A 72,089-nucleotide genomic window follows, 5' to 3' on the forward strand; every position below is an offset into this window, starting at 1 on the left:
TGACCCACATCATCCTTGAGCAATCATCAGTGAAGATCATAAAATATCTATCACCTTGAATATTTTTTGTTCTTATTGGTCCACAAAGTTTAGTATGAACCAAATCTAACAAATGTTCTGCTAAAAAGGATTTCCTTTTGAAAGTTGAGGATGTCATTTTTCCAAACTGACATTCTTTGCATAGAGCATTAACCGGTTTGTCCAACTGAGGTAAACCTCTCACTGTCTTGGACTTACTCACTTTAACAATGTTATCAAAGTTTATATGATAAAATATCCTATGCCAAAGCCAACTATCATCTATATTTGTAATTAAATAGTTGCTAACTTTAGGATTAAGGTGAAACAAGTTACCTCTAGTTTGCTTCTTGGTTGCAATCAGTTCACCTTTGTTGTCATATATTTTGCACATACCATTTTTAAACTCCAATGGGTATCCTCTGTCATTGAGTTGTGCCACACTCAAAAGATTGTGCTTTAAAACTTCAACCCAGTAGCCATCATCTACACTGCTCTTTCCACTAAAATAAATAGTTCCCTTACCTTTAACCATGCAAGGTGAGTTATTACAAAATCTTACAACTCCGCCGTCAAATTCCTTAAGAGAAAGAAATTTTTTCTGATCACTGATCATGGGATGTGAACAACCAATATCAATGATCCAATTATGAAAGTTATCCATCCTAGCTACTAATGCCTTCTGGTCTGACATCTCTTCTTTAATGGCTACAAACACAATTTCTTCATTAGCATCACCATCTGATTCCTCATCAGTGATACCACCATCAATAGAAATAAGAAAATCTCTTTTGCCTTTACCCTTATACTTCTTTAATTCCCTTTGTTTGTGCTCATTATCACCATTAGGACAGTTAGTAGCAATGTGTCCAATCTTGTTGCATGCAAAACATTTCAAAGGTAATTTACCTGTATATTTACCTATACCTCTAAGCAACGACTTGGCCAACAATGATTCAAGATCAACTAAATTTTCTCTATCATGAACTTCTCAGTTGGATCTAGATTCATAACTATGACTAGCATGTCTACTTTTCCTCATAGATGGGTTATAAATAGAAGCTCTAAATGCAAACTCAAATTTTTGTATACTACCATCATAACCATTTAACTGAAAAGTAGTAAGCTTGCTAATGATGGAGTCAAGAGTTACCTTAGTTTTGTCAATGGACTTTAGCTACTAAATAGCTACAAATCAGATAGAATAGATCGATAGCAGGGTTCTCGGTACCTTACTGATTACTGTGGAATCTTCCACTTTACCTCCTACACTCTTAATTGCATTGACTATCTCTTTTATCCTTTGATCATACTATTGGATATTCTCACCTTCAGCCATCTGCATGTCATCAAAATTTCCTCTTAGACTCCCTTCTTTAGCAATCTTAACATGTTCATCACCCCTATAAATCTCTTCAAGTTTTTTGCATACCTCATATGCAGTTTCAAGACCATGAACATCTACATACTCTGCATCAAACAAAGAACTTATAATAGCCTCTAATTCTTGATTATTTTCTTGTTGCTCTTTCTTTTGATCATCAGTCAACATCCTAGTAGGTGCAACATACTTAGTATCAACATCTTCCCCATACTGACTACCCAAACTCTTGATATAAATTTTCATTCTATCACTCCATATCCTATAGTTATCTCTATTAAACTTTAGACCTTCCTTCTCCATCATGATTTGTAGATATTTACCTCATGTTGTTAGGCTTAGACCTTAGAGGACATGAAATTCTCTAATATCAATTGATGGTATGATGAAAGAATAAGTATTCGGTCAACTATTGAGAGGGGGGGGAAGGTGAATCAGTAGATAAAAAAACTTATATGAACTTTACCAATCTCAAAGATCAATCTAATACCATTGTCAGGATAAAAACTCATAAGATAAACCAGTTGACTGTTACAACAAATTAACAGTAAACAATTTCTTTATTTCTCAATACTTTTTGTTATCATGACTTATCAAAATAGTTAAGTAAATAAACCATGAAAACATAACCACAAAAACATTCACTACTTAACAAAAATATTTTTGACGTGGAAACCAAAATAGGCAAAAGGCATGGTGAGCTGAGACTCACAAGATAACTATCTAAACTCTTCTGAAGTGCACCCTATTAGGAGCCTAGCATGTTAAATCTTTACAAAAGTCCTATTAAGAAGTGATCCTATTAGGAATCGCCTGGTTAAGGGATTGACTAAAAATGCCTTGTTAGAAGCAATACCCTATAAGGAGTAACCTCGGTAGAGGATTTGAAAATCTAATCTAATGGATCACCTTGTTAAAGGATTTGAATAGCACCAAGCTTGTTAGAGCTTACCCAGTTAGGGGATTTCAATTCTACTATAATTGTTAGAAAACAATAGGAGTTTGTTGATCTATCTGAATGGCACTACACTTGCTTGATCAGATCCATTTCATGCTCCTATCTTCCTTTACTCAAACTATAGATACATCATATGGTTCGGCAACCACACACTCAACTGAACTATGTCTATCTCTTTGCCATCTCATTAAACTAAATAACTTCATCGACCTTAAATACAAATCAATTAGGTCAGTAACACAACAAAAACCTAATTCTCATAGAGATTACAAACAAATCGATTCAAGTATGACCCTTGGATTACATAGCAATCTCTGCACATCAATCAAGAAAACCTTGATCACTCCTTGAAAACTGCTTCATCAAACTTAGAAACTCATCACACACTTTGCATTAGATACAATACATTTTCTCATTCCCTAGACAAAAACCATTACTGCAACTCGGCAAACTCTCTTTGAATTGTCTTCATACAATAATCATGTGTGTCATAATCATTACTACTCATCATCAGATCATAAACCAATATAACCAATTCTCTAGACTTAATCGGTTAGGGTTTATCAAAAATAACAAGTAGGGTTTGTTGGTTACAACAATAGATAGGGTTTACACCAGTTACTGATTCACTCCACAAATTCTTCCTACCAATTACAATAACAATATTAACAACAATATCAACAATATTATTACTAGTTAATTGACATCAATGACAACATAACATATCATTAATGAAATATTCATGAAAATGCCAACAATAACTCCTTCGAGTCTTTCTTTTGCTTCATGGGGATAGATGCTCTAAATGCAATCTTTGTTTTAGTAGCATTATAATCTCCAAGTTCTCCAAGTTCAAAATCAGTCAACTTCCAAAGTAATGTATCTCTGGTAACAAGGGTATTTGACATTGTCCAAAGTTCATTAATTGGAGTAGCCTTCATCTTGTAAGCCGGAGGTAGGACTCTCAGAATCTTTGACACAACCTCATCCTCATTAACATTTCCACTGGAACATTTGATTCCCATGACAATCTCATTCACTCTATCCATTAGAGAATTTATCTTCTCATCTTCTTCCATCTTCAAAGTTTCATATCTCACCCGGTAACCTTCATGTTTTGCAATCTTTACTACTTGGTCACCTTCATAAAGAGTTTAAGATTCAACCAGATCTTCTTTGCATTTTCCATCTCTATGACATTGAATAGCTTCTCATCAGATAGGGTACTTAGCAATTCTTCTTTCACTCTGACATCATTATCAACTTTCTTCTACTCATCAAGATGTGTCAGAGTTCCTAAATTAGGATCATGAGGTGTATACCCTTTGTCTATTTTCTCCCAAACTTCATTTCTAAGACATCTCAAATGAATCTTCATTCGCTCCTTCCATATATTGTAATTTGTACCATTAAATTTGGGACTCTCCTTCCAATAGGGATCAAATGTAGAAGTTGATGTCATCAGATCTCCTCAAGCAGTTAAGCTTCTACAGAGAGGACCTCACTTTGATACCAATTCTTAGATAGTTTTGATACTGAAGGAAAACTAAGAGGGGGGTACATCAGTTTTCCACAAGTTAAATAGTTAATGCAGATTGTAAACCGTTTATCAGAGCACAATATAAACATCACAGTTAAAGATAAAGCATGAAAGCACATATGTCTGTCGTGCAACTCTAAATCCTTCACACCCCTCACTGAATGATCTAACTTTATTTTTAGATAAACCTTTCTCTGATAATTCAGGCATAACCATCGATACACAAATTACATGAATAAGTCACCTATAAATACAAATCATCAACTTCGATAAAAAGGTCGACTAAACCCTAAACCCATAAACCATAATTACAAAAATTACATCACACGATACCACTGGACCAATATTATGATTTAAATTATATAGCATGGACCTAATACAAATTCCTAAACAATTATGTATGTTATAAATCACACTAAGACCAATATCCACACATTTGACCAACCGATAGAAACCCTCAATGTAATAACACAAAATAACCAACCGGATCCAAATAGGAGTATGAAATCATCACGCCAATCAATGTGAAGCCACCAAAAAGTTAGAACATGATCACAAAGCACCTTCAATATATTAGGAACCATTTCTGTAAACCAGACCAAAATCTCTTAATCAATTTAGCAAATATCACCAGTTGGTAAAGTTAACTAGTACCAAAAAATATCAACCGGTAAACCAAAACATAAGCAATAGCTTCTAAAGAACCAAATCATGAATCAACTAAATATGACAATAATATAACCAACTTGGATATCCATCCAAAACCTAATCCAATGATCTGATCATACCAAACCAGAATCAGGTAAAACCAAGACAAACCGGGACCACAAACCAACTGGGATAATAGTAACCCAACTGGGAAAGAACTATATCCAATTGGAGCATAGTGTTGACATCAATGACAATGCATATTCAATATTACCAACATGTATTACATGTGTAAGTTAAGAAACATTTAGAGGACATGAATAATAAGTACAAGGATAAGGTAGATGAGAAGTGGAGACAAGGAATTTGAAGTAGGGAATGAAGTGATGGTGTATGTAAGAAAAGAGAGATTTTGAGTTTGAACTTATAACAAGTTAAAGATGAGAAAGTTTGGACCTTGTAAGATCTTAAGGAAATTCAGTTCCAGAAATGCATATGAAGTGGAGTTACCTGATAGTTTGGGTATTTCACCTATATTATGTAAGGAACTCAAGTAGCGGAACAACTTCCTACACTAACCTTTAGAAGAGAGTAATGCAAAACTTATACAGATCATCACAACAATTACAAAAAATAGAAATAGCTATAATAACATTCAAATCATAACATAGTGATTTACGTGGGGAAAACTCTTTCGGGAGAGAAAACCCACAATCCAAAAGACACCCAATATATTATTCAACAATCAAAATAGATTACAATATACTTGCAGAGAAAGCTCTTCATAGGGGTACCACTAATCAAAGATTCAAAGGTATCTCAATAGCCATAAGACTCATACACACAACCTCTATCTTAGGCACCTCATAAATAGGAGATACAGTACAAGAAATCATCAAATGGTACTATTAAACCATGGGCTAAAACCACCTAATAAGGTGTGGTTGACCTTATCTCCCTTCAAGATTCCCTCTAATGTGTTGCAACACACATTGATATGTGTCCCTTCCTTTTACATCTCATTTATGTGTCCGATGTATTTTGTATTTCCTATTTCAGGAGTACAAACTTTTGGAGGCCATAACTTGAGAACTATGTGTCCGATTGACGAACCATTTGAATCAACAGAAAGATCACAAAGTACTCCATTGCCTCATAAACCTCTATGCCATTTATGCCCACTTTTAAGGGCATTTCAGAGCCTCTAAAGTCCTCAAAATCAAATTTAAACCTTTCACTAGACCCCTCCAAAATGGAAAATTTAATATCATCAAAACTAGTTGTGATCTTGTGATGTTACTTTACTAGAATGCTTATCTAGCCAACAAGAATCTTTGAGGAGAATTTAACACCATTTAATTCTCAAATGAAAAATTACTATAAATAGTAACCTCATGTAAATGCAAGGTTAAGAAACCATTTTCCCAATAAATCTCCCACTTGTCAAACACTTTACAAGAGCAAAGGAAGTAGCAGCACAATAAATCAATTGCTAGAGGCCATGAGGCCAATACACTTTGAACACCATTTGAACTTCTTTGTGCTCATAGCCTTAGCTAAAAAATATACTACATTCATCAAAGTTTCTACCTTAACTAGCTTCACCCTACCATCTTCGACCATATCTTTGACAAAATGATACTGAACATCAATGTGCTTGGTTCGGGCATGAAATGTCAGGTTCTTAGCTAGGAAGGTTGCACTCTGACTATCACAATAAATTGCCATGACTCATTGTTTTATTTCAATGTTTTAACATATTCTCTTAAGCCAAATGGATTCTTTACAAGCATGGGTAGCTTCTATATACTCTACTTCAGTAGTGGACAAAGAAAACACAACTTGTTGCTTACTCATTCAACTAATTACACCACCAAATAAAGTAAACACATAAGCATTGGTGGATCTTCTACTATCAATATTTCCTACCCAATATGAATCCACATAACCATGAATATCAATGTAAATCATGTCTCCAACTAAATTACCATGATAACACAAAGAATAATCTAAGGTACCCTTCAAATATCTGAAGACTCTTTTGACTACATTCAAATGAACTCTACGAGGATTAAACATATATCTAGATAGAACTCCCACTGCTTGGGTAATGTCTGGTCTAGTATAGACCATAACATACATCAAACTTCCAACTACACTTTGTTAAGGCACTTTTCCCATGTCTTCAATCTTCGATGGGGATGTAGCACAATCTGCAATAGATAATTTCATTCCAACTATAAAAGGAGCACACAATGGTCTACAATCCTACATGTTGAACCTTTGTAACATTGAATTCACATACTTACTCTTGCCCAGCCATAGCTTTCTGTTCACACTATCTCTTCTAATTTCCATCCCAAGAATGTATTTTACTACACCAAGATCTTTCATTTCAAACTTAGTAGCCAACAGAGATTTAAGTTCTATAATCATACCTTTCCCTTTACCAATGAATAACATATCATCAACATACAATGCAATGTACGAGAAATGATCACCATTAGATTTATAATAAATACAATGATCTGATTTAGAATTCTCAAATCCCAGACTCAACACATTTGTATCAAATTTTTGGTACCACATCCTAGGACTCTGTTTGAGGCCATACATGGATTTCTTTAATTTACAGACCAAATTACTTTTACCTTTCACCACATAGTGCTCTGGTTGTGTCATAAAATATGTTCCTCCAAATCACCATGAAGGAAAGTAGTTTTCACATCCATTTTCTCAATCTCTAAATCATAAGCAGCAATAATAGAAATAAAAAATCTAATGAATGTCATTTGGGCAACAAGAGAAAATATCTCACCATAATCAACACCCTCAATCTGAGAGTAGCCTTTTGCAACTAACCTTTCTTTATACTTCTCAATGCTTACATCTAAACCAAGATTTTTCTTGAACACCCATTTGCAACCAATAGGATTTCATCCTTAAGGAAATGGAATAAGATCCCATGTATCATTCTTTTTCAAAGCTACCATTTCTTCTTCCATAGCAATCTTCTAGGATTCTGCATGATTCATACCTAATGCCTCTTCTACATATTTAAATTTATCCACATTAGTATTCAAAGAAAAAATAGATCTCCAATCATCAAGTGGTTTTCTATGTCTTTTAGACCTTTGAACAAGTTGAGTTTGAGGTTCTTCCTCCTCTTCTGAAGATTCAGAGCTAGACGAGCTCTCCTCAACTTCTTTCCTATCTAGGGGTCTCAATTAAACTCTTTTAGGTGTAGAAGGAAATTGAATGACATCTTCCTTTTTAGTTTGTTGGCTACAATATAATAGACGGAGAATTAATTTCTCTAAAAATAACACTTCTTCTATAAATTACCTTTTATGCAATAGGGTCCCAAAGCTTGTATCCTTTCACACCATAACTATAACTGATGAAGATACTATTGGACATAATGGATCATTGAGAGGGGGGTGAATCAATGCTTTAAACTCTTTTTCTCTAATAGAGAGATACAGGTAAAGTAGAGGACAAGATGAATTATAACCGGTAACCTAAACAATGCATGTAGAGTGTGTGAAAGGACTAGCTAAAACATTGACATCACACATGAATAAGAATACATCACACAACACTAGATATATACAAGGAAAACCCAATGTGGGAAAAACCTCAGTGAGAATAGTTGCTAGAGGTCTTCTGCTCCAATCCAACGTCACAATGAAACTCTAATTATAATATTTAGGGCACCAACCCAAGGAGCACGAACCCCTGATTTATGAGCACTGACTCAAAGGAGAACCAAGCCCTGCACAATTTATAGGCTACAACCTAAAGGAGCTACAACTTAGTGAAAACAATATAAGACACAGATATGCAAATGAAATCACTACTACAAATGAAGTTTTGCAACCTTACAATATTCTCCTCTGTCGGTTTCAGCTTTACTGGTTTGCATTCTCTCCACCTACTCTGCAACTTGACTTTGCTGATCACTTTTCTCAATCCCCTTTCACAATATCTTCCCATTATCAACTCACACTCGACCACTCTTAATTAGGCACAACTTCTATTGATTTGTCACCTTTGTGTTCAATGTACTCTCCATTGATTGTTCCTTATACCGGTTTACTTTGCTTCTCCTTATTGGTCAATACTTCACTCATAAATACTTCAAGTGTTTATCTCTTGGGCTCTCAGACAACAATTTTACACTTGTCTTCACTCTGTAGCAGGAACAATCATAGTCTCAAGTCATCATATTTAAGCTTGAGCTTTCCTGCCAAGAAGCAATTCAAACTCAGAGTGGTTAGGGTTTCCTACACATGACAAAATCTACATGAGATTTGATCTAGTCTGTCTTGGATAAATCACTTGTACACAAGGAATGTATTTGTACATGTTTTCCATTATCCAATGCATACTTGCTAAATATGACAATCTTGTACATGATTTTCTACCTTGAAATATGTTAACTCATAAAAAGATCAGTTGTTTCCTTCTCAAGATCTTCTTGCAATCTGATTTCTTTCCTTCAATCCAAGCACCAACTACTCCCTGATCTTACTCTATTATTCTTTCTTCTATGAGCCACATCAGTTAGTTAGAATCACATAATTTTTGGTTGTTTCATTAATGTCGACTAGTTGTTTCAACAACCATGTTGATGTTGGCTTCAATGGAATTTGCATGTTTTCTAGCTCAGCTCCATGTGGCATCACAGTTGGTTTATACATGAACATTCAAAAAACTCATACCAGTACATGCCTTTATCGGTGAGACCTTCTCCTCCTGCTAACTAGTAGTTCACACTACACCGGTAGCACATCTTAACCATTGTTGATTTGTGATTACTTTAACATTTTTCCTCTCCATCATAACCAGGTAGCCAAAATCCATACCATTTTAAGCTCAACCAGTTATCACTCAACATGCCAACACACAAATGCATCTCACCTCATACTGGTGAAGTCACTGATAATCTCAATAACTACTAATCTTAAACCATACCAGTTTGATAGGTCTTAATGTTAATCTTCTCAATACCTTATTTGTATTTCACCATACTAGTGCACTCTCCTTCATACCAGATGACATACCTCTATCGGTATCCTGCTTGCAATACCGAATGACATCAATGACAACTCAATGCCAACAATCTTCCCCTTTGGCATTGATGTCAACATTTTCTTTTCCAGTTTTTCTCCCCATTTGACAATAATGGCAAAGGTAACCTTAGTCTAATACCAATAATCTCTCCCTTGATAGCATCCAATTAAGACACACTCTGCCCCTATCTCCATGCTTCATGATTAAAGAGTCATAATTGACTCCCCCTCAATCATGTATCCTCTTATGCATTTAAGTGCTACGATATGGTGAGACAACTCCCATTTTTTGTCTCAAGTAATCAAAAGTATGCAATAGAAGTGGCTTGGTAAATATGTTAGTAATCTACTCATCAGTGGGAACATATTCTACTATGACCTCCTTGTCTTCTACATTCTCTCTCAAGAAGTGGTACTTGATTGCAATGTGTTTTGTTCTTGAATGCATTACTAGATTCCTGGAGATGTTGATTGTACTTAAGTTGTCACATCAGATTGGGATGGGTTTCGGTATCTCCACCTGTATGTCTTTCAATGCCTGCTTCATCCATAGATGCTATGAACAACATGTAGCAGCTACTATGTACTATGCCCCAGTAGTGGATAGTGACACTGAATCTTGCTTTTTACTATGCCATGATACTAACGGTCTCCTAAGTAGAACACACCTCCACTTGAACTTTTCTGGTCATCAATACTTCCTGCCCAATCTGCATCAGTATAAGCCTTCAATGAGAAGTCTCCTTTCTTTGGATACCATGGACCATAGCTGATAGTTCTTTGCAGATACCTAAAGATTCTACTGACTGCATTTAAGTGAGACTATTTAGGAGCAACCTGGAATATTGCTACCATACAAATAACTTGTACTATATCCAGTCTAGATGCTATTAAATACAACAAACTACCAATCATATCCCTATACAGTGTTTTCTCAACTTTCGGTGATTCATCTAGTTTTCTCAACTTACGATCGGTAACCATGGGAGTACTTATCGGTTTCCTATACTCCATTTGAAATTTCTTCAGCATGTCCTTCATATACTTGGTTTGGGAGATAAAAATTCCTTTCTCCTTTTGTTAGATCTACAAACCAAGAAAGTAGGACAACTCACCCAGCATGGACATCTCAAACTATGTCCTGGTCTGATATACAAATTCTTTGCACATGATATCCTTGTTTCCACTAAAGATAATATCATCCACATATACAACAACTATAATCATGTGATCTCCATTTACCTTGACATACAAGTTGTTGTCTACATTCCCTTTTCAAAATTCTTGCTCCTTCAAGTATTTGTCTAACTGGGAATACCATGCTCTGGGAGCTTGCTTCAAACCATACAGGGCTTTCTTCAACCAGCATACAAAACTCTCATCTTCATGCAACAGGTACCCTTCCATCTATTCTATGTACACCTCTTCTTCAATATTGCCATTGAGAAAAGCAGATTTCACATCCTTCTGATATACTTTATATCCCTTGTATGCGAAGAAAGCTAAAAACATTCTTATTGCTTCTATCCTAGAAACTAGTGCAAAGGTTTCTTCAAAATCAATACCTTCCACTTGAGCATACCCTTTGCAAACTAGTCTTTCTTAATGCTAGACTATCTTACCTTCTTTATTCATCATGTTCTAGTAGACCCATTTGGTACCTATGAAATTCTTGTCTGCTGGTCTAGGAGCTAGTTCCCAAGTCTAATTTTTCTCAATTTGTCTCAATTCTTCATCCATGGCATATACCCACTTCCCACTTTTGCTAGCATAATTAAAAATTTTGGGCTCTACTTCAGTTATGAGACAAAAATTTACCGGCTCACCTTCCCAGGCTAATCTCTTCCTTGTCTACACACCTTCATTTCTATCTCATATGATCTGTTCTTCCAGATGATTCTTCTACACATACGGGTTGGGGACCTTCTTTGTTGTATCTTCTACTGGTCCATTGTTAGATTGATCTCCATTTTCAACATCTAAATCATCAATGTAAGGTGTCGGTGGAGATTTTTATCTATGTGAGTCTTCATCTACTCTCACATCTACACTCTCAACCACCCTTCTCAATCTCTTGTTGTAGAATTTGTAGGCTTTACTGTTGGTTGAGTATCCCTAAAAGATTATATCCTCATGTAAAGAATCAAAAATTCCTAATCCATCAGCATCTCTCTTGATGAAGCACTTACTTCCAAACACTCTGAAGTTCTTGAGTGATGGTTTCCTTTCATTCCATAACTCATAAGTAATCATTCTAGTATTCACTCTTAACTATACCCAGTTTAAAGTGTAGAAACCAGTATGAATTGCTTCATTCCAGTAAACATCTAATATGTTGGCCTCATCAAACATAGGCCTAGCCATCTCCTTCACTGTCCTATTTTTCCTCTCTACCACCCCATTTTGCTGAGGTTTTCTGATGCAAAGCCCTTGTGACCACTGAGATAATCCCTTCCACTTGGGATACAAACAAGGACTCCAGAAATCATACCAAGACTCTAAGGGGTGGTTTAGACTAGGTTTCTTTGGTTACATACAATTTCTTCTCTCAATCATCTTTGACAATGCTCAAACCCCACACCCTTCTCCAATGATCATCCAAGACTCTTTAGGGCCACACCACCCAACAAGGGTTGATAATCCTCCCAAGGTAAATATTACTTCTAGGGATTTTTTATACCATCCCCTAAGCCAACAAACCACTATCCAATCATTGTAATTGAGTCACTAACAAAGTTTAGTGCTGCTGCTATAAATGGGACTGTCATGCCTCGTAGCCCAGCCAGACTGAAAAATTAAGATTTCTTCCTAATTTCCCAGATGACCTCTACAAATAAGAGTTTATTTTGTTTAATTCAAGTCAGTTCCAAAGGATTCCAAAAGGGTTTGGGCAGATCCAATGTCTAAGGGTTATAAACCCAATTTCACTCCTAGGCCAAATAGCCCTAATTAGGCCACCCTAACAAAGGAAGTGTGCTATTAAAGTGCTTCCCCAACAAATTAATACTTGTAACATGTATAGGGCATGGAAATAACATAAATCACCAAGTTTCATACCCTTTTTACACTTCTAATTTCATTCATGGAACCGCTTGCACAATGAGACTAGGTGGCCACATAGAGATGTCCACCCTAACATAGAAAACCCTCACCTTTACCTGCTTCTTTCCTGAAAAAGGCCATTAAAATATTAATTTAAATGGTCTTACCTTGCTTCACCCCAAAGGACATTCAAAACCAATGAGGTATCAGCAAGAAAACTTCATTTTTCCTTCAAAACCTAGGCAAAACTGTCAAATCCGGGTTACTTCCAGGAAAATGCAGATATCTCCACTTCCAGAATGAATCAAGACCTCAGATTAGACTAATTTGAAAGGTGATTCAATTATCTAAAACATCCAACTGGTTTTGTGCCCCCAAGAAATCTATAATGTACGGAAAATGGAAAATAGCAGCAAATTGCAGGAAAAATCATAGTTTTATTGAGTTTTTGAATACCAACTTTTACCTTCCACATTCAACAACCCTACCAAAGATTGTATTTTGACCTTTTATGACTCTTAAAATATTTATCAACTGATTTTGGAAACCAAAATGTTGGTTTGGAGGAAGTTACAAATTTGGGTTAAAAGTTGTCATAGTTGCTTGACAACTTTTGACAATTTTTGACATTTTGTCCTCCTAAACACACCAAGACACTAATTGACCCCTAAGACACTTAAAACTCTTCAAATGCACTGAAAATTCCTTCAAGGAATGAATAACCCCAAATTCCATATACCCAAGGTGGTTTATAACACACCTACCTAAGGTATTGGCTTACAATGTAGGGTATGATTATTACAATAAAGAAAAACATCAAATATGCAAATAAGACATAAATCCTACTAAAATCCTTCACCTATGTTTTCTCCTCAAGATCACTTGGTGGTTGATGTGTAGATGCCCCTACATCATACTCCCGGGGATAAGAAATCTCAAGTCCACTTGAGATGAGCTACTGCAAGGTGGTGCCATGAGTTTGAATCTGTTTTTCATCCATCCATATAGCCTCAGTTTCAGGTTTGCCTCTCCACTTGACCAAATATTGTTTGTATTCTTTGTTCCTTGTCTTCTTAACCACTCTAGTATCCAACACCTTCTCAAGAGTAGGTGGTTCATGCTTTGGAAAGTTGTCATCAGCCTGCTACTCCAAAACATCATCACCTACAACTGCAACATCAGAACTTTTATATGGTTTTAGATCACAAATATTAAAGATGGGTGACAACCCCAACCCATTGGGTAATTGGACTTCATAGGCATTAGGTCCGCATTTCTTCAAAACAACACAAGGACCTATCTTCTTTTGCATCAACTTTGTATATTTTCCTTTTGGTAACCTCTCCTTCTTAAGATAGACCCATACAAGGTTTCCAACATCAAAACTCAGGTCTCTTCTTTTCTTATCTACATGTCTCTTGTATTGTGCACTAGATTTTTGAAGGTTTGATTTAACTTGTTCATGAACTTCCTTGATTGCTTCAGCAAAAGCTTCTCCATCAGCACTAATTGGACTATTAGAAGGTATATTTCTAAGTTCCAAAACACCTCTTGGATTCAAACCATACACAATCTAAAAAGGGGACTTACCAGTACTCCTATTGATGGTATCATTGTATGAGAACTCAGCCTGTGGTAGGATAATATTCCACTTCTCTCCATGCTCTCTTGTCAAACACCTAAGAATATTTCCAAGGGTCCTATTGACAACTTCAGTTTGTCCATCTGTTTGGGGATGGTATGCAGATGAAAAAGACAAGTTTGTACCTAGCTTTCCCCATAGAGTATGCCAAAAATGACCTACAAACTTCACATCTCTATCTGAAATAATGTTGAGAGGTAATCCATGGATTCTTACCACCTCTTTGAAGAAGAGTGTTGCAATATAGGAAGCATCATTTGTTGACTTGCAAGGGAGGAAGTGTGCCATCTTGCTAAATCTGTCCACAACAACAAAAACACTGTCAAATCCTCTTTGAGTTCTAGGTAACCCCATGACAAAATCCATGCTTACACTCTCCCATGGTCTAGATGGAATAGGGAGTGGTTGATACAAGCCTGCATTAGTAGACCTCCCTTTAGCCTTTTAACATACTACACAAGATTCCACATATTTTCTGATTTCAGTCTGCATCCTTGGCCAAAAGTAGCGTCTCCTCACAAGTTCTAGGGTCTTATCTAACCCAAAATGACCTACCATTGCCCCATTGTGTTTCTCCTTGATAATATTCAACCTCATTGAGCATCTAGGGATGCATAGTTGACCTCCTTTGAACAACAATCCTTCCTGCAGCAAAAACTCAAAAAATTCCACATTATATCTGTCATCCAAATGAGTACAAGAGGCATAGATCTCACCAAAATCTGCATCATGTTCATACATGTTCTTTAAAGCATCAATTCCAACACTTTCCAACTAAATATGAGACAATGTCAATACCCTACAGCTTAAGGCATCAGCAACCTTATTGGTGACTCCTTTCTTATGCTTCAAGGAAAATGTAAAGGCTTGTAGGGTCTCTACCCACTTCATATGCCGATGATTCAATTTTTCTTGACTATTGATGAAACTTAAGGCCTTGTTATCAGTGAAAACCACAAATTCTTTGGGCAACAAGTAGTGTCTCCATTTCTTTATGGACTAGACCAATGCATACATCTCAAGGTCATATGAGGAATACCTCTTCTTAGCATCATTTAGTTTTTCACTATAGAAAGCAATAGGTCTCCCTTCTTGGCTCAAGACAACCCCTATAGCTACATGGCTAGCATCACACTCAATCTGAAAAACCTTGTTAAAATCAAGGAGGGCTAGGACTGGTTGTGCTGCTACCTTCTTCTTAAGAAGTTCAAAAGAGTCATCTGCTGCTTGGGTCCACACAAATTTACATTTTTGCCCCCCTTTTATGGTTTCAAGCATAGGTGCACAAATCTGACTGAAACCTTTTATAAACTTTCTATAAAATGTTGCAAGACCATGAAAACTCCTAACATCATTCAAACCTCTAGGAGTAGGCCAAGTGAGTATAGCTTTTACCTTATCCTGATCCATTTTGAGTTCACCTTGTGGGATGACAAAACCAAGGTAAATAATCTCCTCCTACATGAACAAACACTTGTCCAAATTTATCATTAGTTGCTCATTATGTAACCTCCTCAAAACCAATTCTAGGTGCTGCATGTGCTCTTCCTTGGTGCTGCTAAAAATCAGAATATCATCTAGGTAGACAATCACAAACTTGCTGATAAAATCACTCAACACTTCATTCATTAGCCTCATAAAAGTGCTAGGAGCATTGGATAAGCCAAATGGCATCACTTTCCATTCATATAAACCCTCATTAGTCTTGAAGGCTATTTTCCATTCATCTCCTGGCCTTATCCTAATTTAATGATATCCACTTTTAAGATCTATTTTAGAAAAATATTTTGCCCCTCCTAGACAATCAAGTAGGTCTTCAATTCTAGGCATAGGGAATCTATACCTTATAGTTATCTTGTTGATGGCTCTTGAGTCCGTGCAAAGCCTCCAAGTACCTTCCTTTTCGGGTGCAAGTACTATTGGTACAACACAAGGACTAAGACTTTTTCCAATCAGACCTACATCAAGTAAATCAGCAATCTGCCTGGCCATCTCTTTATTTTGTTGAGGGGTTAGTTTGTATGTAGCCTTGTTGGGCAATGTTGCTCCTGGTATAAAGTCAATGCAATGACTGATTTCTCTAATAGGAGGGAGGGTCTTAGGCATACCCTCTGAAATCACACCCTTATACTTGTCAAGAAGCTCTTGCACTTCATAAGGAACCATCCTAGGTCTTCCTTGTTGATCTGCTGCTCCTACATCTGCAACCTCCTTCTTAGGAATAGGTATCAATGCAAAACATACTCCTCCTTCCTCTTTTACCTCCTTCATGAACTCCTTACTTTCCATCAGCATCACCTTAGCCTCTTTCTCTTTATGTTCTTCCTCATTCTCCATCAAAGGTAGCAATTCTATGACCTTCCCATCTTTGGTGATAGAATAGGTGTTCCTAAAACCATCATGATGTGCCTTCAAGTCATATTGCCAAGGCCTACCAAACAATAAATGACAAGCATCCATCTTAGCTATATCATAAAGAAGTTTGTCCTTGTAGGTGCCAATCTTAAATTCAACCCAAGATTTTTCTTCTACAAGAGCTTGCTGCCCTTGAGTGAGCCATGACACCTTGTATGGATAAGGATGTGGTATCCTCTTAAGCTTAAGCTTCTCCACCATCTCCATGGACACAAATTTTTCAGTTGAACCTGAGTCTATTATAACCTTGCAGACTTTACCTCCTGATTTGCAAGTTGTCTTGAATATTGCCTTCCTTTGTGGGGGTTCTTTTGTGATAGGAACCTTTAGGAGTGCTCTCCTCATCATCAAGGCTTCACCTCTTTCCGGATATCCATAAGAATCAGGTGCATTTGCACTTTGAAAAGTGTTGCTGCTATTCACACTTTGGCAATCAGATTCTTGGATCAGATTGCTCCTCCTTTCTCCCATGGTGTTGTGGTTTGCCTTCTCAGGACACCTACTAGCAATGTGACCTTCTTTGTTGCAATTGTAACATCTTATGGGGCCTCTCCCTTGTGATCTACCTCTGAAGTTTGGTCTTCTACCTCTAAAATTTCCTCTACTGCTACCTTCACCTTTTCTATCCTCTTGATTTGTGTCTCCTTGTGGACCACCATTGTTTCCTCTTCCTCTAAAGGAACCTCTTCCTTTTTGGAATCTACCTCTACCCCTACTATTCTGATCTTGTTTCTTCCTGAATTTTTCTTCTACCTTCAATGCCATCTGATAGCATTTGTCTACACTTCCAAGGGTGTGAAGATTTAACTCATCTTGTATTGAGAATTTTAGGCCATTGATGTACCTTGCCAACTTCTCTTCCTCAGTCTCTACGGTCTTGGCCTTTATGCACAACTTCAAGAATTCTTCAGTATGTGTGCTTACATCCATGTCTTTTTGTTTAAGATTTTGTTTTCTTCTATGAAGTTGCACTCCATAGTCCTTAGGTACATAGGTTTCCTTAACCAAAGCAATCATCTTATTCCAAGATTTGATCATGTTCTTACCATTCCTCACCTTCTCTGTCTGGATAAAGTTCCACTAAGTCAAGGCTGCTCCTTTCAACTTGGACTTTTCTATCTTTACCCTTTGGTGCTCAGGGATCTCCTCACATTCAAAGAAGCTAGTTAAAGCCTCTATCCAATCCATGACCAAGTCTGGATCCATCTTGCCACTGAAAATAGGTAGGTCTAGTTTCCCATCCATGGTTCTCCTCTCCATGGATCTAAGAGAATTCAAGAGGGGTCTCTGGTCTACAGGAACCTCTTCTTCTTCCTACCTTGGGGTCTCATCCTCATCCCCATCATCTCCATCTCCAGAGTCTTCCACTTCCCTCCTATCCATTCTGCCCTTCAACCTTTCTATCTCCCTTTTCATGGCTCTATTTTCTGCCAATTGTTCTCTCAAAACCTTGGCCGATTCCAAATTGGTCATCCTTCCTGGAATTTCTTCATCTGCTTCTGCCATCTTCACAATTTCTCTTCACTCTTAGGATACTCCTAAGCTCTGATACCAATCTGATGCAGAGCCCTTGTGACCACTGAGATAATCCCTTCCACTTGGGATACAAACAAGGACTCTAGCAATCATACCAAGACTCTAAGGGGTGGTTTAGACTAGGTTTCTTTGGTTACATACAATTTCTTCTCTTAATCATCTTTGACAATGCTCAAACCCCACACCCTTCTCCAATGATCATCCAAGACTCTTTAGGGCCACACCACCCAACAAGGGTTGATAATCCTCCCAAGGTAAATATGACTTCTAGGGCTTTGTTATACCATCCCCTAAGCCAACAAACCACTATCCAATCATTGGAATTGAGTCACTAACAAAGTTTAGTGCTGCTACTATAAATGGGACTGTCATGCCTAATAGCCCAGCCAGACTGAAAAATTAAGATTTCTTCCTAATTTCCCAAATGACCTCTACAACTAAGAGTTTATTTTTTTTAATTCAAGTCAGTTCCAAACGATTAAAAAAGGGTTTGGGTAGATCCAATGTCTAAGGGTTATAAACCCAATTTCACTCCTAGGCCAAATAGCCCTAATTAGGCCACCCTAACAAAGGAAGTGTGCTATAAAAGTGCTTCCCAAACAAATTAATACTTGTAAAATGTAGAGGGAATGTAAATAACATAAATCACCTAGTTTTAGACCCTGGTTACACTTCTAACTTCATTCATGGAACTGGTTGCACAATGAGACTAGGTGGCCACATAGAGATATCCACCCTAACATAGAAAACCCTCACCTTTACCTGCTTCTTTCCTAAAAAAGGCCATGAAAATATTAATTTACATGGTCTTACCTTGCTTCACCCCAAAGGCCATTCAAAACCAATGAGGTATCAGCAAGAAAACTTCATTTTTCCTTCAAAACCTAGGCAAAACTGTCAAATCCGAGTTACTTCCAGTAAAATGCAGATATCTCCACTTCCAGAATGAATCAAGACCTCAGATTAGACTCATTTGAAAGGTGATTAAATTATCTAAAACATCCCACTGGTTTTATGCCCCCAAGAAATCCGTAATGTATGGAAAATGGAAAATAGCAGCAAATTGCAGGAAAAATCATAGTTTTATTGAGTTTTTGAATACCAACTTTTACCTTCCACATTCAACAACCCTACCAAAGGTTGTATTTTGACCTTTTATGACTCTTAAAATAGTTATCAACTGATTTTGGAAACCAACATGGTGGTTTGGAGGAAGTTACAAATTTGGGTTAAAAGTTGTCATAGTTGCTTGACAACTTTTGACAATTTTTGACATTTTGTCCTCCTAAACACACCAAGACACTAATTGACCCCTAAGACACTTAAAACTCTTCAAATGCACTAAAAATTCCTTCAAGGCATGAATAACCCCAAATTCCATATACCCAAGGTGGTTTATAACACACCTACCTAAGGTATTGGCTTACAAGGTAGGGTATGATTATTACAATAAAGAAAAACATCAAATATGCAAATAAGACATAAATCCTACTAAACTCCTTCACCTATGTTTTCTCCTCAATATCACTTGGTGGTTGATGTGTAGATCTCCCTGCATCATTTTCTTGTAGTTGAATACTGGCTTTGGATTCCATGTTTCTCATCGTAGTCAACAAATTCATTTGAAGAAAATTCTCCACCTCGGTCTAATCTTAAGCATTTTAACTAGTGTCCACTTTCATTTTCTACCATCTTCCTAAAATTTTTGAATCTCTCAAATGCTTGTGACATATCATGCAAGAAAGTTACCCAAGTCATTCTTGAGTAATCATCTATGAACAACATGAAATACCTTTCTTTGACCAATTCTCTTGTCCTTGTTGGCCTACATAAGTCTGTATGTATCACCTCCAAAGGTCTTGAAGTATTATATGCTTTTGTTTTAATGTAAACCTTTGCTTTCTTACCTCTGACATATTCATCACGAAATGTGCTTGTTGGTTTTATGATCTGAGGTATGTTTCTCACATACTGGTTCTTTCTTATCTTAACCAGATTATCAAAATTCACATGGCCTAATCTCCTATGCAACAACCATCTTTCATTACCCTATCCCATCATGCATTGGGACTCATAGCATTTCTTCAAATTATAGACATTACCCTATGTTCTCTTTCCTTCTACTACCACTTGATTGGTAATCTGCTTTCTTATCTAGCAATTGGTAGAGTCAAATGAGAACTTGTAGCCTTTGTCATGCATCTTACTTACACTCAGCATGTTATGCTTCAAACCTTCCACATAGTACACATCATGAGCCTTGAGCTTTCCATCAATATTCAGTGTACCCCAACCTTTGATCTTGATGGAGGAGTTGTCACCAAACCGGACTGAACCATTCCAATCATCAAGCCTGATGAACTTTTTCTTATCTCCGCTCATGTGATTTGAGAAACCACTATCAACTACCCATAAATTCCTCCTTTCAGCATGTAGAGTGTTCTGCACAATCAAGCTAGACTCTATCTTGTTTTTCTCCTTCTCTATCCAAACATGTTTCTCTTCTTTCTTTTCCTCTTCTATCACTTTATGTTCTAGTTTTGTTTCCATCTTGTCATCTGGTACAATTCTATTTTTCTTGTCAGTTCTTAGTTGACAATACCTTGCTATGTGACCAAAATTTTGATAGTTATAGCATTTCACATTAGCACTATAAGATGTATTCAGTGCTTTCTTATAGGACATTTACATATTTCTCCTACATTCATAACTCTTGTGACCAAACTCATTGCAATTATAACATGTGACATTTGTACTTTGTAATGCAGCAAATGAGTTTCTACTCTCAAAACTAGGGTTATTCATTTTCCTACAATCTGCCATTGTATGACTGAACTTATTACACCGGCGACAATAACCATGAAAACTAGGAACATACCAGTTAGGTTGTCTTGAACCTACAAACAACTGCCTCACTAGGGGTCTTCCTTTCATTTTTCTAACCCTTGTGAATCCTTTGTGATCAACACTTCATTTCTACTTGGATCTGCATGTCGGTGCATTGAGTATGGTCTCTAGTTCATTGATTGAGCATATCGACTTGTGTGGCGGTTTCTAGCAGCATCTCCATATGTCTTCTTGTTGGTATCCTTGCCTACCATGAATGTCTTCTTCTCTTTACCTTTATTTGAAGAAATTAATTGTATCTCCTTATTAGATGTGTCTTTATTGTTTGAACTTTGACCTTCTTGAAAACCTAAGCCATTGATATCTTTGGATTGATTTTGTTTTCCTAGTATCTTGTCTAGGGCTTCAATGTTTCCTTCAAATTCGCTTCTCACTTTTATTTCTTCCTAACTTTTATCTAAGTCCTTCCAGAGTTTCACTATTTTTGCTTCCCGATTCGGATGTTCCTTTTCCTTTTCACTTAGACTAGAACTAGTGACTTCACACATCCTCTTGGCCTATTCCAATTGGAATTTTATATCTGCAATAGTTCTCTTGGACTCTTCAAGAGATTGCTCCAGGGATTATTGTTCTTTATCTCTAGCCCTTTTTACCATCTTTAAGTCTCTTCTTGTTTTCTTTAGTTCATCTAGGGCAGTAATGAGTTCTGCTTCAAGGTCTACTTCTCCTTCTTACTCTTCTTCTTCTTCTTCTTCTTCTTCTTCTTCTTCTTCTGCTTATTCAGGTACCGGTACTTCTTGAGCCATAAAAAGGTTTTCTCTGACTCCATCTCCACTGCAACAGTCATTTGAGGCAATTTCCTCATCTCTAGTATCATCTTCATGTGTGTAAAGATTGATCTACTTTCGATAGCCTTTTCTACCCTGCCGGTAGACATTTTTATTCCTATCCTTGATAAATGATCTTGTACCATTTGATTGATCATCTTCATTCTTATCACCATAAGGATATTTTGCAGCAAAATGTCCAATCTTTCCGTAGTTAAAACATTTCAAAGGCAATTTGCCTTTATATTTTCCTGAACCTGTCTTGAGTCTTTTGACAAAGTTTATCATGATGTCATTAGAGTCTTCACCGGTTGCATCATGAGTAGATTATTCTTTTCCTTTTCTTGAAGTCTTGAATGTAGCTTCTTTCTTCTCAATATTAGTACCAGTAGTCCTCATCTCACAAGCAGTTAGGGATTGATACAACTCATTCATTGTAAATACTTTTAGATCTTTTTCTTCTTCTATTACTAAGACCTTTGTATCATACTTAGATGTAAGAGATCTAAGTACTTTCTTCAGTACTATATCATCTTTTATTTCTTCTCCAAGCCCTCTAATGGTGTTTTTTGTTTCAACAATCCTTTGGAGATAATCAACAATCTTGTCTTCATCTTTCATCTTCAAACCCTCAAGCTATGCTCTCAATGTCTGCAACTTGGCTTCCTTGACTTTAGCATCACCTTCAAATATCTTCTGCAACTTGTCCCAAGTTTCCTTGGCAAAAGAGCAGTGCATGAATTTAACAAAATCATTATTAGACAACCCACTAAGAATGGAATTATTAGCTATAGCATTGTTCTCAAATTCCCTCTTAGCATTTGGATTAGTAGGGGGATTATTAGGAACTGTATATCCATTGAAAACTGACATCCATACATCATAACCTAGAGAGGACAAATAGGTTTCCATTCTTCTACTCCAGAACGCATAGTTGACACCATCAAACATAAGGGATTTTGAGGAGGCAAATTCATTTATTTCCATTGTAAATACTTAACATGATCTACCCAAGCTAGAGAATTCTTTTTGACAAAATAGGGTACCTTGCTCTAATACCAATTGTTGGACAAAATGGATCACTGAGAGGGGGGTGAATCAGTGATTTAAACTCTTTTTCTCTAACAAAAAGCTTTAGCTAAAGTAGAAGACAAGTTGAATTCTAACCGGTAACTTAAACAATGCAAGTAGAGTGTGTGAAAGGACTAGCTAAAACATTAACATCACACATGAACAAGAATACATCACACAACACTAGATATATATGAGGAAAACCCAATGTGGAAAAACCTCAGTGAGAATAGTTGCTAGAGATATTTTGCTCCAATCCAACCTCACAATGAAACACTGATTACAATATTTAAGGAACCAACCCAAGGAGCACTAACCCCTGATTTATGAGCACCGACTCAAAGGAGAACCAACCTCTGCACAATTTATAGGCTACAACCTAAAGGGGATACAACCCATGCACTAAGCTACAATTTAGTGAAAACAATATAAGACTCAAATATACAAATGAAATTCGCAACCTTACAATATTCTCCTTTGCCGGTTTCAGCTTTACCGGTTTGTATTCTCTCCACCCACTCTGCAACTTGACTTTGCTGATTACTTTTCTTAATCCCCTCTCACAATATCTTCCCACTCTCAACTCACACTCAATAACTCTTAATTAGACACAACTTCTACCAAATTGTCACCTCTGTGTTCAATGCACTCTCCATCAGTTGTTTCTTATACCGGTTTACTCTGCTTCTCCTTATCATTCAATACTTCACTTATAAACACTTCAAGTGTTTATCTCTTTGGCTCTCAGACAACAATTTTACACTTGTCTTCACTCTACAGCAGCAACAATCATAGTCTCAAGTCATTATATTTAAGCTTCAGCTTTCTCGCCAAGAAGCAATTCAAACTCAGAGCAGTTAGGGTTGCCTACACTTGACAAAATTTGCATGAGATCTAATCCATTCTATCTTCAATCAATCACTTGTACATGAGGAATGCATCTGTACACATTTTCCACTATCCAATGCATACTTACTAAATATGGCAATCTCATAAATGATTTTCTACCTTGAAATTTGTCGACTCATAAAAAAGATCAGCTATTCCCTTCTCAAGATCTTCTTGCAATCTGATTTCTTTCCTTTGATCTAGACACCAACTACTCCCTGATCTTCCTCTATTATTATTTCTTCCTTGAGCCACATCAGTCAGTTACAATCACAAAATTTATGGTTGTTTCATTAATGTCAACTAGTTGTTTCAACAACCATGTCGATGGAGGCTTCACCAACATTTGCATGTTTTCCACCTTAGCTCCACATGGCATCATAATGATCAATCACTTATCTCACCAACACATAGTTAGTTCATACATGAACATTCAACAAACTCATACCGGTACATGCCTTTATCGGTGAGACCTTCTCCTCCTACTAACCGATAGTTCACACTACACTGGTAGCACATCTTCACCTCCATTGATTTGTGATTACTTTAACATTATGCCTCTTCATCATAACCAGGTAGCCAAACTCCAAACCAGTTTAATCTCTACTGGTTATCACTCAACATGCCAACACACACATGCATCTCACCTAAAACTAGTGAACTCACTAATAATTTGAATAACTACTTGTCTTCCACCATATCGGCTTGAAAGATCTTCATGTTAATCTTCTCAATACCCTATTTTTCTTTCACCATACTGGTACACTCTGCTTCATACGAGATGATATACCTCTACTAGTAGCATGCTTGCAATACTGGTTGACATCAATGACAAGTCAACGCAACCGATCTCCCCCTTTGGCATTGATGTCAATATTTCCTTTTCTGGTTTCTCTCCCCCTTTGACAATAATGGAAAAGGCAACCTTAGTTTGATACCAATATTCTCTTCCTTGACAACATCTAGTTAAGACACACTTTGCCCTTGTGTCCATGCTTCATGATTCTAGAGTTATAATTGACTCCCCTTGAATCATGCATCCTCTTATGCATTTAAGTGCTAACAGATGGTGAGACAACTCCCATTTTTTTGTCTCAAGTACTCAAAAGGACCCAATGGAAGTGGCTTGGTAAATATGTCAGCAATCTTCTCATCAAGGGGAACATATTATACTATGACTTCCTTGTCTGCTACCTTCTCCCTCGAGAAGTGGTGCTTGATTGTAGTGTGTTTTGTTCTTGAGTAAATTACTAGATTCTTGGAGATGTTGATTGCACTTGAGTTGTCACACTGGATTGGGATGGGTTCTAGTATCTCTACTTGTATGTCTTTCAGTGTCTGCTTCATCCATAGAGCCTATGAACAACATGTAGTAGTTGCTATATACTCCACCTTAGCAGTGGATAGTGACACTGAATCTTGCTTCTTACTATGCCATGACATTGACTCTTTAGTAGAATGCACCTCCACTTGTACTTTTTCATTCATCAGTACTTCTTGCCCAATTTGCATCAGTATAAGCCTGAAATGAGAAGTCTCCTTTCTTTGGATATCGAAGACCATGGCTAACAGTTCCTTGTAGATACCTGAAGATTCTTCTTACAGCATTTAAGTGAGACTACTTAGGAGCAACTTGGAATCTTGCTACCATGCAAACAAATTGTACTATATCTGGTCTAGATGTTGTTAAATACAACAAACTACCAATCATAGACCTATACAATGTTTTGTCAACTTCTAGTGATTCATCTAGTTTTTTCAACTTACAATTGATAATAATGGGATTACTTATCAGTTTGTTGTCCTCCATTTGAAATTTGTTTAGCATGTCTTTCACATACTTGGTTTGGGAGATAAAAAATACTTTCTCCTTTTGTGAGATCTACAAATCATGAAAGTAGGACAACTCACCTAGCATGGACATCTCAAACTCTGTCTTCATCTGATCTGCAAATTCTTTGCACATGATGTCCTTGTTTCTACCAAAGATATATCATCCACATATACAACAACTATAATCATGTAATCCCCATTTACCTTGACATACAAGTTGTTGTCTGCATTCCCTTTTTGGAATCCTTGCTCCTTCAAGTATTTGTATAACCGAGAATACGATGCTCTATGAGCCTGCCTCAAATCACATAGGGATTTCTTCAACTAGCATACAAAACTCTCATCTTCATGCAAGATGTACTCTTCTAGCTGTTCCATGTACACCTCTTCTTCAAGATTGCCATTGATAAAAGAAGATTTCACATCAATTTGATATACTTTATATCCTTTGTAGGATGAGAAAGCTAAAACCATTCTTATTGCCTCTAACCTAGCAATCAGTGCAAAGGTTTCTTCAAAATCAATACCTTCCACTTGAGCATACCCTTTGCAAACTAACCTTGCTTTATGCGGGACTATCTTACCTTCTTCATTCATCTTGTTCTGGTAGACCCATTTGGTACCTATGACATTCTTGTCTAGTCTTCTAGGAACTAGTTCCCAAGTTTGATTTTTCTCAATTTGTCTCAATTCTTCATCCATGTCATCTACCCACTTCTCACTTTTTCTAGCATCATCAAAAATTTTGGGCTCTACTTTAGTTATGAGATATAAATTTACCTGCTCGGGCTAATCTCATTCTCTTCTGCACACCTTCATTTCTATCTCCTATGATCAGTTATTCTGGATGATTCTTCTGCACATACCGATTGGGGACCTTGTTTGGTTTATTTTCTACCAGACCATTGTCAGATTGTTCTCCATTTTCAACATCCGAATCATCAATGTAAGGTGTCGGTGTAGATTTTACTCTATATGAGTCTTCATCTATTATCACATTTACACTCTTAACCACCCTTCTCAATCTCTTGTTGTAGCATTTGTAGGCTTTATTGTTGGTTGAGTATCCAAAGAAGATTCCTTCATCACTTTGGGATTCAAAACTTCCTAATCCATTAGCATCACTCTTGATGAAGCACTTACTTCCAAACACTCTAAAGTGCTTGAGTGTTGGTTTCCTTTCGTTCCATAATTGATAAGGATTCATTCTACTATTCACTCTTAACTATACCCGATTTAAAGTGTAGACAACAATATGAATTGCTTCCTTCCAGTAAATATCTGATATGTTGGCCTCATTGAACATAGTCCTAGCCATCTCCTTCACTGTCCTATTTTTCCTCTCTACCACCCCATTTTAATGAGGTTTTCTTGTCGCTGAATACTAGATTTGGATTCCATGTTTCTCATAGTAGTCAACAAATTCATTTCAAGAAAAATCTCCACCCCGGTCCAATCTTAAGCATTTTAACTAGTGTCTACTTTCATTTTCTACCATCATCCTGAAAATTTTGAATATCTCAAATGCTTGTGACTTATCATGCTAGAAAGTTACCAAAGTCATTCTTAAGTAATCATCTATGAAGAACATGAAATACCTTTCTCTAGCCAATGCTCTTTTCCTTGTTGGCCCACATAAGTCTGTATGTATCAACTCCAAAGTTCTTGAAGTGTTATATTCTTTTGTTTTAAAGCTGACCTTTGCTTACTTACCTCTGACACATTCATCATAGAATGTGCTTGTCGGTTTTATGATTCGAGGTATGTTTCTCATATATTGGTTCTTCCTTATCTTAACCAAATTATCAAAATTCACGTGGCCTAATCTTCTATGCCACAACCATCTTTCATTACCCTATCCCATCATGCATTGGGACTCATAGCATTCCTTCAAATTATAGACATTACCCTCTATTCTCTTTTCTTCTACTACCACCTAACCGATACTCTTCTTTCTTATCTAGCAACCGATATAGTCAAATGAGAACTTGTAGCCTTTGTCAAACATTTGACTTACACTCAATAGGTTATGATTCAAAACTTCCACATAGTACACATCATGAGCCTTGAGCTTTCCATCAATATTTAGTGTACCTTGGCCTTTGATCTTGATGGAGGAGTTATCACCAAACTGGACTAAACCACCATTCCAATCATCAAGCTTGATGAACTTTTTCTTATCTTCGTTCATGTGCTTTGAGAAACTACTATCAACTACCCATAAATTCCTCCTTTTAGCATGTAGAGCAGTCTGCACAATTAGGCTAGACTCTGTCTTGTTTTTCTCCTTCTCTACCAAAACTAGTTTCTCTTCTTTCTTTTCTTCTTCTATCACTTTGTGTTCTGGTTTTGTTTCCAAATTCTCATCCGGTACAATTCTCTTTTGCTTGTTACTTCTCAGCTGATAATACCTTGCTATGTGACCAAAATTATGACACTTATAGCATTTCACATTAGCACTATAAGATGTATTCAATGCTTTCTTGTAGTGCATTTGCATATTACTCCTACATTCATAACTCTTTTGACCAAACTCATTGCAATTATAATATGTGACATTTGTACTCTATAGTGCAACAAATGAGTTTCTACTCTCAAAACTAGGGTTGGCATTCATTTTCCTACACTTTGCCATTCTATGACCAAACTTATTACTTCGGTGACAATAAACATGAAAATTTGGAACATACTAGTTAGGTTGTCTTGAACCTGCAAATGACTACCTCACTGGGGGTCTTCCTTTCATACTGCTAACCCTTGTGAATCCTTTGTTATTAACACTTTTATTTCTTCTTGGATCGGCATGTTGGTAAATTGAGTATGGTCTTTAGTTCATTGATTGAGCATACGGGTTTGTGTGGTGGTTTCTAGCAGCATCTGCATATGTCTTCTTGTCGGTATCCTTTCCTACCATAAATGTCTTCTTCTCTTCACCTTCATTTGAAGAAGTGAATTGTATCTCCTTATGAGATGTTTTTATTGTTTGAACTTTGAACTTCTTGAAAACCTAAGCCACCAATTTCTCTGGATTTCTTCTATTTGCTTAGCATCTTGTCTAGAGCTTCAGTGTCGCCTTCAAATTTGCTTCTCTTTTTTATTTCTTCCTAACTTTTATCTAAGTCCTTCTAGAGTTTCACTATTTCTTTTTCCAAATTCTGATGTTTCTTTTACTTTTCACTTAGACCAGTACTAATGACTTCACACATCCTCTTGGCTTCTTCCAAATTGAGTTTTAGATATGCAATACTTCTCTTGGTTTCTTCAAGAGATTTCTCCTGTGATTCTTGTTCTTCAGTTGCAACCCTTTTTACCTTCTTTAAGTCTCTTATTGTTTTCTTTAGCTAATCTAGGGCACTAATGAGTTCTACTTCAAGGTCTACTTCTCCTTCATTCTCTTCTTCTACTTCTTCAGGTACCGGTACTTCTTGAGCCATAAAAAGGTTTCTTCTGACTTCATCTCTACTATAGCAGTCATCTGAGGCACTTTCCTCATCTCTAGTATCATCTTCATGTTATGTAAAGATTGATATGCTTTTGATAGCCTTTTCTACCATGCCAGTAGACATTTTGCTTCCTATCCTTGCTAAATGATCTGCTACCATTTGATTGATCATCTTTATTCTTATCACAATAAGGACATTTGGTAGCAAAATTTCCAATCTTTTCACAGTTAAAACATTTCAAAGGCAGCTTGCCTTTATATTTGCCTGAACCTATCTTGATTCTTCTAAAAATGTTTGCCATGATTTCATCAGAGTCTTCACCAATTGCATCATGAGTAGATTCTTCTTTTCCTTTTCTTGAAGTCTTGAATGTAGCTTCTTTCTTCACAGCATTAGTATTGGCAGTCCTCATCTCATAAGCAATTAGGGAGCCATACAACTCATCCATTGTAAAGACTTTCAGATCTTTAGCTTCTTCTATTACTAAGACCTTTGTATCATACTTAGATGTAAGAGATCTAAGTACTTTCTTCACTACCACCTCATATTTAATTTCTTCTCCAAGCCCTCTAATGGTGTTTGTTGTTTCATCCACCCTTTGGAGATAATCAAAAATCTTCTCTTCATCTTTCATCTTCAAACCCTCAGGCTGTGCTCTCAATGTCTATAACTTCGCTTCCTTGACTTTAGCATCGCCTTCAAATATCTTCTACAACTTGTCCCAAGTTTCCTTGGTAGAAGAGAAGTGCATGACTTTAACAAACTCATTATCAGACAACCCACTACGAATGACATCTTAGCTTTAGCATTGTTCTCATATTCCCTCTTAGCACCTAGATCAGTAGGGGGATTATTAGGATTTGTATATCCATTTACAATCGACATCCATACATCACAACCTAGAGAGGACAAATAGGTTTCCATTCTTCTACTCCAGAAGGCATAGTTGACACCAACAAACATATGGGCTTTTGAGGAGGCAGATTCATTTCTTGCCATTGTGAACACTTAATAGGATCTACAAAAGCTAGAGAATGCTTTTTGACAAAATAGGGTACCTTGCTTTGTTACCAATAGTTTGACACAAAGGATCACTGAGAGGGGGGTGAATCAATGATTTAAACTCTTTTTCTCTACTAGAGAGATATAGGTAAAGTAGAGGACAAGTTGAATGCTAACCGATAACTTAAACAATGCAAGTAGAGTGTGTGAGAGGACTACCTAAAACATTAACATCAAAATGAACAAGAATATATCACACAACACCAAATATATAAGAGGAAAACCCAATGTTGGAGAAACCTCGATGAGAATAGCTACTGGAGATCTTCTTCTTCAATCCAACCTCACAATAAAACTTTGATTACAATATTTAGGGCACCAACCGAAGGAGCACCAACCCCTGATTTATGAGCACTGACTCAAAGGAGCGCCAACCCCTACACAATTTATAGGCTACAACCTAAAGGAGCTACAACCCCTTCTCTAAGTTAAAATATAGTGAAAACAATATAAGACTCAAATATACAAATGAAATCACTATTGCAAATGAAGTTTTGCAACCTTACAATAGTCTCCTTTACCGGTTTCAGCTTTACTGGTCTGTATTCTCTCCACCCACTCTACAACTTGACTTTACTGATCACTTTTCTCAATCCCCTCTCACAATATCTTCCCACTCTCAACTCACACTCGATCACTCTTAATCATGCATAAATTCTTCCAAATTGTCACCTTTGTGTTCAATGTACTCTCTACCAGTTGTTCCTTATACCGGTTTACTTTGCTTCTCCTTATTGGTCAATACTTCACTCATAATCACTTCAAGTGTTTATCTCTTCAGCTCTCAGACAACAATTTTACACTTGTCTTCACTTTGCAGCAACAACAATCACAGTCTCAAGTCATCATATTTAAGCTTGAGCTTTCCCATCAAGAATGAATTCAAACTCGAAGTGATTAGGGTTTCCTACACCCGACAAAATCTACATGAGATTTGATTCAATCTATCTTGGATTGATCACCTATACACAAGGAATACATCTATACACATTTTTCATTATCCAATGCATACTTGCTAAATATGGGAATCTCGAACATGATTTTCTACCTTGAAATTTGTCGATTCATAAAAAGCTCATTTGTTTCATTCTCAAGATCTTCTTGCAATCTGATTTCTTTGCTTCGATCCAGGTGCCAACTACTCCCTAATCTTCCTTTGTTATTATTTCTTCGTCGAGCTGCATCAGTTAGTTAAAATCCTATAATTTTTGGTTAATTCATTAATCTCGACTAGCTATTTCAATAAGCATGTTGATAGAGGCTTCACTAACATTTGCATGTTTTCTACCTCAGCTCCACATGGCATCACAATGGTAAATCACTCAAGTCACTGACACATAGTCAATTCATACATGAACATTCAAGAAACTCATATAGGTACATGTCTTTACTGGTGAGACCTTCTCGTCCTGCTAACCTGTAGTTTACACTACACTGGTAGCACATCTTCACCTACATTGATTTGTGATTACTTTAACATTCTACCTCTTCATCATAACTAGGCAGCCAAACTCCAAACTAGTTTAAGCTCTATCGGTTATCACTCAACATGCCAACACACACATGTATCTCACCTCATACCGGTGAAGTCACTGATAGTCTCAATAAGTACTTGTCTTCCACTAGACTTGTTTGATAGGTCTTCATGTTAATCTTCTCAATACCTTATTTTTCTTTCACCATATCAGTACACTCTCCTTCATATCAGATGACATACCTCTATCGGTAGCTTGCCTCCAATACCGATTGACGTCAATGACAACTCAATGCCAATAGATACATTTCACAATCTTGTTCTCTAACTTTGTCCACTTCTCCTTTGGCACATGTGCATATGCCTCACAACTAAAAACTCTAAGATGTCTCAATGAAGGCTTGTGACCTGACCATGCTTCCATAGGTGTTTTATCAACAAGGGCTGATGTAGGAGACCTGTTAATCAGATAGCAAGTTCAACCCAAATTTTTTTTCTAGACCGGCACCACTTAGCATACTCCTATCCTTCTCCATCAGTATCTTGTTCATTCTTTCTGCAACTCCATTCTATTGTAGAGAATACAGAGTTGTCTCAGGTCTGTTAATGCCATAGTCTTTATAGAATCTATCAAAATCATTAGAGAAAAATTCACTGCCATTATCAATCCTAAAACTTTGAATTTTCTTTCTAGTTTGCAACTCAAACATTGCTTTAAATTCTTTAAATCAACTAAAAACTTTAAATTTACTCTTTAGAAAATATATCCTTGTCCATCTACTAAAATCATCAATAAATGAAATGTAATATGTGGATTTACCAATTGAAGGAACATCTACAAGACCAAACACATCAGAATGTATAAGGTCCAAAACACCATAGGTTTTATGAGAACTTGAGTAAAAGTAAAAATGGTTTTGTTTTCCATAAATGCAATGATCACAGAAATCAAATTCAATATTACAATCATTCAAACCTTCAATGAGGTTTTTATTTTTCAAGGTCCTTAGACCCTTTTCTCCAATGTGACGAAGCCTCTGCTGCCATAACATCGTCTTCTCTACAGGTAAATTTGCTTCATAAAAAAGACCACCCTTAGGTACCCAAAAGCCATTTCCATCTGCTGAAGGTGAAACCCTCAAATCTTCCCCAAATTTACTTTTTACAAAAGTGCTATTACAATCAATAGTGTATGCGTCTAGCTTATAGAAAGTATCTAACCTATCACCTCTAGCAATTACCATAGCACCCTTAATCATCTTACATCCTATTTCAAAAAAGACTACCTGCACACCCATATCTATCAGTTTTCTCACAGATAATAGATTTCATTTTAAACCAAGGATATGTAGCACAACATTAATCCTTTTTATTCTACTATCAAAAAAATTGATTCTAACTTTACCCTGACCAATAATGTCTAAATGTGAATCATCACCCAAGTACACCTTACCTCCATTAAATTCTTCATATTCAGGAAACCAATCTCTATTGGCAGTCATATGAAAAGATGCACTTAAGTCAACTAACCAATCATCATTATGTACATGAGTCATCAAAGCTGCAATAAATTCATCACCATCTTCCTTCTTGGACTCTAAATTAGAATCAATCATCTTATTTTTCTTGTTCTTTTCTTCTTTGAATTCCTTATGGATGTGACTTGATTTTTTACAATTCCAGCAAATGACTTTGGATTTTCCATGATATTTTGATCTTCTTCTCATTTTGGACTTATCAAGCTTCTCATTCTTCTTGGCTTTCTCCTCAGGTCTTCCACGAATAGTTAGGGATTTCTTCTAATTGTGGGATATCTTCCTTCACATCTCTTCACAAAGTAGGGTACCTAGCATGTCTTCAAACTTCAAAACAACATAAGTACTACCAATAGCCACTTCAAGAGAATCTCATGAATCTGGTAAAGAGAAAAGAAAGATCTAGCATTTCTCCTCTTCATTCATCTTAACACCAATAGATACTAATTGAGAAACCAACATGTTGAATGCTTCGAGGTGGTCTAGAACTTGTTGACCCTCTTCCATCTTCAAGGAATAAAATTTATTCCTCAAGAAAATCTAATGTAATAAATATTTTACTTGATACATTTCACCAAGCTTATCCCATAGTTTCTTTGCACTATTTTCTTCATGTACATTGATCAAAGAAGATTCTGCCAGACACAGTCTTATTAGACCCTTGGATTTTTGGTCCATAATAGTATATTAAGCCACCACGATAGGATCTATGAGCCTTTAGACATTCACATCAACAACATCCCATAGATCTAGATCTATTAGCAAAGCTTCCATCTTCAACTTCAACATCACAAAATTTGTTCCATCAAATTTCTTCACCTCTATTTTCCCTGACAAACTTTCCATTTGAAAATTCCTGCAACAAGATCAAAAAGTGTCTTCTAAAAAATCTCCCACTCAAATCTGGATTAGTTCAAAAAAACCAACAACCCACAACTAAAACCAAAGGTGATCAAGCTCTAATACCACTTGTAAGGTAGTCATGTAGTGGAATAACTTCCTACACTAACCTTGAGAAGACAGTAGTGCAAAAAAATTTATAGATCATCACAACAGTTACAAAAAATAGAAATAGATATAATAACATTCAAAACATAACACAATGATTAATGTTGGGAAAACCCTTTCGGGAGAAAAACCCCAGAATCCAAAAGTTGTCGAATATATTATTCAACAATCAAAATAGATTATAATATACTTGCAGAGAAAGCTCAACACATGAGTACCACTAATCAAATATTTAGAGGTAACTCAATAGCCATAAGACTCTTACACATAACCTCTATCTCACGTACCTCATATATAGGAGATACAATACAAGAAATCATCAAACAATATTACAAAACCATGGGCTAAAACCACCCAATATGGTGTAACCAATGTTATCTCCCTTCTAGATGCCCTATGACATGTTACAAAACACATCAACATATGTCCCTCCCTTTTACAGCTCATTTATGTGTCTGATGTATTTTATATTTCCTATTTTAGGAGTACAAACTTTTGAAGGCCATAACTTGAGAACTGTGTGTCTGATTGATGAACTATTTGAAGCATCCAGAAAGCTCATGAATTTCTCTATGTTGGAAATTGACACTCATCTAATTTATTGGTGTTGTCAGTGATGGAAACACACACCATTTTGGGTTGGATACTTAACTAGTACTCATCAGCATTCAAATCATCCAACATACAAAGGAACCTGCAACTGATAGACAAAGGAACTGGCAATTGACAGACAAGGGAATCAGAAAACCAGGAGCCAATATATGAGGTTGGCATAGAAGATTTATTTGACAGGTCTACAAAATAGCAATCAGCAGGATCGATCACAAATTTTAATGCATTTATTTTTGTCTAGGCTGACATGTAAATAAATTCTAATATCATGTTAAGCCGACATAAGGCATTTGTGTTTATAATTAGGGAAGGGTATTTAAGTCAGTCTAGTTAGGTTATTTTGAATATATAAGGTGATATAGGTGTGTAAGATTATGTGAGCGATCTTGATCGACAATATGTGAATGTAATATTCTATAGTCAGTCTTGGATATTGGTTTAAGAGGTTTGGGAAGTGAAGTAAGATATCAATAAGGGAGGACATAGTAAGAACCCATACAAACTGTGCTTTAACCAGAACTCATCCAGCATAGCAGATGCATTCTTAGAGTTCTAAATTTTGTTTGTAACTCCATATTTGGTGTTTGTAGTTAGTGAGGCTCCTTTTATGATGAGAAATGCACTCTAGGCTATTGGTCTTCTTGCATGTGCAATCCCCTTTTGTAATATTTATTCATTTAACCAATGGATAGATATTGTGGGTCACCAATCCCACTATGGTTTTTCCTCTTTGAGGTATTCCACATATAAGTCTCTATGTTATGGTGTTTATTCTTGTGATTGCATTGTTATTACTTGTTGTTACTTTCTTTCATGCATATTAGTTAATAAGTGGATCCGTTAATAAGGCTAAAATACTCTAACCAACATAACACTATTTCACCCCCCCCCCCTTCTCAGTGTTCTTGGATTCCAACAATTGCTATCAAAGCCTAGTTCCCTGGAATAAGTCTAACAACTTGAGGAAGATCCTAAATCTGAAATCCATGGAGCTGAGTATGGAGAAACAACATGAAGTGGCACTTGAGGAATATGATACTAAAAGGTTGAATAAATTGAAGTTGTAATATGAATTGAACTCTGCAAAGGAATTCATTCTTATCCTAGAGGAGAGGTTGTCATCTGTCAAGCTAGAAGGAAGGAACTTTTACAAAATCAGGATGATGAAGAGAAGGATGCCCTTAGGGAACAATGTTAGAAGCTGAGTCAAGAGAATGGTGTCATGAAGAATGAAATGTAAGCCCTAACTATGAAGATGTCTAGGGATATTGAAGTCTGGAAGAAGAATGAAAAAAATATTGGCAAACCTCTAAAAGACATATATGAGGAATGCATTAGGCTGGTGCATGAGAATGATATGTTGAGAACTGAACTAGTGCAATCCCAAAATAATGAAAAAGAATTGGAAAGATTAATAACAATCCTAAGGGGAGATATGGATACTTCTAAGGAATACAAAGACAAGTTTAAGGCCAGTTTTGCAAAACTAGATGACTTATTGAAGGATCAAGGGTGCAAGGGAGACACTAGAGGTCTTGGATTTGAGCACGGAGAAAGCTCTGGTACCACAAATGAAAATGAGACAACTGGTCAGAAGGAGAATCCACCTATCAACCAAAATCAAAAAAAATTGGTAAGGCAACCCAATGTACATAAATTCAATGGTAGATGTTTTGTTTGCAATAAATTTGGTCATATGGCAAGACATTAAAAAATAGAGCAAATAAGGATATCAATGCAGTTCCTGGTTAGTATTCAAATTGTAAGAAGTATGGTCATAGGATTGAAGATTGTAGAATTAATGTGAAATTTCATGCATGTGGAAAGTTTGGAAATATAGCTAATCAATATAGGTCAAGGAATGATCAAGGATACAACAAAGCAATTTAGAAAAATAATGTCACTTTCTATGCATGCAACAAAATAGGACATATAGCTAAATTTTGTAGAGGCAAGAACAATCCGGTAGGAAATGATGAGAAAGGAAAATAAAAGGTTGAAGATATCTAGAAGGAGCATGAGAAGAAATGGGTTAGGAAATATGAAGATCAACCGACAGAGATAATAAACCTAGTTACTCAATCAGTAGAGAAGAATGTTCCAACACCAACATGAAACTCATCCATGTAACTAAGGCATTAGCCTTAGGGGGAGGCAAATTAATGATAAATCTTGCATTGCCCCTGGTAGTGATCTAAAAGCCTATTTTAAATCTTGAAGAAGTTAGTCTGAAGGTTTTTCAGTACTGAGATTATAGATTTTGAATCCGGTATGATAGGTTGGCATGCATTAATGTCAATGAAAAATTAGGGTTTTTGGAGAATAAAAGGGAAATGTTTGTTTATCTTTTATCACACAACATTTAGAGTGAAGAAGAGTGAGTTCAAGGCGATTCAAGGCAATCAAGAGCATTTTCAAGTGAATTCTAGTGAATTTAGAGCATATTTTCAAGAGCTTTCACCAACCAAGGTTGTGAGGTATTTTATCAATTTTCGAGCTATCTTTTGTTTGTAATGGCTTCTAGATCGACTCTCGCTCTTGTAGGTGTGGCTACCCTTGTTGTTGTTGACATCAAGGACCGTCCATGCCTAGTTTTCAAGAAATACCCTCAGATTGTGAAGGTTAATGACTCAATCAACATATTTTCTAAGGTTCTAGATGGAGTCTTGTATGTTGAGGATGTTTGAGCATATATCTACTACACTCTAGAGGATTTAGGTTTTGCTGAAATCAAAACAATGTACATGAAAAATTTGTAGGATAGGAATGGATCAATGAAATTGAAATTCCAAATTATGAAGGATCAAGGTTTCATAGACATCTTGGAGATACTAAAATTTGAAGATGATATGATCTGGTATGTGCTGAGCCGATTCCATAGGGAATTCATATAGATTGACTGGCCTTACAAAATCACCAAAGAGGCTATTTATACAATCATCAGTTTGCCCCAAACTAACCAGACTCCTGAAAAGAAGAAAATACCTAGCAATGAGGTAGAGAAGTTAACCGGTGCAATTTTTGACAACCGGTCAATGAGGATAAGCACTATTAGAGACAAAGTTGTTCAATTTACAAGCATGATCATTGGTTACAAGGTAACCCAATTAAACTGGTTGAACTCTATTTCCAATTCATGCATTTACTGTGCTCACAAGATGGTCAAAGAAAATGAAAAGTATGACTTGTGTAAATGGATGTGTGATGAGCTAATTGTAAACCTACAAAAGATTAAGGATAAGAATGGTGGTTTCCAGTATGTCAACCTTGTTGTTTGCTTGATTCTTTTCATTTTGAATCAATTACTAAGATCTAGTAAAACACAATGGGCATCTGATATGCTGGTAGGAAAAAAATTAAGGAGGCTATAAGGGGTTTGTGACAGGATAAGGAGAGAGACTCCTTTCTATGGGGTTATTTCAAATAATTTTAGAAAACAATGAGGCAAAGAGAAAGAGTTCCAAAGCATATAGTTGACAAATATTCAACTCAAATCTGCTTTATGGTGAAGCAAGATGAAAAATTGATGGAGGTAATGCAACCATGGAAGATATGGATCACTGAGATGGGCTATGAGGTTGATGCTAGAATATTGGACTTATACGCCAAGACTCCCATTTATGCCCTGGTAGATGAACAGGAGAAAACCTTTGGGACAGGAAAGAAGAAGGAATCTAAAGTTCATATAGGTTTCAACAAGAAGAAAAGGAAAGGAAAAATCAAGAAGGTTGGGGAAGTTGTACATAAAATGTCTTTTGAAATCAAACAAATCATTCGACTAGCAGAAGGATCTTCTCTAGCAATAGTTCAGGCCTCACTGACAATAACAACCAGCAAGGATGTAGTGAAGAGAAATAAACTGGAGACATATATTGCTACTATTGTATCTAGTTTTGATACTAATGATGAGCCCCCACAGATCCCCAAAACTTACATCAAGATACAGAGGAAGAAGCATGAGGAAGTAAAGAAATAGAAAGTCAAGGTAACCCCTCTGACACCCCCAAAGAAAATTTTGAAGGAGAGGAAGTCCACAAAAAAGAGGAAACTGGTTAAGGAGTCTACTTCTACTCCCGACAAGAAGAAATTAGACATAAATATAGATCTCGAATCCTGTAAGATTATTGAAGTCATTCCTTCTCTCTCAATTGCTGAGTTGATTGATCAAATAACTAAAGATTGAATTGATGAATAATAAGAGGGGGGGTGAATTAGTATGCCTAACAATTTAACTAGACTCTTAAACAATCTTTTTGTAGATCAGTGTAGCGGTTCAAACAATAAACTGATTAAAACTCAAACAATCCAAATGGAAAATAAAGCATTCACCCACAAAAGCACAGTCACCATAACATAATATATTTTGACGTGGAAACCCAAATGGGAAAAACCATGGTGAGTAAAACTCACAAGTCAACTATCTGTAGAATAGTAACCAAACCGGTTAAGGTCAGACCAGTTAAGGCCTTACAATGTTCTTCACTAGAACAGATCCTGTGAGGAATCTAGATCTCTGTTAGGAGATAAGTCCTGTTAAAGACTACCCTATTAAAGGATTTCAGATCCACAACTATGAACCACCTTGTTAGAGGATTTACAATAGGCTTGGCTGGGCCTACCCGGTTAAGGGTTTTAGACTTGTCGAAGATATTAGTAACCAACAAGTGAATGATCTAGATAGTAGCACAAAATGCTTGATTAGATCCTTGACAACACCTTGTTAATGCATTCCAACATTACTTCAGTCTTCTATATTTTTCACTCTTAATCCCTATCATGAGATACCTTTTCTTGCATAGACCTAATCTTTTCTCCAACACTCACACATATCAACAACAATTAAAAACCCTAGACATGATTTCCTCATATAGGAACCCGATTTCATGTCGGTCCAATAAGATTAGACTAAAATTTCCTAGGTATAGTGCATCTAGACACATTTGGTAACACGACACACAAACACCGCCAAAGTGTCAGTGGATGATAACTCATCACACTTTACAATTATACCGGTTAACACAATATACCGATTATCGGTTAACAAATGAAGAATGGAAAACTGGAACATAGTGTTCCGATCAAAAAGATTAACTGTCACTCAGGCTCTTCATTTCACTGGAGGTCTTTATACTGCTTGGGGCCTTCATACATGCTACGATTGGTAAGAATCTTCTATGAAACACCAATAGCATTTAACAAACAAAGACTATACATATAATGATATACAATATCGGTTGGAACAACTACCAATTGAGAATAACTCATACATCAAATAAGTGTGTGTCCATCAATGACAATCACAACTAAACATCATCAAAATACCAACAATCTCCCCCTTTGGCATTGATGGCAACACTTAGGAAAATTTTGACATCTAAGTGCTTACAAAACAAAAACAGATGCCATAATCAAAATTACTCCCCCTAAGCATATACACTACTCCGTTTGCCAAAATTACAAGTATGTGCATGAAATTTTTTCAATACTACTCCCCATTAAAATTTTATATTACTCCCCCTTTTCCAACAATGACAAAGTAATGCAAAATATTCCCTTTATGCATAATATAAAAATAGAGTATATGTTCATGACAATAGAGAGTAAAGCTTCTCAAAAAGAGATTTAAAGTTTTGCATATAATTCTTCATGTCGGAAGACCATGAATCAAGAAGTGAGGAAGCAATTTCACTCTCAGTCTTCATTTGGAAGGCTAATTCTTCCATTGCATCGATAGTTCTCATCTTGTGTGTGATAGTAATAGCCTCCAAGTTCAGGAAGCAATTCTGAATAACTTGCAATTTCGGTAATAGAAGCAACTGGAGCTCCTGCAGATCTCTGAGTCAAGATTTGCAATTTGATGTTGGTGAGTATGAATAGTCTATCCATATACAGTGAATAGATCATAGGAAAATTTGAAGTTGTCGATATACTTCTGTAACTCCGATTGGAGTTGAGTTGTCTATTTCAGAGCATCTTCACAAAATAGGTGAGGTTGGCAAATTTTGCTCAAGAGTAGGTTACCTTCACCCATAGCTGAACTTATATCATCCTTTTGCTTAAGAATTTTTTCCCTGGCTTCATCCATTTGTTTTACTAAGGCAACTTTGAGTTCCTTTTCATGGTTTTTCTTTTGCAGTGGCCTGGGCAACATCTTCCAAACATTGTACCTGATCATCCACTATTGTGCAAAGAAGTTTGAGCTTGGCTAGTGAGGAATCAGTACTGGGGAGGTTAGTACTGGGGATTAGATTGGAAAGGGTGTCAACAACAAACTAAATGACATCCTGTTCTTTCTTTTTCCTCAATTATTCCAATCTCTCCTATGCTAGTTGAATGCTCCATAGTAGCTCAGTCTCATCAACTGATTGAGTTAGACATGCAAGAGGCAAATCAGTGGGACCGGTGGGATCAACTTGCTTGGCTTAATCTCTGGTTGCCTGAGGAGTCTATCCTCCTTCCTTTGCCTTGATCTCCTCTTGTCTTTTCTTCTCCTCTTCTTCTTTTTCCTGGGCTACCTTGGTGGCCTTCTCTTTCTCCTCTTCCACTCTCCTCTTTTCTTCTTCTTTCTTCCTCTCTTCTTCCCTCTTTTTCTCCTCTTCCTTTTTCTTCTCTACTTCCTCCTTCTTCTCTTCTTCCTTCCTCTTCTTCTCTTCTTCCTTCTTCTTCTCCTCTTCCTTCCTCTTCTTCTCTTCTTACTTCTTCTTTGCTTTCTCTGCTTGCTCTTTCTCTTGTTTTTCTTTCTCCACTTTCTCTTTTTCTTATTTCTCTTTCTCCACTTTCTCATCCTTTTCTTTCTCCATTCTTTCCTTTTCATCTTTCTCCTTATCTGGAGTGGTATCCTCAATATCCAGTGCATCAACATCAATGGGGTCCTTTTTTTCTGCACTTCTTTCACCCAGACTATCAAATACTTCATCCGATTTGGGTGTGGATAGGTCAGGCTCTTGCTTAGCCAGTCGATTAGCTTTAGATACTTTTTGCATTTTGACAGCTGCCTTAACCTACAGATGGGTGTCTTTTTCCACTTCAGAAGTTTTGCCTCCGAGTACCTGAAGTCTTCTTCTTCGCATGAAGAAGATGCCTTTGTACTTATCAATAATCTCAAACAATTCTAAATTTGAGGCATCTAGAAAATATTGAGAAAAAACTTTCTCCCTGATGTCTTCTTCCTTTTCAATGGAAATGCACCATTTATTGTCCAAAGAATCATACAAAGATTTAGAAGTAACTAACTTAATATCAGAAGGTGACTGATCATTAACACATAAATATTTAATAAGTTCTTGTTCAACATCCTCCTTTTCACTATCATTGAAATCATCAAAATATTCTTCTAAATCATCAAGAACTTTCCTTCTAATATTATTTATGGTCCTTTCACAATGTGTCATAGGCTTGTAAGAGGAAATATCTATATTTACCGATGCAGAGGTTGCTGGTACATTACTAGGTGACTTCATCTTCTTGCTTGATTGTCTTGTATTCTTCATTTCTACCTCTAGTGAGTTATTCCTGGTTTTCGTCTTCCTTTCAAATACCTTTGGAAAAATAGCCTCTAGTTTATTTTTGACTGGTGACCTCTTGGTCACTTTAGGACTGGCAGCATATGTAACCGGTGCCAATATCGATGGCACTGCTTTACTCTTTTTCTGCTTCAGTACTTCGACAAATTTGATCCTCTCGGAGTAAGTACCGGTCCTCTTCTTTTTGAGATCTAGTGGTGAAGCAAGTAGGGTAGAGGCATACCTTGTTAGTATATCATTTACCTCTTCATAGCCCATAGGCTCAACTTTATCTTCTTTGGGCTCAATTGCTTGCATTATGAAATGATATGTTTTGATTGTGAAATAGATGTCATCTTCATATTTTTTAACTAGATCATCATATATTCTCTTTCTTTGGTTCATATTTAGTTTGACTCATCAAAATATTTATTCAGAGTCTTTGGATATGCAAATCCTACTACTTGTAGACTCTCCTTTATTTATCTAGAAATCAGTAGGTCACTTGATGAACATCACCAACTCTAGGAAAATATACTTGAAAATAGAAAAATAAACCAACAACCAGCTGTTTGAACTTCAACCTCAAAGTTTTTTCCACTTTGATGGACTTCACATTTTCCATTATTTGTTTTTGCATGTAGGTGCATAAGTCACATTCTCCATTCTCCTTGATCATCCTATAAGTGACATGCACCGTAGCTCTAGGAATGAAATTTATTCTGCTAGCATATAGTACTCTATACCTGATTACTATGCATGCATATTTCACCAAGTCATCTTTAATGGTGTTAACCGTCATTTCCTGTTGGTCGCTCATAGAACTGGTGAGCTCTGTCATTTTGGTTTTGGTGATCTTGGGAAGAATAGGGACTTCCCCAACTTTGCAGAAACTGGTTATAGCATGAATTGCCTCTGGTGTAATATCATGGGTTCACTTTATCACTATGAACCCTACTAAGGATAATCCTAATGTGTTCTTCTCTAAATTCCTCAAGAAAATATACTACATTGTGTAATTTCTTCTTCTTGATTATGTTGTATTCAAGTTTAATCTTCTTATCATCTCCACAAAACAGACTCAGCTAGGAGTGAATCACTAGAGACCCTAGGTCTTCTAGTTTGTAATCAATATATCCTGAAACATCACCTTCAACAATGACTCCAGTGGGAATTTGAGATAGGGCATTATATTTCATCTTCTTTCTAAGAAACTCAGGTGATTCCTTAGGTTTAGTAGAACTAGAAGGGATGTTAGATGCAGAAGCCATATCTAGAAGATTCCAAATGACAAGAATGTTTCAACAAGAAATACCTTCACAATCTAAACTAGGGTTTGCCAATGTCGAGCACAACACACTTCTTCAGAAGCAAACTTTACCAATCTAACTTCCACACTGATAGCTTGAAATAGCTACAAAATCTTGTGCAAGATTCCTTTCTGAATTCTTTTGAATGCAAGATGAATTACTCTAGTTGCACTACTCAAGCTAGAAAATTCCTCTCTTAAAATAGGTAAGTAAAAATGATGACAAAAGTCACTTTTAAACATGCTCCCACCTACCACAATAAATACAACACCATTAGGGCTCAAACCCTAATTTTACCTTTTACCTTTTCATTTCTTCTGTCGGTTGACAGGTAACAAATACCGATATACTCTAGGAGTTGAAAACAATGTTATCGATATGTTCCCCCTAAGATTTTTGAAGCTCAGTTTGCTAGTTTAGGGGAATCCATATCGGGTGTAGAAACTGATACATCTTGTGGCTTCTCTTTTGACTTATTTTTCCAAGTTTTATCCATATCTTCCTGAACGGTTTCAACATCAATCTTCCCTTCTAGGTTGATCGATATGTCTCTAATGGATTCTTTCTTAGTCCACATGCTCTAGAAGTGTGTCCCAATTTGTTGCAATTATAGCATACCATTCTAGGTGTTCTCCATGGTCTGGTGTTCACATTTCCATTCTTCCTTCTACATGTTGTAGCAGTGTGACTGCTACCACGATAGATCAAATAGGTTTCTCTCCAGTTGTTTGTTGCTCCATAACTATTTGACTAGTGGTCATAGGTTCTGTACCAGTTTGTGTTCCAGTTCATAGGAGGTTCTGAGGAAACTCCTTTAGATCATGGTGCATATCTTCCAGAGTTGTTCATAACTGACCTATACTCAAAAGCTCTATGCCCAAACTTGTTGCATGCATAATAGTGACCATTAAATCTACTAGTTCTAGCCACATTATTTTCCATGTAAGGAAAGTTATTGTAAGCCTTGCTCCTACATACATGGGCAGTATGTCCTTCCTTGAGATAGTTAAAGCAAATAGGTTTAAACTTTTGCTTACCTTTACTCTTGTCATTGTTCTTAGGTGCATCACTCTTAGGTCTAGAGGTTTCACCTTCCTCGTATCTATAGAAACCAAGTCTAGTGGTATCCTTTGATGGCTTCACCAATTCCAACTTTTGTTCCAACTTAGTAGCACTCTGGTTGAACTTTGCAAGTATCTCTTTTGATTTAGCAAGTTCCTTGGAAAGAGCATTATTGGTTTTCACCAATGTTTCATTCTGAGAGATAGAAACATTTAGGTCTGCTTGTATTTCTTCTTTCTCTTCATTACCCTCTTATAGATGAGTGGTGATGGTTCCAATATCTTATTTCAACTTAGAGATCTCACTCTCCTTGGCCTTCACTAAATCTTTAGTTTTTCTTCTATTTCATAGCTCTTGACTCATCCTGATAGTTAGTCCTTCCAACTCCCTCCTTACGTTAGTTTTGGATTCATTTAGTTTCTCCACTACTTCAACTAGGACTTCCATGTTTGCTTCATCAGAAGAGCTATTTTTTAGTAAATTCCATCAATTTGTCAGCAAGTTCTCTTCTCTTGGCTAAAGAGGCTTTATACTTGATCTTGAGTTCATCATAAGCTCTCTTAGACTCAATAAGATGGTGATTGAGTTCCCTCATGTTGTATTCCCCCACATCTCCTTCCAAGTGGTTAGAATTATAGAAAGGTAGGCTCTCATACCAATTGATGAATACTAAGAGGGGGGGGGGGGATGAATTAGTATGCCTAACAATTTAACCACACTCTTAAACAATTTTATTGTAGACCGGTGTATTAGTTTAAACAATAAACATATTAAAACACAAACAATACAAATAGAAAAAAAAGCATTCACCCATAGAAGCAGAATCACCATAACACAAGATATTTTGATGTGGAAACCCAAATGGGATAAACCACAATGAGTAAAACTCACAAGTCAACTATATGTAGAATAGTAACTAGACCAGTTAAGGTCAAACCGGTTAAGGCCTTATGATGTTCTTCACCAGAACAGATCCTATTAGGAATCTAGATCTTTATTAGGAGATAAGTCTTGTTAAAGACTACCCTATTAAAGGATTTCAGATCCACAACTATGAACCACCTTGTTAGAGGATTTACAATAGGCTTGGCTGGGCCTACCCGGTTAAGGGTTTCAGACTTGTCGAAGATATTAGTAATCAACAAGTGAATGATCTAGACGATAGCATAAAATGCTTGATTAGATTCTTGATAGCTCCCTATCAATGTATTCCATCATTAATTTGCACTCTCAATCTCTTTCGTGAGATACCTTTTCTTGCACAGACCTAATCTTTTCTTCAACACTCACACATATCAATAACACTTAAAAACCCTAGACATGATCTCCTCATATAGGAACCTGATTTCATGTTGGTCCAATAAGATTAGACTACAATTTCCTAGGTACAGTGCATCTAGACACATTTGGTAACACAACACACAAACATCACCAAAGTGTTGGTGGATGATAACTCATCACACTTTACAATTATACCGGTTAACACAATATATCGATTACCAGTTAACAAATGAAGACTAGAAAACTGGAGCATAGTGTTCTGATAAAAAAGATTAACTACCGCTCAGGGTCTTCATTCCACTTGAGGTCTTTATAAGACTTGGGGTCTTCATACAAGATACGGCTGGTAAGCATCTTTTGTGAAAAAATGATAGCCTTTAAAAAACAAAGACTATACATATAATGACATACAATGCTAGTTGTAACAACTACTAGTTGAGAATAACTCATACATCAAATAGGTGTGTGTCCATCAACAACAATCGCAACTAAACATCATCAAAATACCAATAGGAATATTGAGTAATATACATCATTATTATGTACATATGGATGATAAGGAACAAATGGAAATTGAGGAATCAGTTTTGTTATACCTAGATATATATATATAAGAAAGCATTAATAAAGATAGAAAGACAAATACTAGGAGATTTGTATAATAAAATAGATGCTAGAAGGTTATCTATGGTTGAAGAGGATAAACAAATAAAGATATAGGAGTTTTAACTATTTGTGGAGGCATCATAGATGATGAGATGCAGTAGTGTCTAAATTTTGCAAATAAAATAATTTTTCAAACTAGACACTGACATGTGAGTCTCATGGTAGGTAGAGTAAATAAAATAGTTAAGGAGACCCATGAGGAATGGGTAAAATTATTTGTAGATAAACATGGATTCTTTACATCCTCGAAAGTCCCTACAAAGTCTAACACTCCAAACATACTAGTAGATGATAAGGGGAAAATTATATTGGGTATGGATTCATCGATTTTGGAACAAAAACTAATAGAGGATATTCCTCTGGTAGAACCAAGTGTAGAAAATTTAGAGAAACCTATAGATAACATTGAAACTATATAGGATAAGCAAGATACACTAGAATAAAATATTTCGGATATAGAGGTTATTGATGTGGATACAAAAAATAAATAGGTTGAGGATATTGAACCTTTGACACCAAATGTACATACATAAGAGGTTAAGGTTGAGTAGGTAACTACACCAAGTGGTGAAGCCATCAGTGAAAGTCATAAGGTTGAATCCTCCAGGAAAATTTTGGATAGTCATTCATTGTTGGCACTTGGCTCATCTGGTCAAGTTGATTTTTCACAGAAGAATGTTGAGCAACTAAGCAGTTTTGAATTGATGTATGTTGCAGCTCAAAAGCTAAGGAAGGAAGGGACTGAAGACAAGCAGGTCATTGAGAAAGCCATCCCGATTTTGCAGAAGCTTGCATCAGAGTATAAGGTAGATCTGATTGGAAGTCCATCTAGTAAATTGAAAGGTTTGACATAGCATATTTTCAAAGAGTTTAAAACTCTTCAATAGGTATCAAACCGACAGTTGATAGAGAGGTACAATGCAACTAGATTGGTAACTTGTAATAATATGATTGCATCTGATAAGACTAATCTAACTAGAGAATTAAAAAGGATTGATGAGGCTCTCATTTTGTGTAGTCATATATATTAGTCTTTCTCTAACATATCGCATTTAATAGCTAACCTAGATAATAAAATAAAGGAGGATAAGGAGAAAATTTAATAGATTTTAATCAGTTTTGGTGGTACTGAGTCATTGACCAGCTCGGTTGATGGTAAAATTTTGCTTTTTGAATCAGAGATTTCAACCCTAGTGAAAGATAAGGACAAAATCATTTGATGAGCTAGAGAATTGAGAGGATTGGTTAGTCCCCAGTTAAATAATTTGTTGCTTTGTAAGAGGGAGTGTATAGAATAGATGGAAAAGCCCACACCAACAAACCTAGCTAAGTTGGAAATTCATGCTTTTTTGTTGAATGGGCTTGTATCAATTTTGAGTATCTTAAAATATGGCTGGGACACTTACCTGACATTCTTGAAGGGTTCTTATCCAGACATTTTCAAGCATATATAGATCCAGTAATCATAATTTTGTTCTCATTATTTCATTCTTTATTTACCCTGCCTTTCTCTTTGATGTCAAAGGGGGAGAGGTTCATGTGAAAAATGTAAAGGGACATAAGAAATAATGTATATCTCAGGGGGAACAGGGTTAGTTTTGGTGATCAATTTTTGGGAGGAACTGGAACAATATTTCAATGATCCATTTTTCACATGAGTGTTGTCATCAATGCCAAAGGGGGAGATTGTTGGCAATTGGCAATCATCTAGTTTAGTGGTGTTGTCATTGATGGAAACCCACCCCATTTTGGGTTGGATAATTAACCAGTACTCATCGATATTCAAGTCATCTAGCATACAAAGGAACTAGTAACCAACAAACAAAGGAATTGACAACTGGGTGATAAGGGAGCTGACAAACTAGGAACCAGTATATGAGGTCGACATAGGAGATTGATTTGATAGGTCTACACGGAAAAAATTAGTGGCATTGATCACAAAGTTTAATGCATTTATTTTTGTCTAGGCTGACGTGTAAATAAATTTTAATATCATTGTAAGCCGACATAAGGCATTTGTGTTTATAATTAGGGAAGGGTATTTAAGTCAGTCTAGTTACGTTATTTTGAATATATAAGGTGATATAGGTGTGTAAGATAATGTGAGTGATCTTGATTGATAGTGTGTAAATGTAATATTCTATAGTCAGTCTTGGATATTGGTTTAAGAGGTTTGGGAAATGAAGAATGGGTAAGGGAGGACATAGTGAGAACTGATACAAACTATGCTTTAACTAGAACTCATCCAGCATAGTAGATGCATTCTTAGAGTTCATAATTTTGTTTGTAAATCCATATTGTTAGAGACAATGCACCACTGAGAGGGGGAGGGGGTGAATAAGTGGTTCTCAAACATTTACCTTTAGCTATCCTATGTGAGCATACTAGCTATTATATCCAACTTAATGTAGACTTACAGGTTAGTGGGGAGACCAACACAAATGCAGTCACATAAGCGACATCACATGACACCAATATATACATGGAAAACCCAAGATGGGAAAAACCTCAGTGATAAATGTTGCTAGAGACTACTGCTCCAATCCAGCCTCACAATGAAAACTCTATTACAATGTTTAAGGCACCAACCCAAGGAGCACCAACCCTTTATTTAGGGCACCAACCCCTAACTTGTTTATGGGATACAACCCAAAGGAGCTACAACCCCTACATGAATGGTGCAAGAGCACCTCAGCACACAAGCATACCAGGAGGTCAAAAGTCATAATGTGAACAATTTGATTGTATTTGAGTCATTCATAATGTATTAAGGTCATTTGAGTCCATTGAATCATAATATGTAAGGCTAAATGAGCCATTTTGTCCAAAGTTGCCCAAGTTGTGCATTTGAGTCTTGATTGGGTTTATGAGGTCAAATTTGTGTAAAAGTATCATGAAGGGGGAAAATGATGTAAATTGTGTTATTTGGTCCATTATAAGGTGTTAATAATTTCCATGTAATATCTTAACAAGTTTTGAGTGCAAACTCAAAGAGTTATCAAGACAAAACCTAGATAGAGGAGGTGTCATTTGGTTGAAAGGTGGTTATTTAGTTAATTTTCAAAGGGAATTCGACCCAAGTGGTTGATTTATGTATTTAAGGATTTTAATCCATGAAAATGAAGAAATGGAAGGCATTGGGAAGCATTGAAATCAATTTGGTAACAAGTTCTTGGTTTTTCAATTTGTTATTTTGGTGTTTTAAAGGTTTTCCTCTGGTTTCCAGGACTTGTACGGCCATGTACAGCCTGGAAAACCATGTATTATTAATTGGATAGTGTATAAAAATGAATAAGCTTTCCAATTATTTTCGTTTGAGTTTATTTCATGCAGATTTGAGAAAGTTATGGACGTTTTGGTGAAAACAGTTTGTAACTGCCAAAACCCTGCCTAGGGTTAACCAATTTTGGGAAAAGCTTCATAACATTTGATTTAACTGTTGGATCTGGCTATAACTTGGGGAACAGTTTTTTATCTGACCTATCTACAATCTGACTGAAGCGATTGGATTTATTTTCAATATGTAAAAACTTATTAATGACTGTTCATCTACATTTTATTGTGAAATCAGACTGGTAAATGCAGGAGCAGTCCTGTTGCAGCATTTGATATGGCCAAATTAAGAATAATGATGAAGAAAGGATATATTTTTTGGAAAGGTCTCTGAACCCTCTTTCAATTTATTTTTATCTCACTTAATTTGGTTAAGAATTGAAGAAGTTGTGGTTATTTTTGTGAAAACAGTTTTTAAGGATGAAACCTTGAACTAGGGTACTCCATGGGAATAAAGAATTTGTTGTCTCATGTTTTGGTGAATTTTATGATCTAAAATATTGAATTAAGGTCTGTAGGGATGGAATATAACCTTTTAAAGTGGTTTGGGGTTGATTGGTGGCATATGGTGGAAGTATTTGATAGACAACCCTTGTGTAAAGATTATATTGTGATTGCATTGTAGAATGGATGAATACCATTTGCATTGCCACTTAATGATTGTAATGATGATTGGATCAGCAAGATCCTTGGTTGTGATTTGGTTTTCCATGATGCTCTGCATCAATGAAGCTACAACTCAGTGATCACAATGTAAACTTCAAATACAAAAGTAGTTATCTTGTTACAAGTGAATCTTGCAACCATTTCATATACCTTACTTTGCTAGTGAGATATGTTCTCTACAATATTGACTCACTTCTCTTGCTACTCTCACATGCTGCTTCTCTATCGGTAAGCCCTATCGGTATGTTAGATACTTGATTAGTCTCAAAGACACTAAGATAGGGGGGTGATTCAGTGTCTAACTGATGGATGGTAGATTTAAACTTATTTGTAACTTTACAACCCAAATTAATATACCGGTAAACAAATAATAATGCACTAAAGAGAAACAAAAGAAGAAGCATCAATGCACACCATAGCACAAATATTTTTGGTGAGGAAACCCAGTAGGGGAAAAACCTTGGCGGGATTTGTGACCCACAATATTTACTCACTGAACAATATGAATAAATATTACTTAGTACAATAGGGGCCTACACATGCATGAAGACCAACTTCCTAGAGCTCACTGCTCAACAACAAAAGGTAGTCCCACTGACTACAATTGGATGGTTAAATCCAATAACAATGTACTACTTTAAAATAGCATCTGCAATGTTGGATTTAGTACTGTTTTAAGCTCTGTCTGATACCTCTGCCAAAAACCTTGTTTTCTCTTCTTTGCTTCTTATTCTCTCTCAAAATAAATACATCAAACTGCATATACAATTATTCACTAACATATACTACTTACATACATACCTAATTACATTTCAAAATAACCTACAAGATCTCATACATATATGAGCCCTTACAATACATCATGTCAGCTATACAAATATAATATTACATTACAATATTATTTGCATAAACAATATTAATTCCAAGTCTGCTTGGATTGCTGGTATGATCTGTTGTCGGTGTGAATAACCTATGTAGTGACTGTCATTGTCGATAGGTGAATTCTATTGCTGGTATAAACTTTGAACCCTGTTACTAGTTGGTTGCCATCAATGACAACATCAACCATTCTCATTAGAGTGTATAATGCCAACAATCTCCCCCTTTGGCATTGATGGCAACACTAATGAGAAAAATCCAAAACTGATATCGAAAATGAAGTCCAAAAACTGAGAGTGCTCTGCCTGAGAAGATGATCTCCTTCTGTACATTTTTCTCATTACACCACTCCCCCTTTGACATCAATGTCAAAGGATATCAAAAGTATAAAAAATTCAAAATTTTACTAAGAATACTATATGCGGTTATGTACAATCTATAAAATGTCTACCAGAACTAAGTTAAGACCTTGCAAAAACTTAGTGCTATCAAAAATTATAGTCTCTATCTGTCGGATCATTCTGGTGAGATAATGCATTTGTTTCTCTAGTGATCTTTCTCCTTAAATAGTTCCCTTGGTTAGCTCATTCCAGTGTGTTAACAAATTATCCAATCTAGGACCAAGTTTGTTCTTTAACTCCCGAGTTTTCATCTTCAACCTTGCCTTTTCTCTTTCCAACTTCTCAATCTTCTCTTCATAAATTTCCATCTCTTGATCCAAAACTGATGTGAGTTCTGAAGAACCAATCATATTGTTAGCAATGTAACCAATTTCATTCTGTGTTTTCTTTATTTGCTCATCAATGTCTCCTGTTAGATGGTGAGGTTTACATGCTTCCCTATACAATTCCTTGTATTCGAGAATGGTGGAATTCAGTGCCGATAATAAAGAATCAATCTATCTTGTACACTCCTTTATTTTTTTATCAAAGAAATCATCCTTCACCTTATTAACTCTTTCCTTAGCAGTCTCCTTATTTATCTTATCTAGAGTCTGAATATTAGAAGAAATGAATTTGAACAATGTGTCCAATTTACCTATAGACCCAACAATGTGATAGGATGGGTATGGGATAGACTAGCCTAGTCTATGCTCCTTGATCCTCTCCTTGGATCACTAGGTGTTCCAACCACACCCTAGGGTCTCTAGGAATTCCCTTTCTTGTGGAATCCTCTTACCTTGCCCAATCCACCCACCAACAACTAGTGATACTTCTCCTAAGGTCACACCTACTCACAAGCTTAAAAAAAACCCCTCACATAGGCTAATAAGGGTTTAGCTACTCCTACACCTTCTTAGGTCCTAGAAAGGATAGGATAAGTCTTTGACATAGTTTTCCATCCATTCATGTGCCCCCAAGAGGTTTTGACCTTCCTATTTGTTACCAATCTCACTATTTTGCTTCTTTCCTACAAAATAGGGCTACAAGGAATGTGCCCAATTAGGCCTCCATTCCGGACTTTTAGGGCTCCCTCTTGCAAATGATGCTCAAACTTGTGGAACTTCCCAAAGGGACTACTATTAATTTGGCAAAGGCTCAAATATTTTCCTGGTTTTGGGCCTCCAAGTGTCTATACACTACCCTAGGTGAATTTAGGGGTTTTTGAGGGTTTTTATGAGGGTTTTTAGGCCTGCCAGGGTCATAGTGATGATTTGCTATCTTCACCACCTTATTTGGATTGGTGGAAGCTCCTCTTTCTCACCAACGGTGCTCCACAAACCCCTCTACAACTCCTTCAGAGGGTGTCTCCTTCCTTGTCCTTCCTTGCTCTCATGAACCTCTACAACCTCAACCCTTCCTAGTCGGGCACAGTCCAGTCTCGCTTAGGAGTGGGTCTTTGAAAGGATTTCCTACATCTTCAAGGGCCCTGCTTCCTCTAAGGTATTGTATAGAGTCTACACTCCTATTCCCCATGGTGTCATGGTGTTTCCACAATGGGGATAAGAGTTGTCAACACATTTACACAAAATAGTCCAAAACTGGATAGTGAAATAGTAAATCACAAAATATTTACAAAAAACACAAAACCTGCACAATAAACCTAACCTAAATGCTCAAAATGAAAGTATAAACACAATACAAGACTCTCAACACCATTTAGTCTGCAAAACAATCCATTATCAATCTTTTAATGCTCCATTTATGCCGACTAGCAACTAAAACACAGTCATAGTCAAAGGTCTTTTTCCTTGGGCCATACAATCTGACATCCAACCCCTCATTTTAGGGTTTGCAATAATATATAATGTCTTTTCCTTGGTTTGTGTGCCAAGGTTAGGGTTCTCCATGCCAAGCTAAGTTTATTACCTATTAGGCAGAAAAGTTGCATGACAACTTTGAAAAGTTGTCATGCAACTTTTTGCAACTTTTGCAATGTTGCTTTTCTTGACTTTTAAGCCTACATTGGGCTATCCTATGCACGCAACCATACTAATAGGACCCCAAACTCATCAATGGCACACATACCCTGTACTCCACAAGAAAAATCAACCTAGACTTGTGAACCTAGGACCTAAAGAAGACCAATGAGCTCTTAGCTCTTATTACATTTACATGGCTTCTTAAAGAAACAAAATCCCAACAAAATCCAAAAGGAGGAAGACCTTAGAAGGGTGCTCCTGCACCATACTCCCCCTCTTCATAGAATTAAGGAACTAGGGGAGAGATGAGAGCTAGGTCAATACCAAGTTTCTTGAACTTGCCTTCTTCAACCCAAGTGGCTTCAGACTCAAGTTGATCTACCCACTTCTCCAAGTGTTCCATGTAGACTTGGTGTCTAGTATACTTCTTCACCCTTGACTTGAAGATCTCCTCTTCTATGGGCTGCTTCAATTGTGGTGAGGTATTCATATCCAATTCCTACAACATCTTCATTTGATTTTTAGTTTTCCCTACTATGTCACCTTTATATAATATCAGATCAGCAACATTGAAGACTGGTGATATAGCCAAATCTGAAGGAAGATCCACCTTGTAGGTTTTTTCACCATATTTGGATAGAATTATACAAGGTCCTACCCTCTTCATTTGTAGCTTAGTAGGCTTGCTACTTTGCATTCTAGATTTACTTGGACCATCACATAGTCACCCACTTTGAACTGAACCTCCTTTTTTCAACCACTTTAGCTTTTAGTTTTTGAGTAGACTCTAGGATGTCTCTCTTGACCCGTTCTTGAACTTCCTTGATGGTTTGAGTGAAGTCACCTGCTTGCCCACTCTTCATCTCCATGGAACCAAGTTCTCTTAGTTCATGTTATCACTGATTAAAAATGGGTTTTTTCTTTTCCCATAATTGGCTATGATTTCTCTTGAGTAAGGCACATTTTCAATTGCTTCAGCTCTATGTTAGGTCTTAAGGGTTTAGGGTTTTTGATTTTCTAAATCACCTAATGTCTGATAAAAAAAACCCTCTGGTTTCTTTTCTTTTGTTACTTTATCCACTTAAGTAATGGGTCATGGGATCATAGGAAGTGTCCCCCCTTGTTTTTCTGCCTAGGTGGTCATGTGAATTAATCACAAAAATTTATACCTTATGTGTATCCCTCCTAAAGTTGTTGGGCCCAATAAGTAGTGTGCATCTCACAGATCAATCTACGGTTTTCACAATTTTGCTAGGTGAAGTTGCAAAACTAACATGGCATGCCACCTAGGCAGTCTAGCTGGTTAAGAAGGTGAGTAAAATGGTGGCACGTGGCACCACCTACAACAATTAGCAAGTCAAGATCAAAGGTTAAAAGGTAGGTCCCAGAGGTGAGTCAAATCGCAGGAGGGGAGGTGACCTGGCAGATATAGGGGTCAAGAATTAATCATAGCCCAGTGCTTTCTCTCGGCAAATGAAAAAATGACATGTCAGCTCTAGAGGTGATTGGATGCCAGGTGTTCAAAGTTGAGTCAGAGGGCCCACCCCTCATGGAGTCTATTTAGATGGTTAAGTACCGAGCAACTAGACAATGATTTGATGGCTCACACTATTTCACAAGGGTAAGATGCTCATGCTTTATATCCTGCGAAATAGTGAAAGTAAACAAGGACCGTCCATGTGTCATGATAGATGGTAATGTGTCCATGAACATGTGGTCTTAAAAGAAGCCATGGGCCTGCCAAGGTGGAACCGGTGGTATAAAAGAAAGATGTGCAGCCGGCGTTGAGTTAAATGCAGAAATCCTTTCAAAGCTAGTGGTCGAGTGCCACATGGTAGCACGTAGTCAATAAAGAAGTGGGACCCAGTGCGGAGCCAAGGCTGTTAGTGTAATGGCTGATCAAGTCTCATTTGATCGAATGGTTTGCGCTATTTCCCAAGGCAAAATGGATCGTGGTTTAAGACCTGCGAAATGGTGAAATGATGTGGCATTCCAATCGGATGGTCTAGCTAGTCCTGAGGTCAAGTAAGCTGATGGCATGTGGTAGAAAGTGCAATAGTTAGCAAAGTGGGTCCGATAGTTTCAAAGAAGGTGGGTCCCAGAGAAGAAAGATACTGCAAGATAAAGGCATTCTGACATATGCAGGTGGTGAAAATACAGAGGAACTTGATATTTTTCTCTCGGCAAATCAAAGATTGACATATTAACTTGAAAGATGACTGGATGTTAGGTTTTCAAAGTCAAGTCAGAGGGCCCACATTTGGAGTTAAACATTTAGAGTGTAAAGACATATCAATTCTCATTTGATTGGATGGCCAATGTTATTTCGCGAAGGTGAAGTGCTCGCGTGTTAGCCCCCACAAAATGGTGAAAAGGTTTTTCATTCTTAAAGGCAAAGTGAACATGAAGTGTAAAAGATGATGAAGTATGTTTTGATCTAACGGCTAGCACTATTTCGCGATTGTAAGATGCCTGAAGGATATGATCAGGAAAATGGCAAAAGTAAAAGAGATTCATTTCGATGCCAGGCTAAATGGTGACATGTACATGAGAACGCGTCTTCCACAGAGATTGAAGGTGCCAAGGTGGAACCAGCAGTTTTAAAAGCAGGTACAACTTGTGGCTGACTCAGATTTAAACTTAATGAGTTTCCCGAGGCAAATGGTTAGGTGCCATGTGGCATCCGGTAACCAGAGGAGGAGTGGAGTAAGTACATCAGAATAAGAGTCTTCACTTAAAGGACAATCAAGTGTGATTTGATCTGACGATTGGCACTGTTTCATAGCCTAAAGTTGAATGCAAATTAAGCTATGCGAAATAGCAAAAACCCGTTATCTATTAGGTGAAGGCGCGGTTAGTGAAAAAGTTAACTGTCTAGGTAAAGGTTAAAGGTCATGCAGTTCAAGTCCCATCCAATGCTCGGCATAGTTTCGCGAAGGTAAAAGTGCTCACTGAATAACACTTGCGAAATGGCGAAATGAAATAAGGCTCAGTGAAAAGGGTGGAAGTATTAAGCTAGTGTAAAGGCCAATCAACTCTCATTTGATTGGACGGCCCGTGTTATTTCGTGAAGTAAAGTTGCTAAGAAATTAATTCCTAAAAAATAGCGAAAGAAAAAATGCATGGGTGTTGTGACCCATTGGAGCGAAAACTTTGAATTCTTTCATGAATTCAATTTTGAAAGGATGGCCAAGCATGTGGAATCAATGTCAGAATTAAGAGCCCAGTCGCCATATATGATCTCGTATCAATTGAATTGAGATATCATTCTGAAGAGAACTTGTAAAGAAACAGTTCCAGAGCGGACTTCTTCAATTGCAGAGTTAATTCCTTTGAGTACAAGCAGGTTTCTCTATACTCTTGTTCAACCATATTTCTTTTAACTGTGTATGTTTTACTAAGATTTTAATTTGTCATAGAACAATTGAAAGAAATTGTTGAATCACTTGCTTAATTTTCTAAAAGAGATGGCACCTAAAAGGGAGTTCTCAGGAAAAGTCAATTATCACGAGAGGGCAATTTGTGATGATTTCCTTGAGCAATTGATGTTGTCAACTAATGTGGCTTCCAAAATGAAAGAATTGGTGCCAAGAGCTTCCTGCCTGAAAATAGGAGAGGGTTTATATGATAAAGGGAATTGGCTAAGAGACCCTCAAGTAGGGATGTCTGGGTTAGGATTATTCAAGGTTGGGTTCAGTATGAGAAATTCTCCAGCCCCTTAGAACAATATATGGGAATTAGATGTTCGAAAGTTGGTGGTTCCAGGGGTTTTCTTTGATGCAGATCTTCTGACTCAGATTGCACATAGCTACGACCCAACTTCAAGAAGTGTAAAGGATATTAGCGAGAAGAACTTCATTGAAATTGACAATAAGGAATTTAGGAATGCCTTTGGGTTAAGTGAATACACTAATTTTTTGGAGCCTATTGATTTTAAATCACTAGCTCAGGTGTATAATGTGCAAAGAAATCACCTAAGAAATGGGCCTCTCAAAGAATTTTTTTTGATGATAAGCAGGTTGAGTGTTGTAGGACCTAATACCAAAGAGCCCTTCTCTCTAAATTTTTTTACCCTTAGGGCTAAAGGATTATACTGGTCACTCTGTTAAATCCTAGGGGAAGATGCTGAAGCGAGTATGCCCACTCATTACATGTTGATGGTTACTCAGATTTTGAATCCTTCTATGGCAATAACTTTTGATTATGCTTCTTTCATAACTGATGCTATCCATAATGGATTAATAGGGATCAGGAATAGGAAACTAGATAGGCCCTTCGAGTGGTACTCCCTTCTCATGCATTTGTTTTTATTCAAAGGTGGTGACTATTTTGCAAGTGGGATGGACCTTGTAAAAGAAAAGGATGGGGAAAAGATGCTAGTGCAATTATGGAGCACTGTTCTGTCATGGGACAGAGAGGATGCAAGCTTCCTAAGGTTTGATAAATATTTTGCATCAAAAATTAGGACCCTTATTAGTTTGGAAAACCAAAGAGTCCCTAAGGTGCTTTTGGAATTCATTAGGCCACAAGAGTTTGCAAAGGACATAAAAATTGTCCACAATTGGGGTGATATCTACCTATACCCTGTTTCAATAGTTATCAGAATATATGGTTTCATAGGTACCCCATTTTTGTTACCTTATCAGGTCCCTCTTAAAGTGGGAATTGTAGAGATACTTAGGTAGATTGGTGTTGTGCAAGAAGCAGAGTTGACAGGTAGAGGCAAAGGGACAATTTTCCCTACAATTACCATGGCACACCAATTTGTAATAACCAAAGGAGGTTGGAAATGTTTTGGAGATTTCCTCCAGCCATATCATTTATCAACTGCAGTCTCTCAGTGTGCTGACCCCAAAGATTTCTTCAATGGTATGTTTAGGAAGAGGGCTATATGAAAGGCCAAACCCCATCAATTTCAGTTCCCTGAGGACCTCATCAGGAATGAATTTGATTTGAATGAACAAGATCTGAGAAAGGAAAAGTGGATAGCCTATAAGAAGGCCTTAGACTTGGTGCACCAACTTGACATAAGCTATGACCCTCTATCTAGTTTTTACCCCTTTGTAGAGAAGATGAAGTTTTTGATTCTTAGTTTCAAGGAGGTGATGCAAACACTAAAAGAAAAGAGGGAGGTTGTAATCAAGAATAACCCTGAGAAAGCAAGATTGATTTTGAATAGGTCTGTATCTACTAGGCTGATCCCTTTGGGTAATTATATGCTACATAAGAGGTCTAATTATAGTGTACTTATGCCTGCTTCAAGGGAGCCCTTTGCCTCTAAAGGTAAAAGGAAGATACATGATGTCATTGATATCCCTAGTAGCCCAAAGAAACAAAGAGTGGGAAAGGAGGTACAACCTGAAGAACCTATGTACTCCCCATCTCAATCACCTATCCATATAGGAGATGAATAGGAAATAGCTGAGCAACTATTGCAGTTAGGCAGCCTAGGGGAAATTACCTACACCTATGATGAAGTAGAGGAAGGAATGCCAAAAGAGCCCTTAGCTGCTGAAATGAATATCACCACTAGTGAATTCAAAGGCTGAGAATGGGACCCTAAGATCAAGTGAGCCAATGAAGATTTCTTAGTTGATGACAAGTTCATCACATCAGAAGCATTCATGCAATTTGTGTGGAAGTAGAGAATTGATAAATACAATGCAAGGAGAGAGAAAAGGAAAGGTGAGCAGCCTCATAAAGACCCAGCTATAGTTGAGGAAGAAATAAAGCAAGAAATGGTTGAAGAATTTAAGACTATCACTCCTCAGCAAGGAAGAGACATGGTGGGGAAGGCTGGGGTACTTATTCTCCCCGAATGGGATATAACAGATGCTCTAGTCCTGGAAGTAGTAAGAAAGGAGACTAAACCTATGGAGGGAGTCACTTTCATTAAAGACAATGCTGCATTAGTTATGTGGTCTCTGAAAAGAGATGAAAATAAGAAGAAAAAGGACACCTCAATATCAAGTTACCTTGGGGGGATGATGGTAAAGAGGGTGCAGACTACTGGGGTAGTGGAAGCTGCTAGCACTACTAGAAACTGCAAAATTTAGTGTTGTAGTGGTAGAAAGGGAAGCTAAGGAAAAGGTAGATCTCCAGGTTAAATTGGAGACAATTTTGAAAGCCTACACTAATGCTCAAGAAGAGGTAAGGAACAGAGATAGCATCATTGCTAAATTGCAGAAGCAACTAGCAGGACAACATCATCATGGTGAATCCTTAACACTGATGATTTCCTCTTCTCCTACCAGACCTCCACCTACCAGCCCTAATATCAAGTTCCCACCATCTCCAGCACCTTCTAGCTCTCAGATGATTGAGATTACTCCTCAAGAGTTAGAAAATCTAAAACAGGCCCAAGCTAGGTATGCAAAAAATATGAGGATAGAGTGAAGGCCACTGTCACTAGTTTTGTAGATACCGTGAATGCTTCATTGCTATACAATAATGTAGGTAAAATTTTGGATATATGGAATGAGCTCAAGGGAGACAAGGCCATATTGATACCTATTTTTGAAAAATGGAGGCCTAGGGAGAAAGATTTAGAGTTTATGTGTGTATCTTGTGATGAAGCAAGGGCCAATCCTATCATTAGATCCACTTTTGACATCACTAAAGAATTAGAACAATTAGCATCAGGGGTGGATAATGTTGATAGGAAAGTTAATTTGTGCAAAAAGGAATATGCTGATCAAGTTTTTGAGTTGCTCCCAGGAGTTTTTGCTAGCCCGGATCAACTGAAAGACAAACAAATGTGGCTTAAGGAGATAGAAGCCAAACTATTAGCAAGAATTAAAGGAATTATTGATCTAGATGATGCTTCTTTGTTTGTTGTAACAATACACGAGATAGAGAAAATTAAGGCACATTATAGTTTTCTCAATTCAGAAGTCAACAAAATGAGAAACTCTTGGAAAAGGTTGACCAAGGCTAAGGCTAAAGTGATTAATTTCTCATGGCCGACAGATGATGTGTATGATGAGTGGACAAAAAAATATGCCACCCATGATCCAGAATAGTTGGAGAGCGTCCCTGAAAAGGTAGAAGAGGTTATAACCGAACAACCTATTGAAGAAGCTGCAGAGGCTAAAAAGAACTTGTAACTATTTTTGTGAAAGGCTTGTAATTTCTTTGTTTTGAAAGAAATGATTGTAACAAACTCTCCTCAAAAATTCCAAAGCTTTGTGTATCCATGTTGTTATAAATGGATACCGGGACTAGAGGAAAAGGGATCGCAAAAGGAATTGTAAGAAAACACTGCAGAAATTTATCTGAGCTTTTCTGAGTCTAATGGGGAATATTCAAAAACTTCTTGTAATATTTTTCTGAATATAATAGCAATTTATAGACCATCGGTTTTGAGTAAAGCTTTGTGTCATCTTCAAGTGTGCTTACAATTTGTTTACTATTTTCATTCTGAATAATCCAGGGTTATTTTGTTTGAATGGGGTAGCGAGGTTATTTTCAATAGATGTGTTTGCTCGCTTTTCTCTTTAGGAGGGAAATTAAAGATGTGGGGATCACTCATACCAGTAAATTCTTTGGGAGAAACTTTGAATCTTGATGATCTTAGTTTAATTTGGAATGCATAAATTCTTATAAGTGTCAGGCATGTATAAGGATTAATTGAAACCAAGCCAATGGGATGCGTAAAGATATTTTGTTTGAGGAGTATTATCTAAGTTTTAGATGACTTTGTGACCTTGGATAAGGCACTAGTATTGATTGAAGTTGTTTATTGCATGTTTTGTTGATCGAAATACTGAATTTGAGTATAATTTTCATTCCTTTGTTTCAGTTAGTTTCAAGGTGAATAGATCCAATAGTTTTCTGGACTAGTTTGCTGTGGATTTATCTTTTGAAAGTGTGAATTCAGTTCACAAAGGTATACCCGCCTAGACTCTGAATAAGTCCAAAGTGTAGAAGGTTGAATCAAACCTTGTCATATGTTGTCCTAAGAGTTTCCTTCCCCTTAACATCCCTCTTGCACAGAGTTTGATCATCTTATTATAAGGGTGTTAAAGTGAGTCAAATTTTGAAGACAACAGTTCACACACCCCTCTTGGATGTCTACCATAGACAACCTTAAAAGGACTCCTTCCAGTGGTCCTATTTACACTATCATTATAGGCATACTCAGCTTGTGGAATAACTAGATCCCAAGTCTGCCCATACTCCTTGGTTAGACACCTCAACAAGTTGCCTAACACACTATTAATGACTTTAGTTTGACCATCAATTTGTGGATGGTAAGCTAAGCTAAATGATAAATTAGTCCCTAGTCTTCTCCATAAGGTTTGCCAAAAATGGCCCATGAACTTGCTATCCCTATCCAAAACAATACTTAATGGGAGTCCATGAATCCTTACAATCTGCTTAAAGAAGAGATGTGCAATATAACTAGCATCATGAGTAGTTCTACATGGAATAAAATGGCCCACCTTAGAAAATCTGTCTACCACCATATAGATGCTATCCATACCTATCTTTTTCTTGGGGAGTCCTACCACAATGTCCATGCTCACACACTCCCAAGGCTTATTTGGGACCGGTAATGGCTGATAGAGGCCTACATTACTTGATCCTCCTTTTTCCCTTTGACACACACCACATTGCTCCACATACCTTCTCACATCCCTTGGTAACCTAGGCCAATAGTAGTACCTTTGTACTAGATCCAAAGTTTTATTGATTCCAAAGTGTCCACTTAAACTACCATTGTGTTTCTCTTATATGAGATTTTCTCTCATGGATCCTCTAGGCACACATAACTAATTGCCATGAAAATGATTCTCAAACTCCTTACAGACCTTGTAGGCATATGAGAATTCCTCATCTTCTTCATAGAGATCCTTGAAACCTTCTATCCCTATGCTCTACAATTGTAATTCTTAGATAGTCAACAACTTCCGGCTTAAAGCATCTGCCACCTTGTTAAGTTGCCCCTTTTTATGCTTGATGGTAAAGGTAAAGGATTGGAGGTACTCCATCCACTTCAAATGTCTGTTGCTAAGCTTCTCTTGAGTGTTAATGTAACTCAAAGCCTGGTTATCTATAAACACAACAAATTCTTTTGGGAGTAGGTAATGCCTCCACTTCTTGAGAGACTGAACTAGTGCATACAACTCTAGATCATATGTTGAATACCTCTTCTTTGCCTCATTAAACTTCTCACTAAAAAATGCCATAGGACTTCCCTCTTGATTCAGTACACCCCCTACTGCAATTCCACTTGCATCACATTGCAATGTGAATAGCTTGTCAAAATTAGGTAAGAGTAGGATGGGTTTTGTGGCTACTTCTTGCTTCAATAATTGGAATGCTTCATCACCTTGTTCAGTCCATTTGAAATTAGTTTGTTCAGTCAATTTGAACTTAGTTTAAGGCCTCCTTTTATGGTGTCAGGTACTGGTGCACATATGCCACTGAAGTTCCTCACAAACTTTCTATAGAATCGGGCTAAACCATGGAAACTCCTAACTTCAGTCCCTATTTTAGAGGTAGGCCAATTCAAGATTGCCTCCACTTTGCTTGGATCCATCTTCAAGGTTCCCTTAGACACAATAAACACCAAGTAGACTAGTTCTTGCTTCAAAAAGTCACACTTCTCTAAGTTGATTTCCAACTTCTCTTCATACAACCTCTCTAGGACTAACCTCAAATGTTCTAAGTGCTCCTCTTTGGTTCTGCTATAGATGAGTATGTCATCTAAGTACACCACCACAAATCTGCCTGTGAAGTCCTTCAAAACCTCATTCATCAACCTCATGAAGGTGCTTGGGGCATTGGTAAGTCTAAATGGCATCACAAGCCATTCATACAACCCTTTTGTGGTCTTAAAAGCGGTCTTCCACTCATCACCCTCCTTAATCCTAATTTGATGATAACCACTTTTAAGGTCCAACTTAGTAAAATACATGGAACCTCCTAAATATTTCATCAAATCCTCTATTCTAGGAATAGGAAATTTGTACCTTATGGTGACCCTATTGATTTTCCCTTGAATCAGTACAAAGTCTCCACTTACCTCCCTTATTTATTGCTAGTACTACCGGGACTGCACATTGGCTGATGCTCTTCTTGATCAGTCCTTGATCCAACAACTCCTGCACTTGCCTTGCCACCTCCTTGTTTTGATCAAGTGTGAGCTTATATGTTGCTTTATTTGTTAGGGATGCACTGGGGAAAAAGTCTATTTGATGGCTTATAGACCTTCCTAGTGGAAGTGTTGAAGGTGCTCCATCACTCACTATGTCCTTATACTCTTGCAACATTTGTTTTACCTCCTTAGGTACCTCTATCTACAACTTATCTTCCTCCTCCTTTAGCTTCACAAAAATGGCACATCCCACTATCTCCTCTTCATGTAGCAGGTGTAAGAACTCTTTACCAATATTAAGTAAGACACTAGGTGTTCTTGAGGTTCCCTCATCATTCTCTATCAAAGACTAAATCTTATAGGTTCTACTGTCCTTCTTGAAGGAAATGGAGTTTTCCTCTCCATCATAGATCATCTTCCTATCAAATTGCTAGGGTCTACCTAGTAGCAAATGATAAGCATCCATGGGTAACACATCACAAAGGATCTTATCCTTGTATCCTCCTATAGACAACTCTACCCAAGTCTGTTCATTGACAAGCACACTCTATCCTTGATTAAACCATGTCACCTTGTAAGGGTTAGTGTGGGGTATCTTTGTGAGTTTCAACGTCTTGGCTACCTCATCTGATATGATGTTATCAGTTGACCCTGAATCAACTATCACCTTGCAAACCTTACCAAGGATTTTGCATCTCACCCTAAACAATGCTCTCCTATGCTTAGGTTCATCCTTAACTGGCTGTCTTATCAAGACTCTATTAAACATCAAACTTTCTCCAATCTCTGGTTCAATATGGTCCACCTTAGGTGTTTTTCTACTTGATGTGTCTTCATGGGCATAAGCAACCCTCTTTCCACTATTTGATGAGGTAGGCTTGTCAAGGCATCTATAGGTCGGGTGTCCCAATTGACCATAATTGTAGCATTTCATGGTTGCAAAGTTGGAATTGCCCCTGCCGGTACCTCTGCTCCTATTTGGCACCCCTTGTGCACCTCTTTCTTGAGAATGGCCTCCTCTAAGAGTGGTTTCACTATTATGCTCAGTCAACTTGGACTCTCCTTGATTCCTTTGCTCACTTGCCTTGCTTTGGTAACCACCTCGGTGATTCATTTGATCTCTACCTCTACCTCTACCCCTATTGTTGGAGTCTCCCTTCCTTTTGTTCCTCTTTTCCACCTTAGTAGCAAGCCGATGACATTTTTGGATAGTGGTAGGAGTCCATAGGCTTATCTCCTCTTGGATGTTCCACTTTAGGCCACTTAGATACCTAGCCACCTTGATGGATTCCTCTTCTTGGAGTTTGGATCTAAGATGAAGCTTTTGAAACTCCTCTATGTAGGAGGTCACATCAAGATCTTTCTACTTCAATCCTTGTCTCTTCTTATGAAGTTGGACTTCATAATCCTCTGGCAAGTAGTTCTCCTTGATCTTACTCACCATGGCCTTCCAATTTGCAATAGGTAGCTTTCCCATGCTAACTCTCTCCTCTTGCAAGTACTTCCACCATGTCAAGGCTTCTCCCCTTAGTCTAGATTTGGAAACCTTAACCTTTTGAGCTTCTATCACACCTTCACACTCAAAGTGGTTCTCCATACCCTCAATCCATTCCATGATGGTGTCAATGTCCATCCTTCCACTAAAATGTGGCAATCCTTCAAAAGATTTTGTATTCAAAGCCTTGATGGCCTTTACAAAAGGTTCTTCATTGCTTAAGGGGTCTGGTTTAGGTATGATGTCATCTAGATCAATAGCTATCTTGCCTCTATCACTAGTGTCTACACCCCAAAGTTCTTGTGCTCTCTGATCAACCACTTCTTGCAGCTTGTTCCTTATCTCACTCATAGCATCTTCAAGGAGTCTATTTTTCTCCTTTTGTTCTTCTACCTCCCTAGCCAACTCTGCATTAGTCACCATTATGTTCTCCCCTACTGATTCACTAGAATATAGAGACATGCATGGTCCACCAAATCTTTAACTTGCTCTGATACCAATCTGATGGGATGGGTATGGGACAGACTAGCCTAGTCTATGCTCCTTGATCCTCTCCTTGGATCACCAGGTGTCCCAACCACACCCTAGGATCTCTAGGACTTCACTTTCTTGTGGAATTCCCTGACCTTGCCCAATCTGCCCACCAACATCCTATGATACTTCTCCTAAGGTCACACCTACTCACAAGCTTCAAAAAAACCCTCACATAGGCTAATAAGGGTTTAGCTCCTCCTACACCTTCTTAGGTCCTAGAAAGGATAGGACAGGTCTTTGACATAGTTTTCCATCCAGTCATGTGCCCCAAAGAGGTTTTGACCTTCCTATTTGTTACCGATCTCACTATTTTGCTTCTTTCCTACAAAATAGGGCTACAAGGAATGTGCCCAATTAGGCCTCGATTTCGGACTTTTAGGGCTCCCTCTTGCAAATGATTCTCAAACTTGTGGAACTTCCCAAAGGGTCTACTATTCATTTGGCAAAGGCTCAAATATTTTCCTAGTTTTGGGCCTCCAAGTGTCCGTACACTGCCCTAGGTGAATTTAGGGGTTTTTGAGGGTTTTTATGAGGGTTTTTAGGCCTGCTAGGGTCACAGTGATGGTTTGCTATCTTCACCACCTTATCTAGATTGGTGGATGCTCCTCCTTCTCACCAATGTTTCTCCACACACCCCTCTACAACTCCTCTAGAGGGTGCCTTCTTCCTTGTCCTTCCTTGCTCTCACGGACCTCTACAACCTCAACCCTTCCTAGTTGGGCACAGTCCAGTCTCGCCTAGGAGCGGGTCTATGAAAGGCCTTCCTACATATTCAAGGGCCTTGCTTCCTCTAAGGTACTGTATAGAGTCTGCACTCATATTCCCCATGGTTTCATGTTGTTTCCACAATGGGGATAGGAGTTCTCAACCCATTTACACAAAACAGGCCAAAACTAGATAGTGAAATAGTAACTCATAAAATATTTACAAAACACACAAAACCTGCACAATAAACCTAACCTAAATGCTCAAAATGAAAGTATAAACACAATACAAGACTCTCAACACCATTTAGTCTGCAAAACAATCCATTTTCAATCTTTTAATGCTCCATTTATTCCGACTGGCAACAAAAACACAGTCACAGTCAGACGTCTTTTTCCTTGGGCCATACAATCTGACATCCAACCCCTCATTTTAGGGTTTGCAACAATATATAATGTCTTTTCCTTGGTTTGTGTGCCAAGGTTAGGGTTCTCCATGCCAAGCTAAGGTTATTACCTATTAGGTGGAAAAGTTGCATGACAACTTTGAAAAGTTGTCATGCAACTTTTTGCAAATTTTGAGCAACTTTTGCAATGTTGCTTTTCTTGACTTTTAAGCCTACATTGGGCTATCCTATGGACACAACCATACTAATAGGACCCCAAACTCATCAATGGCACACATACCCTCTACTCCACAAGAAAACTCAACCTAGACTTGTGAACCTAGGACCTAAACAGGACCAATGAGCTCTTGGCTCTTATTACATTTACATGGCTTCTTAAAGAAACAAAATCCCAGCAAAATCCAAAAGGAGGAAGACCTTGCATGCTGGTGCAATCATTTGCAAAATTGGTAAATAATCAACAATAGTGTTAAATTATAAGGCATTTCATTTTGTTATCTTCTTGATTGAATCCAATAATACATCAGTAACATTTGTTGGTCTGTAGTCCATAGTAGAAGTACTGGGAGGAGTGCTAGGATCTATAATAACTTTCTTCTCTTCTCTAGATACTTGCTCAATTAACTTAACCTTTTCCTTATCCTCATTCTTATTTACTGTTAGTTCTGATTGTGTTTGTTCTTGTTCCTTTTTTGTTTCAGCCAGTATCTTAATATTTTGCTGAGTGTCAACGATCTTGACTAGTTATTCAGGTTTCTCAACATTTATATCTTTAGATTTCTTTTCTTTTGTAGTTTCCTTATCCAACACAATATTGATGTCCTAGGTGTCAACATTCATTGTGAATAGAATGTCTAACTCATAATCAACATTATATGTTTTCACTTCCTCTAATATCTTTTCTTCGAGCTCATTTTCCTTTTCTACAAGTTCTGATACTACCGGTGGGGTGTCCTATGTCGGTGGTAGTAAGCTGTCCTTAACCATGATGTCAGGTACACTGTCAACCTTACTCTTTCCCTTGTCTATTTTCTGATACACTTTAGTAAATGATTTGTCAATTTTTTGTCTATCTTTCTCTTCTCTCTTCTCTCTTCTCTTTCTCAACAAAGAATATATCCCATTTATCAATTGTTTCATCTGCAATCTCTTTTACTCTGCCGACCATAAGACTAACTTGTCGGTGACCACTCACAACATAGACTTGTTAGCTTTAGATATTAAGTCATCTATTTCTTGCTTTGAATTAACAAGATGAATGACTAACAGTGCCTCAACCTTCAATTTCTTTTCTAACTCCATAACAAACATTCTTTTTGCTTCAAGTCTCAATTACAAATCATTAGGAAGAACATCTACAACCTCAATAAGGACCTTTTTATATAAATCTAGATACAAAATAATGCTTTCCTCAATAGTATCCTTATTTAAATCCTTGAAAGAATGATAAAACTTATTAACATTACTAATATTTCCTTCTTGAGTAATTTCATTTGCCAATTCTTTCGGTGAAAGAGTGTCTGGTTCCTTGTGTTCCGATTGTTTCTTTGGTGTGACTTTCTTCTTCTGACCATTGGGCTCTCTCACAACCTTTTGTTTCTTCCTAAGTTTTCTTGATTTCTTTAGAGATGGAGCAGGTGCTGGTGAGGGTTTTATTTTCTTTCTGTCCACCCTTTTGAATTCAACTGCCTTACCACTATAAGAGTTAGATTAGGTAGCCACATGAGAAATATGTGCTACCAGTTGTTGTTCTGATTTTCTTTCTTGTTCAACAATACCTTTCATCGGATCTAGCTTCAATAATCCCATCTTAACAATTTCTACAAACTTAGAAGAATCTTTTATTTATTTTTCTCTTTTCTTCCTCTGCTTTTGCATAGAAACATCACTCTCTGTAGTTTCAGCATTACCAAAAATCTTCTCTGTTAGTTCCGGTGGAGCATCAAGGAGTATTTTGGCATATGATTCCAAGATGTGTGAATCCACTTCATAACCTGTCTTTGTTATCTAGATAGTTCTATGCATAACTACCTCCATCCATACTCCATCTCTATTCACAACAAAGCATATGTGTTTGTCATATTTGTGTACAATGCTTTGGGGAATCCTTTCCCTTTGCCTCATTTTTAATTGAAAAAATTTGAAGTACTCTTTTACTAGTTTGTCACTATCTGATCCCATGTTGGTATTTGCCTCCTTTATTTTTTTTCCAACAAAAATATCATAGGTAAAGTCCTTGTGTCCAATACCGGGAATCACCTTTGAGAAATACAACATTAAGCACACAATTAGGTTCCCAACCTTGAAAGTTCCCTTCTTGTCACCTTTGATCTTGTGCAAATTTCCCAATAGTTCATATTTCAACCATTCACAGATGTCAATTTTTGCATTATTCATAATCATCTCATAGGCACTATGAATGCATAAACTTGAAATAAAATTCAGCCCATTAGTGTGAGTAACTTTGTATCAAATAACCATACTAGTGTATTTAACATTTTTGTCAGTTATATCACTAACCTTAAGTGCTCTGTTATCAAATGTAGCACCGATTAAGTTCATAACTTCTTCTTTTGGAAATTTCTTTTTCTTATCAAGCCTAGTTCTAATAGAAGGTAAACCAATAACTTCCTTAATTGCTTCCTTAGTGATCTTGAAAACTGAATCTAACCACAAAAATACTTCATGAACTCTGCTAAGAACATAACGGATAATCTCATCTAAGAATTCAGGCATGTGAAGTATTTTAGTGAGCCCTAGATCTTCAAAAATCTTATGTTCTGGTTTGACTACACCTTGGTTGTCAGTAATAACATTCATGAACATATTCTTTATATCCTCGAACCCTAAATCTTTGATGTTACAATATATGTATACCCTAGGGTCTTCAGCAAATGTGACTCCCTTCGAAATTTTCAAAAATGCACCAATGGAGTCATCCAATTTAGCTATCTTAGGGATGATTTTGAAGACTATTCTAGTTCATTTGACATTTTCCAAAATAGTAGGGTTTGCAATGAATTTAGGAACAGAGGATGAAGAAGCCATTTCATAAGATAAATACGTTTAACTATTGAATGCAAGTGAAAACCTTGGATGCTCTGAAAAACCTTTGCTTCTTTGCTTCCTGAATGTTGACACTCAACTTTTGTACTCTTCAAATGCTTGAATGCATTGGTAATTTGAAATGAGAAATTACTATTCTTTATAACCAAAAAGTTAAGTTACAACTACAATAAATGCTTCGCCGATGAAGTGAATACTCAACTTGTCTGGCAGTAAAGAAGAATTATAACTTCTTACCACCAACTGAGGGTAAATGCATGATCTTCAGTTAGTTGCCTTACCCCTAAGGATTATTCCTTAGCTAGATGAAGAATCTCCTACTAGTGCAGGATGTGCAGGATTACTCTATTCTATCAGAGCAGAGACAGATTCATCATTCCTCTGATCTCTCTTCTTGATCCATTATTTAGTGAATTCTTTCTTGATTTCATTTATCTTTTCTTTTCCTTTGTTATTAGATCCTCTATTGTTCACCGGTACAGTCTTACTTCTATGAAATTTTGCAATATGCCCAATCTTTTTGCATGCATAACAGGTTACATAGTTTCTCTAAATAGATTTTCTATAACCTTGACTAATTTGATTTCTGCATTGATTAGATAGATGTCCAAATCTACCACAAATATAGCATTTCACATTCATTCTACAATTGTCTAAATTATGACCATTTTTATTGCATTTGGAACATTGACCGGTGGATGAGTTTGTATTCTGATTATCCCTAACTCTGCACTGATTTTCTCTGTGACCATATTTATTGCAATTAAAACATTTCCCATTGAATTTATAAGCATTAGGTTGCCTTACTGGTTTTCTATGATCATGAATGTTTGTAGTTTCATAACTTTCTCCATGTTCAAATCCAAGTCCAACAATTTGTCCATCAGGTTTCTGACTTTTCAACATATCATCAAGCTTGTCTGAACTATTCTTTAATTTGTCTTTGTATTCATTTGAAATGACCAAATCACTTTCTAAAGTACTAACTTGTCTCATAAGTTCCTCTTTGTCATGTTGCATGTGAATCAAATCTATTTTAAGCATATCATTTTCATGACTAAGCCTTAGAGATTCATCTGATCTTTCATTAAGTCTTCTTGCCAAATCTTCTTCATTCCTTTTTATATCTTCAATATCCTTACATAGTCTCATGGTTAAATCTTGCATCTCATTCTTCATGTTACTGTTTTCTTGTCTCAGTTTCTCTACAATATCTCTGAGAGTTTCCTTTTCATCATCATCTTCATTTTACAGTTGCACATGTAATTCTTTTCTCTTATTCTTTGCTATAACTAGGTTACCTTGAAGTGCTTTGATAAATTCATGAGAAGTTCTGAGTTCATCTTCCAATTTGATATTCTTCAATTTTTTTGCATCAAAATCTTCAAGAGCTCCTTCTAGTTGTTGTCTAAAACTTTCCATTGGTACTAGTTTTAGAATATTCCTCAAGTTGTTAGGCTTCTATAAATAGAGGACTAGGCTCTGATACCAATTGTTAGATACTTGATTAGTCTCAAACACACTGAGAGGGGGGGGGTGAATCAGTCTCTAACCAGTGGATGATAGATTTAAACTTATTTGTAACTTTACAACCCAAATTAATATATCGGTAAACAAATAATAATAAAGTAAAGAGAAACAAAAGAATAAGCATCAATGGACACCATAACACATATATTTTTGGCGAGGAAACCTAGCAGGGGAAAAACCTTAGTGGAATTTGTGACCCACAATATTTACTCACTGGCGAATATGAATAAATATTACTTAGTACAATAGGGGCATGCACATGCAGGAAAGCCAACTGACTAGAGCTCACTTCTCAACAGAAAAAGGGGGTCCCATTGACTACAATTGGATGGTTA

The sequence above is a fragment of the Cryptomeria japonica genome, chromosome 7, assembly GCF_030272615.1.
Source record: "Cryptomeria japonica chromosome 7, Sugi_1.0, whole genome shotgun sequence".
Lineage (NCBI taxonomy): Eukaryota > Viridiplantae > Streptophyta > Pinopsida > Cupressales > Cupressaceae > Cryptomeria > Cryptomeria japonica.